The sequence below is a fragment of the Megascapheus bottae genome, chromosome 16 (genome assembly GCF_031878675.1).
Source record: "Megascapheus bottae isolate mThoBot1 chromosome 16, mThoBot2.hap1, whole genome shotgun sequence".
Taxonomy (NCBI): domain Eukaryota; kingdom Metazoa; phylum Chordata; class Mammalia; order Rodentia; family Geomyidae; genus Megascapheus; species Megascapheus bottae.
In genome coordinates, this window is record NC_143524.1 from 40,594,455 (window position 1) to 40,655,402 (window position 60,948).

The 60,948-nt window shown below is 39.0% G+C and overlaps 6 protein-coding genes across 6 annotated transcripts in view; 5 read left to right on the forward strand and 1 right to left on the reverse strand.

The window, feature by feature from the left end:
• Or10a5 (olfactory receptor family 10 subfamily A member 5) overlaps positions 1–432 on the reverse strand; it is a 963-nt gene extending 531 nt beyond the window's left edge. The window contains exon 1 of the mRNA XM_090349010.1: positions 1–432. This exon is cut by the window's left edge and continues 531 nt beyond it. Coding sequence (XP_090205136.1) covers positions 1–423 — 423 coding nt within the window. The 5' untranslated portion in view covers positions 424–432.
• Positions 433–14,727: 14,295 nt separating this feature from the next.
• Positions 14,728–15,731, forward strand: Or6a2 (olfactory receptor family 6 subfamily A member 2). The gene has a single exon (XM_090349011.1). The coding sequence runs from the start codon at positions 14,728–14,730 to the stop codon at positions 15,709–15,711; it is 984 nt and encodes a 327-aa protein (XP_090205137.1). The 3' UTR covers positions 15,712–15,731.
• Positions 15,732–23,717: 7,986 nt separating this feature from the next.
• On the forward strand, positions 23,718–24,644 carry LOC150053272 (olfactory receptor 6B9-like). Its single transcript, XM_090349012.1, has one exon. It carries the CDS (start codon positions 23,718–23,720, stop codon positions 24,642–24,644), a length of 927 nt encoding a protein of 308 aa, XP_090205138.1.
• A 12,450-nt stretch (positions 24,645–37,094) lies between these two features.
• LOC150053273 (olfactory receptor 6B9-like) lies at positions 37,095–38,021 on the forward strand. The gene has a single exon (XM_090349014.1). It carries the CDS (start codon positions 37,095–37,097, stop codon positions 38,019–38,021), a length of 927 nt encoding a protein of 308 aa, XP_090205140.1.
• Positions 38,022–46,304: 8,283 nt separating this feature from the next.
• On the forward strand, positions 46,305–47,261 carry LOC150053274 (olfactory receptor 6B9). Its single transcript, XM_090349273.1, has one exon. It carries the CDS (start codon positions 46,305–46,307, stop codon positions 47,259–47,261), a length of 957 nt encoding a protein of 318 aa, XP_090205399.1.
• Positions 47,262–59,739: 12,478 nt separating this feature from the next.
• Positions 59,740–60,663, forward strand: LOC150053275 (olfactory receptor 2D3-like). Its single transcript, XM_090349015.1, has one exon. It carries the CDS (start codon positions 59,740–59,742, stop codon positions 60,661–60,663), a length of 924 nt encoding a protein of 307 aa, XP_090205141.1.
• Positions 60,664–60,948: the final 285 nt, after the last annotated feature.

Genomic DNA, 60,948 nt, shown 5'->3' on the forward strand with positions numbered 1-60,948 from the left:
AGTCCTGTGGCTCATGATGAGCGGGTAGTGCAAGGGGCTGCAGATGGCCACATAGCGGTCGTAGGCCATGGTGGCCAGGAGGAAGCATTCGGCCACCCCAAAGAAGAAGAAGAAGAACATCTGGGCGGCACAGCCAAGGAAGGAGATGGTGGTGTCTGGGGTGAGCAGGGAGTCCAGCATCTTGGGCACGATGACCAGGTTGAAGCCAATCTCTAGGAAGGACAAGTTCCTCAGGAAGAAGTACATGGCACTGTGCAGAACGGGGTCAGCCAAGGTGACCGCGATGATGAGGCTGTTTCCCAGCAGGGTGACCAGGTAGATGGCCAGGAAGGCCAGGAAGAGCAGCAGCTGTATTTCCTTGGGTAGGGAGGAGAAGCTCACAAGGATAAACTCAGCCACTCGGGTCTGGTTTCCTGCAGCCATGGAGACAGACAGGAATCCCCCGGAAGTGTGGTCATGGAGAGATTCTTGGTTGAAATAATTGTATTTTAAGTATATTTTCCCCCTATTTCTCATTAATGTAAGGAAAGTGGTCAGAAAGTCACAAATCTCCACTGTAAGATGAAGGGATTTGTATTGTTTAAAATGGACAAGAAAAGCATACTCCCTTTAGTAAGCTCCGATTTATGATATTTATTCTCCAAAGTAACAACCATCCCATTAAAAAATGGGCCAAAGACTTAAAGAGAGTCTTCTCTGAAGAAGAAACAAAAATGGCCTATAGACACATGAAGAAATGCTCAACACCTCTGGTCATAAAAGAAATGCAAATCAAAACAACTCTTAAGATTCCACCTCACTCCAGCTAGAATGGCCAAGATCAGGAAAACGAATGACAACAGATGCTGGAGGGGATGTGGCCAGGAGGGATCACTACTACACTGTTGGTGGGAGTGCAAACTTGTTCAACCACTATGGAAAGCAGTGTGGCAGTGCCTCAAAAGGCTAAACATAGAGCTTCCCTATGACCCAGCAATTCCACTACTTGGCATTTACCCAACCATCCAGAAACAAGGACATACTAAACCCACTAGCACAACAATGTTCATTGCAGCATTATTCACCATAGCAAAGATATGGAACCAACCCAGATGTCCCTCAGTTGATGAGTGGATCAACAAGTTGTGGTATTTGTACACAATGGAATTCTATGCTGCTGTCAGAAAGAATGACATCGCCCCATTTGTTAGGAAATGGAAAGACTTAGAAAAAATCATATTAAGTGAAGTAAGCCAGACTCAAAGGAACTTAGGCTCAATGGTTTCCCTCATTCGTCATAATCAGTAGAAACCTTGGGCTCTACTAGCAGAGATCTGCAATAGAGCAAAATCTTGATACATAAGGACATATAATGTGAAGCTAATTGAAAGGACCTCCAGGATCGTGAAACAAAAGCCATATAATGAATGATTGTTGTCCTTAATGTACTATGTTGTCTCTCATCTCCTTTGCTGTCCCTTGGTTATCTCATATTGGTATAGTATCTCACTTTGTTATCTGATATATTGAACTTATTTGTATTTGGATATTTGAAATTTGATAGGGAAGGGGGGAAAACCAAGACGGGTGGGGGGTGTGGGGGGGGAGGGAAACGGGTACCAAGACATGTGAAAGGGTATCAATGTATGTGAATTAATGCACCTTCTATCTGGCAAATATCATGTAACCCTTTTACTAATTACAATAAAAAAAAAGAAAAGCATACTCCCTTTAGTAAGCTCCGATTTATGATATTTATTCTTATATTTATTTTTTCTTCTTATATTTTTAATTTACTTTTTATGATCTAGTGTCTATAAAATTTAATATTTTGTAGGCCTTCTGTTCGAAAACAAATTTGAGCATTTCCATTTATGCCCATTTTCTGCTTCCCACTGAAAACACATTAATAATGGTGGGATAAATGAACTCCTGAGACAAAGAAATGGAATTAAATGGAAAAAGAAAAAGAGAAATACCCCTCCCCCCCACACCTATTATTCCTGGTTCCCTTGTTTACATCTTCATAAATAAATGGTTACCTTTATGAACACGCTTAGGGACTGACCTTATAAAACAATGTGACACAGTATGCATATTTTATTTTGAAGAGATTCAGAGTAGGAATGAATGATAAAAGATGGAGCAGAAATGACATCTATAATGTGCGATCAGTTGAAGACATTCGCCATCTTGGCAAGAGCTATACATCACTTCATGTCACCTATCATAATTATTTTTCTTATTTACTTAGGCTATGGGGTACAGTATAGTACTGCGTATCTCTACCAGACAATTGACTGTCAGCACTCGACAATACATTGGTTCTCAATCAAATTCTGAAAAGTATTTACTAAAAACACATAAGGAGTGGATGCATTTAATGAGAGTTCAATTATTTCCATAATAGAAAAAATTTTAATGTGAGCCACATATTTTTCATCAAAATTTTGAGAAATGTTATAGTAAACTTTCAATAGTTAATCTGCACTGTAGGAAATCTTAAGTGCTATAGAATTTAATATTTATATTCACTGGGTATGGTGGTTCACACCTGTAATACTAGCTATTCAGGAGACTGAGATCTAAGGATTATAATTCCAAGCCAGCCTGGGCACTGAAGTCTTAAAGTCTGTGAGACTCTTTATCTCCAATTAACCACCAGAAAACCAGAAGTGGTACTGTGGCTCAAGGGGTAGGTTAGTAGCCTTGAGCTGAAGAGTTCAGGATCAATGCCTAGTCCTAAAGTTTAAGTCCCATGAATGACAAGAAAAAAAAAATACAGTGTTACTGGTGAAATAATCATTGATTGTTCACTGCTGTTTAGACCTCAGTGAAGGAGACATTTAGGCAATCTTAAATAATCAATTATAAAATAACAATGAAAAAATTTATAATACTTTGGAGAAGGTATGAGGAATAAGGACCCTTAATCTATCTATCAATAATTTCCAGAGGTAAAAATTAAGTTCACCAAAGGCACATGAATAGTGGTCTACATACAATTATAAAATATTATGAAAAATATAGCTTTAGAAACAAATTTTCACAGAAAGAAAGGCAATATTTTGACTAGCTCAGGTTTGGATTGTGGGTACAAGTTTTGATTACCAGAAGGTCTGTCTCATTCTTGTACATTGTAATGTAAAATAAATACTATTCACCTTATCTAAGTTATGGAAACAAGCCTAGATGCTCCTTAATGGACAAATGGATTAAATATAAGATAGATAGACAGACAGATGGATAATTAGATATAGGCATAAAAATGCTAAAATTAGTCTGAAAAAGCAATTCAGGAGACAACATAAAAATTCAGTTTTGCTCATCAAACTTAGATAAGAAATACTTATTTGGATTTACAACTTAGTGAATTTGTATAATTTTTCTGAAGAACAATTTATAAAATCTGTATATTTTCCCCTAAAGCATCTATGCAATGTTTTGAGAATCTCCTCAGGGTCTCTGAGGTAATAATTAGAGTTATAGACAATGGTTCCACAAAACACATTCAGTATTCTGTCATTACTTTGTACATTTTACAGAAACATTAATCCATGAATGATGACTAGGTTAAATTACAACCTAGGGATTTAAGGAAATATATAATCGCATGTTATTCTTGAAGAACATGTTGCCTTTATTCCCATATTACAATGTTAAACTTAAAAACACCTGAAAATACATATGAAATTATGTAAGTAGAAATATTCTTAGAGGACTGAGGGAATACATAACATTGTAACTACCAGCCCCTTTGCAGGGTGAGAAGGAAGATAAGACTATTTCATGTCTTGTGGTTTTCCAAACATTCTACAGAAAACTTCACTGTTAAATCACAGTAAAAAAAAAATAGTAAAGACAAATGAAAATTGGGGTCATACATTGTTTACTGACTATGCAATATAATTTGGCTAGATATTTTATTGTTTCTTTTCCATTTTCTTCTCCTATGACATCCAATGCTATTATTATCTTGCATCTATTACCAAAGGAGAAGGTACCAAAGTTTAGAAATACTAAGAATTAGGATGAGCTAGTGCTCCACATCATAATCAGAAAAAAATTAAAGTGAGTCTTTGCCTTGTTGAAGGGGCACTCCTTTGTACAAATCCTTAAAGATAATTTAAAAAAAGAAATACGAGGGCCGGGAGTTTTGCCTAGTGGTTAAAGTGCTTGCCTAGCATGCACGAAGACCCAGGTTCGATTCCTTGGTACCAAATGCATAGAAAAAAGCCAGAAGTGGTGCTGAGGCTCAAGTGGTAGAGCTCTAGCCTTGAGAAAGTCCAAGGACAGTGCTCAGGCCCTGAGCTCAAGCCCAGGACTGGCAAAAAAAAAGAAATATGAAAAAATAAGGGAAAAAGAAGTCTCTAAGCTTTTCTACAATGTATATAATATGATCTAGTAATTTTCATATTTTTCCTTGTCATCTAAGGAATGCATTCCCCAGGAATCTTGAGCTTCTTACCATTTATTGAGTAAATTATTTCTTTTACAAATTATCAAAGATTAGTGAACTCTGTGTAGTAATTAATGTATATGATACAGAGGGATACATAGCACCTAGGCAAATAAGCCTAGACATTAAAATATCCTTTGAACCATATAATTTTCAGGTGTCATGAACCATCATTCTTTTGATTTTTTTTTTTGCCAGTCCTGGGCTTGAGCTCAGGGCCTGAGCACTGTCCCTGGACTTTCTCAATGCTAGAGCTCTACCACTTGAGACTCAGCACCACTTCTGGCTTTTTTCTACATATGTGGTAGAGGAATCAAACCCAGGTCTTTGTGCATGGTAGGTAAGCACTCCACCACTAGCCCAAACTCTTAGCCCCTCTTTTGATTTTTTTTTAAACAGAAAACATTCACAAATATGGAAGCTTTTTTTTTCCTTTTAGCTTACAAGTCATACAAAAATAGGAGATAGCCAGATCTGGCTCATGAGATATGACTTGCTGATTTCTGCTTATAAACTTGAGTATATGTTGCCTCCTGCCTATGTAGCCCCTTTTCCCCCTGTCCCATTTCTCATCTTCAAAATAAAAATGTCCTTCCTCTGTGATGCTTCCAGATAAAGTTACTTTAGTCAGGTGTAAGTTGATTATTGACACCTGAAATTTTCAGTTCAATCTACTTACTTTCCTGCCATTCTATGTGCAGGAATGAGCCTAAAGCCTGTCCAGATTGTGTTATGTATATGCATGTTGAAGAATGAACCTAATTATGACTACATAAACTTCCAAAGCTGGACTACTGTAGTAACTACTGCTTGGTGAGGAGACTGGGAAGAAGGAAGGAGCAGAAGAGAATGTACTGTCAACTAGATTTCCCATAGATCTTCTGAGAACTCCTGGGAGGAAGATGTGTTATCTTATCTGTTCTCCTATCTCTAGTGCTGGAGACACTCTGCAGTCAGCTAGTAGGCTCCTGGCCAGTCTCTCCAGAAATTCTTTCCCCATGCTAATCCTTTGACTGCTCCAGGAGTAGGAAGCCACTCTTCTAAACTTCCTATATCTCTAGGATTGCCATAAAGAAGTACTGTAGCCCACTTGTCTTCTGTCCCATGAATACTTCACTTGGGCAAGTCTTTCCTGAATGAGCCAGAGGACAGTCAAGACCAGGAGCACCACAAATTCCTATGAAAGCTCTAGGGACTGAATCAGAGAGCTTTAGAGAACATAACAAATGCAAAGAAAACAGGCCCAGAGACGAGAGAGAAACCCAAGATGGTCTCAGTATGGACACAGGAATAAAATTTGGATTCGTTGTATCACTAAAACCTACCTGAACCTTGTCCAGTTGTGCAATTGGACCTATGCATGGCCCAGGGTTGATCTGGTCCTGGGAAGTGAGACTTACCTGTGAACAATGGGGATATTCCTTGATTAGCTCTGCCTGACATTCTTGTTCATGCCTGTCCTTTGTTTCAAAAGAGCCAGACAAGGAACAGGGGAAATCGTGCTTCTTGTCTTGGTTAATCCATTAGTGACTGCAGCTGGAATGGGTTGCCGATGCTTTGTGTCAGACATGAGAGAGCTCACTGGAGAGCTTGACCATCCTCCCAGCCTTGATGTTATGCCCTGCTGTGCCTCTTTTATCCTTAGGGCCAACATGAAGGGTTGAAATGTTTATTTCCCCCCATGTATTTTTGAGCTCACCTCTGCACCTCTTTCCTCTTCTCCTCACTGGAGACTTGACCTTTATTGAATTTACTGTCTTTGGGGCCCTAGGGAATTTCAGGTGGCAATAAACATTGATAAAGGAGAAATATTACTCTAGGGATCCAAGGAAGTGTAAACAAAAGCTTAATCATTTTGAATTCTAAGTGACCTAATTTTTATTCCATCTCTGCCAGCTGATGATGTAACTCAGTGGTAGAGGGTTTGTCTAGCATGCAAGAGGCCCTCTTCCAACCCTAGCATTGCAAATAAATAATAAAACAGCTCTGAAACTTACTGACTTGTAATATTTAGTCATTTGTTAGACTTTCTGAATCTCAGTTTCCATGTTGCCTCTGGTGATCTACTCTCGCTAGGTAGACCTCACTCATACCCTTTCCAGAAAATTTAAACGAGTAGCATTAGCTAGGGATCACACGTTCACCACATAGCCGGTGGGGTTCAGTTCATATTCAAACCATAACAGTGATGATTTGTGAGTTATTTAATTCTTCTTTCTTGGATGACAGTGGCATCAAGGGCAGACCCTTTGCTTTGTTCATCACTGTGAATCAAGATTTAATCATATGGGTAAAGGGCAATTGGAAAGTGCGCATGTGATCTGGGTACACAGTGAGGAAGCCAAGGTGATAGTAACTCAGAGGTCAAGAGGTAAAGTGATGCCGGGGTTGATGGCAGTGGCAAAAAAAGAAAAGAAAAAAAGAAAGAAAATAGCCAAGATAGAGTTGTAAGAATTTTTCCAAGGAAGAATAAGCAGGACAGCATTACCAAATGGTGTCATCTTATAAAATCATAGAGCACACTGAATATTTTCATTTTATGATCACTTGTTTACTTTTAATTCATTTCTGGACTAACACCTATTAACCAGAAGCACCTTCTTCGTCATTATATCCTCAGGACTCAGTGTATAAATGTCCCATGATGGAAAAAATGTAAAAATACATAACAACAAAAAAATGTTTAGATTTGGTGATTGCAAGAATGATTGTTCTCTGCTAAGTAAGCTGGTGGGTTGAGAATCGTCCACCATGAGGGACTACTAATGCAGCGATGGTCCCAGAGTTGTGTGTGACCCTCAACACAGCACGCTCCTGGCACAGACATTCCTACACAGGTTCTGAAAGGATTGGGCTTTTATGTAGATTCACAGCAGTATGGTTATATTCATAATTATATGCTGTTTATAATTTGGGGTATATCAGGCATCTGTCACTTTTTAGAAAGTTATTTTTTATCTTAGTGTGTAAACAAGTCTATATAAGCAACGTGTGCTTTTCAATAAAGCATAATTATATGTTTATGGTACAAATAAAGGGAAGGTGATATTTTGGGAATATTTCTGCTGAGATATTTTTTAGTGGAATTGAGAGGTTTTTGAGAAAAGCAAATGCAAGCAGTTTTAGTAGGATACGGTATGAATTTTATACCTATTTTCTGGGTTTATTGTCACATTTATTAGGGAGAATGTGATATTCATAAACATTTATTTCATATAAAATACTTTGGGAGTATTGAGTATTGCCACAAACTGAGCAGAAATGTCTTACAAGAAATGATAAGAGGAACTTTTGGGTGAGAAGTCACTGCTAGAGTTAATGATCTGGGGAGCATCAGGAAAACCAACATAAATGAGAGCTGTCCTTACATTATTTGGTAGATATGCATGTATAGCATAACATTATCTTAAGTACTTTAGCATGCAGTCCAAGACAGTATGAATAAATGAAAGTGATTGAACTCAGTCTTGTCCAGGGAATCACAGTGTTTCTAGAAGAGAATTATTAGAGACAGTTTCTGTTGCACACACCTGTGGTCCTAGCAATCCAGAAGCTGAGACAGGAAGATCATGAGTTTGACTACAAAGAAACTTCCAAGTCATCCTGAGATTGATGATGGGACCATATGCCAAAGAAGCAAAATTAAAGAAGGGGGTGGAGAACTAGAACTGAAGCTTGAAAGGTAAGTACAGGCTGATTTAGTGTGGAAAGAATAGGGTAAGAGGAGAAATTTTAAACAGACAAGTAAAAAAGGCCTAAGAATAATTCTACCTATTATTGAACATGTAGTGAAAACTGGATATTCACATGCAGAAAACCAAAACTGGATCCTCATTTAGCACTTGACACCAGTATCAATTCAAAATCTATCACAGACCTCAAAGTAAGACCAGAAACCACAAAACTATTACAGGAAGGGTTAGGGAAACACTCAGGCTCCTAGGCACAGGTCAAAACTTTGTAATTAAAGATCCGGTTTTCTATTTCTCTATGGTAGAAACATTCAAATACCCTTATTCTAGCTTTTAAAAATATACAGCACATCATTCTAGTACATCAGAACTTCCTACTTAATCATTAATTCCAATCTTTATCTTCTAACAACCAACTTTTGCTACCATTCATTTGCTATGGACTACCAATTTCTGATTTATACTTCCCATGTAGCCAGAGTGCCAGTATATTTCTATAAAATAACTAAAGCTTAAAACATGAACTAATAGAGAACACATTTTCTGTATATTATCAATGAACAATTACAGGCTGAAATTAGTGGCAATATAGCATTTACAATCATTCAACAAAAATATACTTTGGTGTTATAAACCTAACAACTCCCTAATAAGACTTATGTGCTGTAAACTGCACAGTACTGATCAAGGGAACCAAAGAAAATGAAAATAAGTGGAGAAACATAATATGCTCATGGACTGTTATGCTTCAGAATAGCAATGATGTCAGTTTTCATCTAGTTGCAACTTTAGTGCAAATCTTTTGAAAATTGGAGCAAGAGATTTTTTTTTGATCATGAAAGTAAGATTATTCAGTTTCTATATAGAAAGGCACAGGTTGCTTAAGCCCATAATCCTAGCTACTCAGGAGGATGAGGTCTGAGGATCGTGGTTCAAAGCCAGTACTAAAGTCTGTGAGATTCGTATCTCAAATTAACCACCAGAATACCAGAAGTGGCACTGTGGCTCAAGTGGAAGGGCCCAGAGACCAGAGTTCAAGCCCCATGAGCAAAAAAAAAAAAAAAAAAGCAAATGGACCACACATAATTAAACTTGAAAAGAATAAAGTAAGAAGACATACCACCCATTATTCCAACATGTATTATATAGATACAAAACTAAGTGTTATTTGTGGTAGCACTGGCACTTAATTTAATGAAACAGAATAGAAAATCAAAAGTAAACATATACTCAGTTATGAAAACATGTATAAAGGCTGGGAATGTGGCCTAGGGGTAGAGTGCTTGCCTAGTATGCAGGAAGTCATGAGTTCTATTCATAGGTACCACATACATAGAAAAAAGCTGGAAGTGGTTCTGTAGCTCACATGATAGTCTTGAGAAATCTCAAGGACAGTGCTCAGGCCCTTAGTTCAATCCCTAGGTCTAGCAAAAGAATATGCACACGTGATTCATTAGAGAAAAGAAAACTTTTCTAAATGATGCTTGTGTCTGGGTAGGTCTGGGTTTGGCACACCTGGAGAAACATGGACCTGAATTTCTGCCTTATATAAAAATTATGCTGATGCTGGGAGGGTGACCTAGTGGTAGACTGCCTGCCTAACATGCACGAAGGCCCTGTTTCGATTCCTTGGTACCATATACATGGAAAAAGCCAGAAGTGGTGCTGTGGTTCAAATGGTAGAGTGCTAGACTTGAGAAAGCCCAAGGACAGTGCTCAGGCCCTGAGCTCAATTTCTAGGACTGGCAAAAACAAATTATGCTGGGCACAGGGGGTTCATGCCTGTAGTCATAGCTGTTTAGGAGGATGAGATCGGAGGATCACTGGAGCTGGTTCTGGTAGGAAAGTCTGTAGGATACTTATCTCCAATTAACCACCAGAAAACTGGAAGTGCCACTGTGACTCAAAGCATTAGCGCTCTAGTCTTTGGCAAAAAGAGCTTAAGGTTGGTGCCCAGGTCCCGAGTTCAAACCCCACAAGTGAGTGAATAAATAAATAAATAAATAAATAAATATTAACATGTAACAGATTGTAGACATAATCATAAAATGCAAAAACAAAAAAAATTAGAGAAAAATAAAAGTTCTTTAGACATAGTCAAAGGATTCTTAGAATTCACACCAAATTCCATTTAAATAAATGAACAGATAGTCCAGACTATGCTAGAACTCAACAACAAAAAGATTGATTTTGAAAATACCTTGTTAAGATCAAAAGAGAAAGTGGAAAGTATATACCATATCTGTAAACCATACCGAATCAGGGTATATAATAAAGAACTCTTGTTTACCTAATTTTATGTGCATATGCAACGCTAAACAAAGGGGATTTCATTGACATTTCTATGCAAGTTTACAACATATTCCAACAGGCTTCATTGCTCTGTTTTTGTAAATTCCCACAGCCCATTTCAAGCTTGTTTATTCTCTTTTATAACCATTAGCCCACCTAGAAGAAAGTAAACACATAAAATAAGAAACAGCTCTGAAAATAACCTAACCTGGGAATCAGTGATTCCTGCTTATAATCTTTCTACTCTGAAGGCTGAGATCTGAGAATTGTGGTTCAAAGCTTGCCCAGGCAGAAAAATCTGTGATACTCTTGTCTCTAATATAAACTACAAAAAAAAAAAGCTGAATGTAAAGCTGTGGCTCAAGTGGTAGAGCACCAGCTTTGAGGAAAGAAAAAGCTCAAGTAAAGTGCCTGGGCCCTGAGTTTGAGCCCAGGACTAACATAAATAATAACAATAATAGTAATAATCATAATCCTAATAATAACCCAAGAAAAAAGAGATGAAATATACAATGATATTTTATTGAAGAGATATGGAGATGATACATAAGCTCATGAAGTTATTGACTTTATCATTTAGAGATAGGCAAAGGATTATTTACCATAGCAAAGATATGGAACCAACCCAGATGCCCCTCAGTAGATGATTGGATCAACGAGATGTGGTATTTATACACAATAAGAATGACATCACCCCTTTTGTAAGGAAATAGAAAGACTTGGAAAAATCATATTAAGTGAAGTAAGCCAGACCCAAAGGAACATAGGCTCAATGGTTTCCCTCATTTGTAATAATTAGTACAAAACTTGGACTCTTTAATATACTATGTTATCTCTCATCTCTTTTGCTCTCCCTTGGTTATCTCATACTGATACAGTATTTTGCCTTGTTATCTGATATATTGTATATATATACAATATTTGGTTATTTGAAATCGGATAGGGAAGGGGGGAAAACAAGATAAGGGGCGAGAGTGGAGGGAGGGAAATAGGGACCAAGACATGAGAAAGGGTGTCAATGTTTGTGAAGTAATGCTCCTTCTATCTGGTGAATATAGCTGTAACCCCTGTATTAATTATAATAAAAAGATATGCAAAGGATATCACCATATCAGTATATTAAAATTGAAAGTCAATGACAGCAGAAATATTAGAAAGGATACTAAAACTGGTATCACACATTCATCTGTGGTAGCTGTGCCAAATCATACAGCCACTTCAAATACAGTTTGGAGTTTCCTAAAAACTATTATCATGACTGCAAATGCACATTATATACTTATCCCAGAGACATGATCACTTATGTTTACTCCCCAAATTATAGACAAGTGTTCATTTCATATATTTTTTCTTTTCTTCTCTTTTTTTTTGCCAGTCTTGGGGCTTGAACTTGGGGCCTAGGCACTGTCCTTGAGCTTTCTCAAGGCTAGCCCTCTACCCCTTGAGCCATAGCAACACCTCCAGCTTTTTCCTGAGTATGTGGCACCCAGGAATGGAATCCAGGGCTTTGTGCATGCTAGGTAAGCACTCTACAACAAGGCCATGCTCCTAGCCCCTGCATCTATCTTTTCAGTATTTGTTATTCATTTCTTGCTGTGCTGTCCTGTCAAAAATTTCCCAACTAATATAAAATAGAAGGACTGAAGAATAACTTTTTCATCTTCTCTTTTCATGAGAATATATTTAGTATTCTCACTTTTGATAAATATATGCATTTGGTTTTAAATAGATACACATACCCTCTTGGCCTTACCTTAAATTCTAAAATCCAATAAGTTTGAAAACTGAATATTTTTCCTAAGTTTGAGGCTTACACACTTTAAATGATTAATCCTGCTGTAAAATGATAAGAGATTTAGTCTTTGTTCCATATTTTGTTTTTCCTGTGGATGTATTAATTCATGTATTAGCTTGTTTGCATACTGTTTCCAAATTTCCTAAATGTTAGGAAACTGCAGACTATTCTTACTGTGATCTGAAAAATCCAAATGCCTTATTTGATTTAGAAAAGAAGGTGGATTTATATTCTTTTTTATTTGACAATATATGCCTTCTATTTTCATGGAGGAACTCATCTACTGACTAGCAATAAGCACAAATGTCAGATCGGCATCTCTTTCAATAAATCTAAAGTTCTGCAGGAATTCTTCACTTAAACAAACAGTGGCTGCTGCTGATGCATTTTCAACTCACAATGTAGTGTATCAATAGTATGCTTGTCTGAATATAGGTATGTATTCTGTGACACTCTCCCCATAAGCCTCCATTTTGTGTTTCCTCCCAGTCCTTCTTTCTGTCCCCTATCTTATTCTTTTTTATTTTTTTCCCCTTGTATCTCTTTTGGTCTCTTGGGTTTCTGCCTTGGTGCCATCCCAAAGCATCAAAGGAGGCGGAGTAGGGGGAATGAGGATTGAGTAAGGGAAGTGTATGATAAAGGAATCTTTTCTCATTTGGCAGAGTCCCCTGACCATGGAAGGAAGAGGAGTATCTACCATTTCATTCTGACCTGATGCTTCTACTCTCTTTTACACACCCTAAATCCCCTCCTACCTGATTTAGACATCTCAGGAAAGCTCTGGTGAGTTAATGACATCTGACAAAAATAAGTAGATTTCACTGTCTACTGATTCTTCTTCAAGTAGATGTCTCCAATGTCTTTCCTATCTTTGTTCAGCAGTCTACATCCTTATTCCTCTCTATGCCTAATAAAACCCTCAACTCCCACTAACATAACTCATATTGTTGACACTCAGACCAACATTGCTTTCTTTATCATGTCAGTCTGGAAGGTTCTTGTTCATTCATATGTGTCTGCTCACTGTACAGCTTTCATGATCTTCCAGTTCTCATTCATTAGTCACATATATTCTCACCTAATCATCTTCTCTCATTGAACCATTCACCCTTATACCAAGTTCATTCTACCTAAATTCTGGATCAAATTATATTGTGGATGTGGATGCTGAGAAGGAATATGATGGGTAACGCAAGCCATGTTAGCATGCTGAAGTTTTGTTACTGTACTGTGGCATTGGGAAAACTATTAAGGCTCAAAAATAGACAAAAGAGCATAAAGATGAGTATGCAGTGCAAAGTTGGTTTTGTGAGTACATTCTACCTCCCCTTTCCCCAGATAAAACAAAATAGGTGTAAAAGTAAAAAGTAAGAAATCTTTTGGAAAGAGATAGTTCACACACTCTCCCTATTTGCCTTTCTATTGTTTATTTCCTGTTTAAATGTTAGGACCATGCAGGATGCACGGAACACAGTAAAGCCTTGACATTTTGGAAAGTAAATTTTCTCTTTGATATCAAATCACTAAATGTATACTTTTATATTGGCCTTGATGCTAAGGACCGGGCTTTACTCTCATAAGAGAATACAACTTTCAGAACAAATGGGATTTTTAGTCCTTCTGTCATCCAGGTTCCATTTCATAATTTGCAGAAGGACCTAAGGTTCTCCTTTTATGTACTGAGTCATGTGGGACTTCCAACCAACAGCTGCTGTTACTTTCGCTGTTTGGCTTTCATCTTCCTCATTTTCAGGGGCACACTGTACCCCTAGCTGAATTCCAAAGATGCCCTTGCCTGGATGTAAATACAGATTGCATCATGTAGTCCATCTTTCATATTGCCCTAATAGAATTTAGGTTCTGAGTCCTGCATCTTGTGTTTGGCTCTTACAATGTCTATAATCCAGGACAAGTCACTTAACCTACTCCTCAGTTTCCCGAGGCAAGAAGGGGAGTTATAGTAATATTAACCCACAGCTTTGTTCTGAGGATCCAGTGATACTTCCACTAATTTAAAATAGTGTCTAGAACAACGATGCATGATACATACTCTTATTACATGTTACTATCATAACTCCACTGAATAATTTATTTCTCCAGAATAGAGTTACCGTCTATCTAACAATGACTTTAGGAAAGCCCAGACTCAGTTTAATCCCAGTTTGGAGATTCATTTATTTGCATATGAAAAGTTATTGCTATAGTAATATAATAATCAAAATCTACCATCTTGGGATTTCTTTCTTGTGTTTGTGTAGGAACAAGAGACAGATATTGGGACCAGTAATTGTTACTTTTCCTGGTGAAAAATACATGAATAATAGACATTTGCTGAAGGTTGCAGAAAGACTTGGCCTGTCTTCAATTCAAAGCTGTGGTTGTGTTAGCTTATTTCTCAGCTCAGTGATTGGTCCTATGTACCGCATCCAATGTCCAAACGAACCCATCAAAGTAAAATCCTGAGACACTCTAATCTCATCTTCTGAAGAGAAGGAGACAGAGCCAATGCCATGGAGCGGAGGAACCACAGTGGGCGAGTGAGTGAGTTTGTGTTGCTGGGCTTCCCCGCACCAGCACCCTTGCGGGTGCTACTCTTTTCCCTTTCTCTGCTGGCCTATGTGTTGGTACTGACAGAAAATGCACTCATCATTGTGGCCATTAAGAACCATCCCACCCTCCACAAACCCATGTATTTCTTTCTGGCTAACATGTCCTTCCTGGAGATCTGGTATGTCACTGTCACCATTCCCAAGATGCTCGCTGGCTTCATCGGATCCACACAGAGTCATCGACAGCTCATCTCCTTTGAGGGCTGTATGACACAGCTCTACTTCTTCCTGGGACTGGGCTGCACGGAGTGTGTCCTTCTTGCTGTGATGGCCTATGACCGCTATGTGGCTATCTGCCACCCTCTCCGCTACCCTGTCATTGTCAGCAGCCGGCTGTGTGTGCAGATGGCAAGTGGTTCTTGGGCTGGTGGTTTTGGCATCTCTATGGTCAAAGTTTTTCTCATTTCTCGCCTCTCTTACTGTGGTCCCAACATCATCAACCACTTTTTCTGTGACGTCTCCCCCTTGCTCAACCTCTCCTGTACAGACATGTCCACGGCAGAGCTTACAGACTTTGTCCTGGCCATCTTTATCCTTCTGGGGCCACTCTCTGTCACTGGAGCCTCCTACATGGCCATTGCCGGGGCTGTGATGCGAATCCCTTCAGCTGCTGGTCGCCATAAAGCTTTTTCCACCTGTGCTTCTCACCTCACCGTGGTGATCATCTTCTATGCGGCCAGTATCTTCATCTATGCCAGGCCCAAGGCACTCTCTGCTTTTGACACCAATAAGCTGGTGTCCGTGCTCTATGCAGTCATTGTACCGTTACTCAATCCCATCATTTATTGCCTGCGCAACCAAGAAGTCAAGAGAGCCCTACGCCGAACTTTGCGTCTGAACCAGGGCCAGGATGGGAATCCCAAGAAATCTCACAGAGATGGGTAGGAGGGAGCCATGAAGTCTGGAAAACATGGGGGAATGTCTTTTATCAAGTCCAGTGCTGTCAAATTGGAAATACTTACTGTAATTAGTCCAGAAGGAGGAAAAGGGATAGATCATAAGTTAGAAGCCAGATTTTCTGCAGGAAGCAGCTATGAAATCCAAGTTAGACAGCTGATTCAGTGTCATCTGCATTATTGTTATTTACATAGATCTGGTTGTAATCAAAGAGCCACAACACTGCTTCATTATGGTGTGAGTAACAAAGCAAGATGGTAAGAAACTATGAGTTTTGAGTTGGCAACCTGTCACCTGCGGGACCACAGGGGCATCTGGCTTTGTTTCCTAATTTACCAAGCTCATCTCCACATTGAACTATTGCCTAAGGGCAATGTTTCTTTAGTCTCCGTCTTCCTAATTGGCTAGAAGCATCGTAGTGACAGGATCACATTTATTTATGTATTGTTTTATCACCACCATCCAGCCCACTACCTATCACATGGGGGCTATGAATAAAAATAATAAATGAATATGGTTTGAAGCCAGATGGATGAGACATGTGTGTGACACCTGGAGGTGGAATTGGCAGCCAATGAGGAGGCACACACTGATCAGTCTTTCTGGGAGGGAACTGAGCAATATGTATTATAGATCCTAAAAACATTGAACAGATTTGGATAAATACATATACCTAGAATAACAAAAGCAAGAAAATATGTTTAACTCTCATAAATATGGCATTGATAAAGTCAATTGTAGACATTCAATGGAATATATACTATATAGGCAATGAAATAACAGGACAGCAAAATTATCTCAAGATAACAAATGAAATTAACTAGGTTGTGTAACAGCACCACATGAATTAGTTTTATTTGTTTGTATAAACCTTATAAGAAAGAATATGATTAAAATACTGTCTGTAACAATCAGTGGGCCTTTTTTCTTATAAATTGAATTTTGCAGGAAAGCATGGTGACAAATATATTTATCTAAATACACTCCTTAGTTGTTAAAATGTACAAGTTTACTCATCTAGAAGGAGAGATAGTGAAAATTGGCTCTTAACTATTTCATTTAAGCCCCAGAACCTTGACAGCAATGACGCTTCCATCTCCAGATGTACCCAGCTGTTGCTGACGTTCATAGGTGTCAGTAGCTGAATAGCGTTTATGGAAGGCTGTTAGAAAGTGAATCATCATCATAACCTGTGCCCAGGCTAGCCTCAGACTTCTGGGCTCCAGTGATCCTCCTGCCTAAGTTTCGTGAGAAGCCTGGCTATATAGTACATTATTTGTTAGGCTACATTTGATAAAATTTCAATGCGATACACATGTTTATGTGAGCCCAAATAATTATATTACCTTCAAAATATCTCATTGCAGTGCATTTAAAGTGACTAGATATGAAGTTCACCTAAAGTCTACCTCACAATTATCCCTGTTTGTGAATGGGGCAGTAATCTGGGAAGGAAGTGGCCTTCTCTGGGCATAACAATGATAGCTATTATATGAACTTCTCTTAAAGCTTAGTTCCAATAAGTAGGATGTAAGAACAAGCATTTGATTTCTCCACTGAGCTTTCCTTTCCTTTCCTTTCTTTTCCTTTGCTTTCCAATATTATATAATGAAATGCAGTACCTTTTCAATTATCTTGACTCAGAATCTCTAATTCTGACTTCCACTTTTTAAACCAACTTCAGTATTTAGCACAATATTCTTCATATATCCTCTTTCAGTAAATAAAGAATGAGGGGCTAGTTGATTGGTCTGAACTATGATGGGGATGAGTTCTTTATTTACATGTACTGAGTTTTGACCTTTATGAGTCACACCGAATTTGAAATCAAAACTTCCTGGGCTTTTTCACAGGAAGTATTATTTACTTTATTAAGTTTGTGGTGTCCTCCACTAATGTACACACATTTGGGATTTGTGTGATTTCAGCAAGAATATGGGACTTTAAAGTTCCCTGTTCTATTGGATGCTGCTTGTTTCATTTCATATTCAGAATTTTTCAGTTTTACAAAGTATTGCATAGATGATGTGACTATTATAATTCTGAGACTCAATAGTCTCTTGCACATGTATAGGATGGAGGAGAACTGGATCTACCTGAGACAGTTATAGAGGAGATTTATTTAGAGTGAGCAGAGGCGGCTACAGCGAATCACTAAAGATGATTTCTGTACCCACAGTGTCCATGGTTTCCACCAATGTGGAAGGAACCACAAGGATTTTAATCTACCTTCCAAATGTTCTCACAACTGAATCTAGATTTTCCTTTTAGCCTTTCTTTTTCTTGTACTGGTGAATGCTCATTGTGATTAACAGTGTTTATTTATTTGAACAATTCCATTTCTTTTATTATTTGCTACATTTAACATTGAACAGAGTCAGGAAATATTCCCTAAACCTTCCTGTATAAAAAGCTTCTAAAATAAAAGGAGAAGAAAAAGATTTGGTCTGCAAGTATGAAAACAGAATTTCCATGAATCAAAAATTCCTGGAGGTGGCATTGTGGTTCAAGAGGTAGAGCTCTAGCCTTGAGCTGAAGAGTTCAGGGACAGAATCCAGGCCCAGAGTTCAAGCCCCATGATGACCACCACCCCCACCACCAACAACCCCCCAAAATAAAAATACCTCACAAGACTGAAAACAAAGGAAGAGAGGAAAAGCAGACAAATACAGGTAAAATACTCAATGTGCATATGTGAGGATGGAACAGGTAACTTGAGGAGATGGGAGATGAGACAGATTAGGGGGATGGTGAATGCTAGAAGAGATAATGTCAAGATGAATTATACTCATCAATTGACATACATGGAAACCTCTCTGTAAAAGTACTTTTTAATATATAAATGATGTTAAAATCAAAGGCAATATACACATATCTATACTATACTATTTGAATACAAAATGATACAGAGAGAGACAATGTGGTATTTTGTACTGAATCTTAGAATATATAAATACAGATTAAAATAATAAAATCTGAAAATATTTTGGAGAAAGTTGAAAGTGATTAAAAATGATTAAATGTAAATAGCTAGTGTAATGAATTTTCAATTCTTACTTTTGACAAGAAAAAATGAAATGAAAGATGATTATATTATGGGAAAGCAAAACTGAGTAAGGAGTACTATAGTACCTGTAAAATAGTATTACAAAATAAAATCTAATATTATCCCCAAATAAAAGAACCATTTTAAGCGATTGGTTGTAGGCCGAACAATTTAACTAAAGCTTGATTGATTTTAGCTACTTCCTTTTCTTTTTTTATTTAATGCATTTTATTATTGCTATATAAGTCAGATAAAGAATACACTTCAGGGGGCCGGGAGTTTGGCCTAGTGGTTAAAGTGCTTGCCTAGCATGCATGAAGACCCGGGTTCGATTCCTTGGTACCACATACATAGAAAAAAGCCGGAAGTGGTGCTGAGGCTCAAGTGGTAGAGCTCTAGCCTTGAGAAAGTCCAAGGACAGTGCTCAGGCCTTGAGCTCAAGCCCAGGACTGGCAAAAAAAAAAAAAAAGAATTCATTTTGAAAAAGTCACTCCTTTCTTTGTTCTCTCGCAGTCCTTCCTTTCCACTTATAGTGATGTATGAGTTAGCACATGTTCTGTGTTGATATTTATTTCAAAATTTCACCAGAAATTTTAATTCTCCTGAAGATCATTTTTTATCTTGTTAATTCATAAGAAAGACATAAAATAAAGACTAAGTGGCATGTAGTAAAGTTACTGATTTATTCATTTATCACTAACAAATTACAGCAGTTCTTCCAGAAATCATTGTTAGTGCAGACAGGCATGTGGAGACAATGTCATGTGGCCCAAAGAAAGTCTACAAAAGTAGGGCCCCTCATCCTCTCTTGGAATCATTTCTCAGGGCAAGATTGCCTTCCCTGACTTTCACATTTCATGATGACCAATGGTTCCAGTCTCCCCAGAATTCACGTCAGTCACCATATGTCTTTAGGAGAAGGAGAAGGAAGAAAGATGAAGGAGGAGGAGAAGAATAGGAGGAGGAGGAAAAGAAGGGAGAGGAGGAAGAAGAAAGAGCAAGGTTCACTCTCTTCCATCATATTCCAATAACTCAGGTCCTCCAGTACCAGCGAAGTTTCTCTAGGATTCCTTGCTTCAGCTACTTTCTGCTACCTTTGGCTGCTTACCTAGATATGAATGCCTGTGTGTGGTTGTCTTCTTCAAAAACTTTTAGCAGTCACTTCTAGATTTTATAGTTTATTGAAGCAGAATGTATAGCAGAGGTTCCAAGAGGTCAGTGGGCTATGGATAACTCAGCAGACAGGGGACATCTGTTTTTCTCTGCCTTGGCACACATCACTCATTTCCCAAGTGTTCATTTACAGATTGCTGGAGTCCAAGGCAGTGGATGTGACCTTTTGTCAATACAGAGATTTCTGCTTTGTTACCTTACCTTTGCTGTCATTACTCTACATGATAGATAGATAGATAGATAGATAGATAGACAGATAGATGATAGATAGATAGATAGATAGATAATAGATAGATAATAGATAGATAGATATAGATTTAGCCAGTCCTGGGGCTTAAGGTCATGGCCTGAGCATTGTCCTTGGACTTTCTTAAGGCTAGAGCTTCACCACTTGAGCCACAGCACCACTTCCAGCATCTTTCTATGTATGGGGTACCGGAAAATCGAACGTGGGTCTTTGTGCATTCCAGGCAAGCACTCTAACACTAGGCCAAACTCCTGGCCCCTCTATGTTGTTTTTGACAGTCCTGGGACATGAATTCTGGGTCTGGAAGCTGTCTCTGAGCTCAAGACAAGCTCAACCACTTGAGCCACTGTACCACTTCCAGCTTTTTCTGTAATTGGAGATAAGAGACTCACCTACTTTCCTGTCTGGGCTGGCTGTAAACCACGATCCTCAGATCTCAGCCTCCAGAATAGGATTACAGGTATGCGCCACCTATGCCTGTTTCATTACTCTACATTACCTACTGTGTGAGACACTCTGAACTTAAAGTCCCCTTAACTAACTCCTGCTCATCAAACCCAGGCTAGAGTTCATATTCCAACACAAAGAATATTCTACATTGTATAGCTACCACAATGCAATTTTAGTACTCTGTACATATCCATATTAACTTCAATTGTAATATCAATGACATCACATTAAGAAGGTAACTTTTTCTTCTGTGATGAATAAACTGAGAAAGGTGAAATGTCTAAAATATTTGTAGGTTCCCAGAGTTAGGAAGTTGATCTGTAGTAGGATAACTGCAACAAAAATTTCTCATTATGCCACATCAGTACTACCTTTCTTCCAAAAGGGGTGACAGACGCCTCTTAGATGATACCTCTCGGATAATATCTCTGATTGTTGTTTCTACGTTACTAACATAAAACATACACAAGTTTTTACATGTCACAGCACAGATAACATTGTATGTTTATTATATTTCTCATTTTGTTTTCAATTCCATTAATTCTCAAAGACATATAAATTGTGTATATTTGTTTTGAAGAATTTAGCTCAATAAAACTAGGAATGATTTCAAGATTCTGATCATGGGGCTAGAACTCAGGGCCTGGATATTGTCCTTGAGCTGTTTTGCTCCAGGCTAGTACTTTGCCATTTGAGCCACACCTTCACTTGAGGCTCTTGGCAATAAGTTAGAGATGAGAATCTCAGGGACTTTCCTGCTCAGACTGGCTTTGGGCTTTAATCCTTAGATTTCAGCCTCCTGCTAGCTAGGATTACAAACAGAAGCCACCAGTGCTCAGCTAGGAGTTTTGTTTGTTTGTATTTTTAATAATGAGCAAGCTAGGCATGGTGGTATATACGTTTCATCGCAGCTTCTCTAGAGTTGAATATCCTAGGGTTTTCTGTTGGAGGCTAACCCTGTGAGAGGAGAGTTAGTCCCATTTCCACTAATAAGCCAGATGTCATCCCACCTGTGGAGGAGATAGCATGAAGTAGAACCTGGTATGGTAGCATAGGACCCAATCCAAGCAAAAGCCAGGCCGAATCTGAAAAAAACAATTCTAAAGAAAAAAAAGTATTACAGGAATGGGTAGGGGAAACACTAGGTCTTCTAAGCATGGATAGAAACTTCCAGAATCACAACAAATCAAAGAAAGACTGGATAAATGGGATTGCATCAAATTGTAGAGCTTCTGCATTGTAAAGAATATAGTTAACGAGATAAATAGAAAGCCTACAGAATGGGAGATGATTTTTACCAGCTATACATCAGGCAAGAGCCTCATGTCTAAAATATACTTAGAGGTCAAAAACTTAAATTTCCCCAAAATAAACCCTTAAAAATTAATAAATAGGCAAAAGATTTAAGGGAGACTTCTTTTTTTTTTTTTTTGCCAGTTCTGGGCTTGGGACTCGGGGCCTGAGCACTGTCCTTGGGCTTTCTCAAGGCTAGAGCTCTACCACTTGAGCCACAGCACCATTTCTGTGGTATGTGGTACTGAGGAATCGAACCTGGGTCTTCATGCATGCTAGGCAGGCACTCTACCACCAGGCCAACTCCCAGCCGATAAAGTGCATTCTTAACTAGCATGAAGGCACACACACACACACACACACACACACACACACACACACACATATATATATATATATATTCCCCCTGACAGTCCTGGGGCTTAAACTCAGGAACTGGGCACTGTCCCTGAGCTCTTTGAACCACTTTGAGCCACAGTGCCACTTCCATTTTTCTGGTAGTTAATTGGAGATATGAGTCTCATGGACTCATATCCTCAGACCTCAGCCTCCTGAGTAGCTAGGATTACAGACATGAGCCACCTGGTTTGAAGCTGAAAATTTAAACCCCAGTGCTGCTAAATAAAATTCAGTAATTAAGAAATGAATAAATGAACACTAAAAATTACTGTTCTTAACTATATCTTGCTACCTATTAACTAACGTCCCTCCATTTCTCCTCATCTATACTCTCTCTGGCTTCTGGAAACTACTAATCTATTCTCAATTTCTATGACCATCTGTCACAGATGATCATATTATGTTTATTTGAGTAAAGTAGAAGAAATAATAAACCTTTCAATTAATGCATTATCCAGTGCATTTGTATATCCAAAAATGTATATAGTCCCTATGTCAACTAAAACTGTAAAGCAATAGAAGAGTAAAATATTGGTTTTTATTTTTTAAATGAACAAATGAATGTATTTGTTGGCTTATTTATCCATAATCACAGGTAGACAGAAAAAGAAACGTGTAAGTTCCTGTTTGAGGAATCTCTGGTTAGATTCAGTTAGCTGTCCAGGTCCCTGGACAAAGCCTTTGGCAGGGCACAAAGAGTTTCCCTGGGGCCAGGACAGGCTGCATGTAAGTGAGATCCCTGAGGAGAGACAGGGGCAAAAGATGCATAAATGCTAAAGATACTCTCCTGTCTGCTTCTATATTAATTTACAGTCTAAGCAAGGACTAGACTTTGATCTTCATATAATAACCTGCAGAGCAATCTGCTATCCCATTGTCAGCTAAAAATGACTGTGAATTTTGCCTTCCCAGAGAGGGCAGATGGACAGTGGTGGAGGCACTCAGTGGAAGTGACTGATCTCTGAAGAAAGCTCCAAGGAAAGTGAAGAGAATCTTGGTAAGATAGCAGCAGATATCTTTCCTGGGCATGAGGAGGCCTAGGAAGGAAATTAAGGAGACAATGAAAATTCAGAATAGAGTTATGATACCGCCAAGTTTGGGAAAATTCAGAATGACAGAGGTCAAAAGAGATAGAGACAAAAACAGAGACAGTGACAGAGGGTCTACCTTCATAGAATAGAAGAGGAAATAGAGATGAAATGAATACTAATATTCAAATCATTGTTACCAGGTGACTTACAGTTCTTATGAAAGTGAATTTTTAAAAAGTGGGTGAGTAACAGAACTTCTTTCATGGATCTTGTGCACAGGAAGGCTGGATTATTAACTCAGTTTGGTCTTGTGTGTGATGCCATAGGCCTGGTCGTTATTCACAGTGGACTGGTCATGCTGGATCTGAACATCACTCTGGTGAGCGAGTTCATCCTGGTGGGCTTCCCCACCGCCCCGTGGCTGCAGGTCCTGCTCTTCTTCCTCTTCCTTCTCATCTACCTCCTCGTCATCACAGAGAATCTTGTCATCATGTTCACTGTCTGGGTCACTGGCTCCCTCCACAAGCCTATGTACTATTTTCTGTGTAGCCTGTCCTTTCTGGAAGTCTGGTATGTCTCAGTGACAGTCCCCAAGATGCTGGATGGCTTCCTCCTACAGAGACGGCGCATCTCCTTCGATGGCTGCATGACCCAGCTCTACTTCTTTATCTCACTTGCCTGCACCGAATGCGTGCTCCTGGCAGCCATGGCCTATGACCGCTATGTGGCCATCTGCCATCCTCTGCGATACCCAGTCATCATGACGACGGGGTACTGTGTGCAGCTGGTGGCCCTCTCCTATGTGAGTGGCTTCATGATCACTGTGATCAAGGTCTACTTCATCTCACAGGTAACCTTTTGTGGTTCTAATGTCATGAACCACTTTTTCTGTGATATCTCACCAATCCTCAAGTTGGCCTGCAAAGACATGTCCACAGCTGAGCTAGTGGACTTCGCTTTGGCGATTGTCATCCTTATCTTCCCACTCACCACCACCATCCTCTCCTATATCTACATTGTGTCCACCATTCTGCGCATCCCCTCCACGCAGGGCAGGAGAAAGGCCTTCTCCACCTGTGCATCCCACCTCACGGTGGTCATCATCTATTACACAGCCATGATTTTCATGTATGCCAGGCCCAGAGCTATTGCATCATTTAATTCCAACAAGCTCATCTCAGCTGTGTATGCAGTCCTCACACCTATGCTAAATCCCTTTATCTACTGCCTAAGGAACCAGGAAGTCAAGAGTGCTATCAAGAAGACCTTGGGGGGCGGCTAGTGTCCCCTGCAGCACCGGAGGCATTTTGGCACGATGCCTCACATCCTGACATAGGTCATGATACTATTTATCACTAATACTGATCCACAGACCTGGATTCCTAAGAGCTAGGGAAATATAAACAAACATGTAAATGAGAAACAAGGTATTTGTTCTGTATTATTCTATGAACTGTTTTTAATGCGATGGCCAGGTCCCGAAGTAATTTAAAATGATATCATAATTTAATATATTGAATTTCAATTAAAGATTTACAATATAAAATTCATATTTAATATATGTACATTATCAAAATATAGCTCTAGTTCTTCAAAAACTCTATGAATTACTATCAACTTTGGATGATTTCCACATTCATTTGTTAGCCTCTCAGTTTCTTCACAGTATGATCTCCATGGTCCCTTCTGTTTTCAACTTCATGTTTTGCCTATAATGAACATGTACAAATGAATATGAGCTTTTTAACTATAATATTTCTTAAACTTGAATTTATGATTCAATACTATTTGCTAGACTTTTACATTGAACAAGGTCACAATCTGTCCTTCCAACTCATATGGATAAAGATCTTTCTAAAAATAGTAATCCACCTGGTGCTGGTGGTTTATGCCACTCAAGGGGCTGACAGCTGAGGATTGGGGTTTAAAGCCAGCCCAGGCAGGAAGTCTATGAGATGCCTATCTCCAATTAACCACCAGAGAACTGGAAGTGGGGATGTGATGCAAAATGTGCCAGCTTGGAGCAGAAGAACTCAGGGACAGCTCCCAGGACCTGAGGTCAAGCCCCATGATGGCCAAAAACAAAGCAAAGCAAAGCAAAAAAACCACCAATCTTTCTGTAGCCCCAAATTCCTTCATTCTTTTCATTAAGGATATTCTATTTTTCTATTACAGTGTTTCTATAAATCTAAACTTACCCCAAAATAGTATTTTTAAATGATAAATCCATGGTGCCATTTATTGTTAGAGTTTCTTTTTTGGTAAAATAATATAATAGAATTTTGCCTGATATCAAGGCTTCTCCATCTGGAGGTATATGGACCATTCTATTATGGTTTCTGCAAAAATGTCCCAGAAATGTTTTACTCTTCTGCAAAAAACTGGATGAAAACTCATGAAATTCATTGACAGATGCTTTCTTCTTTAAGTGTTTGATAAGAAGCAAAGCATAATTGACACATAAGAAGTGCTAGGTTTAATCTTCATCAAATTGCAGCTAGTTGAAGAAATTAATTCAAATCTTCCAGAATTAGCAACATTTGTGTAGGACTCTTCTTTTCTTCAGGACTTCTTCAGCTACTCATAGGCACTTTAACTTTCTACCTAGACAGAGTATGTCTGCGGGCTTTCATTCTTGTAAAACCTTTAGCAGTCATTTCTAGATTGGAGGCTTGCTTGAGCTAGAAATTATAGCAAAGATTCCAGACCTTAATAGGTTGTGGATAACTTGAGAGACAAAAAGGGCTTCTGCTTCCTGATGAATAGGGCTGTGAGTGTGACCGCTTGTCCCCACAGAAACTAGCTATTCTATTACCTTACATTTTGCTGTCATTGCTTTGATTCTTTCTTAAAAACTTCCTTCTAAATGTTGAAAGCCCTTTCAATATTTTTCTACTGACAAAATCCTTCTTTATAGTCCCTGTTTTAGCACAGAAAGCATTCTATATTGTGTACATGATACAAAGCAATTTCAGAACTGTGTTTGTTATTCAGAATTTTTCATGTCTATTCATATGTGTGTTTTTTTCCCCTGTGGTTCTTTTCTGTTCTCCCAGATTGAGGTATGACTCACAGAATAAAATTGTATTCACTCCATATTGACATCGTGATGATTTGTATATTACAATCAAGCTAGTTGACCTACCCATCTTCATGACATATATTTACTCTTCTACATGTCATGAGAATGGTTGGTTTAGCAGGGGTGAAGAAGAATGGGTAATAATGATCAACAATGTGAACTTTCAGCTCTAAGATACATAATATCCTAGGCTCCAATATATAGTGTGGAGACTACAGTTCATAATAGTTGTATAGCTGAAATTCTCTGTACGGGTCAATGAGAATGGCTGTCTTCTATTCCCCTTTCTTTTTTATCCCTTTATTTTCTTATTTATTTATTATTTATTTGGTGGGTCATGGGGCTTGAACTCAGCCTGGGCATTGTCCCTGAGATCTTTAGCTCAAGGCTACTACCCTACTCTTGAGCCAAGCCCCACTTTCCATTTTCTCGTGATTAATTGGAGATAAGAGTCTCAGGTCCTTTTGTGCCCTGACTGGCTTTGAACCTAGATCCTCAAATCTCAGTCTCCTCAGTAGCTAGGATTTCAGGCGTGAGCCACTGCGCCCAACTCCCCTTTCTTTTTTTTAACCCATGGGTATTTACTATATTTTTTGCTTTATGGATATCATGAGATTTCCAACAAAATATATAGCTATAAAAATGAATTTAGTGTGTAAGGATGGGAGGAGGAAAATGGGACAAAGTAAAGGAAGGGGGAAATTGAAACCAATGGAAAGGGTGACATTGTCCAAAGAAGAAATACACTCATTACGAGACTCAAAAAACGGTAATCCTTTTGTACAGCACCTTAATAATATAATAACTGTATTTTAAAAATATTTTTATTGTAATTAATTAAAGGGTTACATGATATTTGCCAGATAGAAGGTACATTAATTTCCATACATTGATACCCTTTCACATGTCTTGGTCCCCATTACCCTCCCTTCCCACCCCCCCATCTTGATTTTCCCCCTTTCCCTATCCAATTTCAAATAACCAAATACAAATATATCCAATATATCAGATAACAAAGTGAGATACTGTAACAATAAGATATAACCAAGGGACAGCAAAAGAGATGATAGATAACATAGGACATTAAGGACAGCAATCATTCATTGTATGGCTTTTGTTTCAGTATCCTGGAGGTCCTTTCAATTAGCTTCATACTATATGGCCTTATGTATCAAGGTTTTGCTCTATTGCAAATCTCTGCAAGGAGAGGCCAAGGTTTCTACTGATTATGACAAATGAGGGGAACCACTGAGCCTAATTTCCTTTGAGTCTGGCTTACTTCACTTAATATGAGTTTTTCTAAGACTTTCCATTTCCTAACAAATGGGGAGATGTCGTTCTTTCTGACAGCAGCATAGAATTCCACTGTGTACAAATATCACAACTTGTTGATCCACTCATCAACTGAGGGACATCTAGGTTGGTTCCATATCTTTGCTATGGTGAACAATGCTGCAATGAACATTGTTGTGCTAGTGGATTTAGTATGCCCTAGTTTCTGGATGGTTGGGTAAATGCCAAGTAGTGGAATTGCTGGGTCATAGGGGAGCTCTATGTTTAGCCTTTTGAGGAACTGCCATACTGCTTTCCATAGTGGCTGAACCAGTTTGCACTCCCACCAACAGTGCAGTAGTGATCCCTCCTGGCCACATCCCCTCCAGCATCTGTTATTATTCGTTTTCCTGATCCTGGCCATTCTAATTGGAGTGAGGTGAAATCTTAGCGTTGTTTTGATTTGCATTTCTTTTATGACCAGAGATGTTGAGCATTTCTTTATGTGTCTATAGGCCATTTTTGTTTCTTCTTCAGAGAAGACTCTCTTTAAGTCTTTGGCCCATTTTTTAATGGGATGGTTGTTACTTTGGAGATTAGTTTTGGATTGATTCAATTTTTTGAGTTGTTGATATATTTTAGATATGAGGCCTTTGTCCGTTGTATGGTTGGTGAAGATCTTCTCCCATTCTGTAGGCTTCCTAATTAGTTTACTAGCTATGTCCTTTGCCATACAAAAGCTCTGCAGTTTAATGCAGTCCCACTTATCCAGCCTTTCTCTGATTTGTTGTGATTTTTGGTCCTTATGAAGAAAGTTTCGACCTGTGCCAAGGAGGCCTAGTGTATCTCCTATTCCTTCTTGTAAAGTTTTCAGTGTGTCAGCTTTTACCTCCAGGTCTTTGATCCATTTGGACTTAATTCTAGTGCAAGGTGACAAAGAAGGATCCAACTTTAGTTTTCTGCAGGTGCTTAACCAGTTCTGCCAGCACCACTTGTTGAAGAGGCTGTCTTTCTTCCATTCTATTTTTTTGGCTCCCTTGTCAAAGATTAGGTGGCTATAAGTCTGTGGTTTAATATCTGGGTCCTCAGTTCTATTCCATTGGTCTTCAGGCCTGTTCTTGTGTCAGTACCAAGCTGTTTTGGTAATTATAGCTCTGTGATAGAGTCTAAAGTTTGGAATTGAAATTCCTCCTGCGCTATTCTTTCTGCTAAGAAGTGTTTTTGCTATACAGGGTCTTTTATTATTCCATATGAAATTTTGGATTGCCTCTTCTATTTCTTTAAAGAATGCCATTGGGATATTGATGGGTATTGCGTTGAATTTGTAGATAGCCCTTGGCAAGATTGTCATTTTCACGATGTTGATTCTTCCAATCCAGGAGCATGGGAGGTTTTTCCATTTCCTCAGTTCTGCTTTAATGTCCTTTTTCATGGTTTTCAAGTTTTCATCAAAAAGGTCCTTTACATTCTTAATTAAGCTAATTCCTAGGTACTTTATTTTCTTTGAGGCTATTGCGAAAGGAGTTGCTTTCCTGATTGTTGCCTCATTCTTCTCACTGTTGGGGTAGAGGAAGGCAGTTGATTTTTGAGGGTTGATTTTATACCCTGCTACCCTTCCAAAGTTTTGAATCAGCTCAAGGAGCTTGGGAGTAGAGTCTATAGGATTCTTTAAATACAGAATCATGTCATCTGCAAAGAGGGATAGTTTTACTTCCTCTTTCCCTATTTGGATCCCCTTTATGCTTGCTTCTTGCCTTATTGCACTGGCTAGGAATTCTAATACTATGTTAAAGAGGAGTGGAGAGAGTGGGCATCCTTGTCTTGTTCCTGATTTTAGAGGGAATGGCTTTAGCTTTTCGCCATTAAGTATAATACTAGCTGTGGGTTTGTCATACACAGCCTTTATTATATTGAGGAATGTTCCATGGAGTCCTAGTTTCTGCAGAGCTTTTAACATAAAGGGGTGTTGGACCTTGTCAAACGCCTTTTCTGTATCTATTGAGACAATCATGTGATTTTTGTCCTTGCTCCTGTTGATGTGTTGAATTATATTAATTTGTTTGCATATGTTGAACCAGCTTTGCCTCCCTGTGATGAATCCAGTTTGATCATAGTGTATAATTTTTTTTGATAAGTTGTTGTAGACGGTTGGCCAGTATTTTGTTGAGAAGTTTTGCATCGATGTCCATCAAAGAAATAGGTCTATAGTTCTCTTTTTTTTTTTTTGCCAGTCCTGGGCTTGAGCTCAGGGCCTGAGCCCTGTCCTTGGACTTTCTCAAGGCTAGCACTCTACCACTTGAGCCTCAGCACCATTTCCAGCTTTTGTCTATGTATGTGGTACCAAGGAATCGAACCTGGGTCTTCGTGCATGCTAGGCAAGCACTTTAACCACTAGGCCAAACTCCCGGCCCCCTATATAATTCTCTTTCTTTGACCAAACTCATTCTATGAAGCCAGTATAACCCTCATCACCAAACTCATTCAATAAATGTATTTTTAAAAATGAATTTAGTTATTTATTCTTGATTGCTTAAAAAGCTCTGCACATTTTATTGTATGTCCATTAAAACATTTTGGGTGCTATGGACATTATAATAGTTTTAACTTTAAGCTGCACACTGCAGTTATAAGTGATTTACATGTCACCATTATGGAACTAATGTATTGTCAGACTATGTATTTACCACTTACTTCTATATTCTCATTTTAGTAATTAATTAATTAATGTGATTAATTAATTCTCATTTTATTAATTCTTCATTTCTTCTTGACAAAGTCTATAACTATTTCATAAAACTGGCTTAGTGTTGATAAACCATCTAGGCTGTGTTCTTCTGGTTATCCCCCAATTTTGAAGGACAGCCTTGTTATATAAAGTATTGGTGGTTGAAAATTTCTTCCATCACTCTCAATATATTATTCCTCTCTCCTGGCTTGCAGAATTTCTGATAAGAAATCTACCAATGGCCAGGTGCAATGGCTCATGCCTGTAATCCTGGCTACTGAGGAGGCTGAGATCTGAGGGTCAAGATTCAAAGCCAGCCCCGGCACAAAAGGACTTGAGACTCTTATCTCCAGTTAACCTCTAGAAAATGGAAAATGGGGCTTGGCTCAAGTGTGGATTGGTAGCCTTAAGCTGAAGAGCCCAGGCCTGGAATTCAAATCTCATGACTGACAAAAAATGAAAAAAAAAAAAGAAATCTACTAGTGATATAATGAAGGTTCTATTCATGTGACAAGTGTCTTTTTCTCATGACTGCTTTCAGGTTTCTTTTATCCAGCCAGATGCAGGTAGCTCTCACCTATAATCGTAGTTACTTGGGGGGCCAGAAATAGGAGGACCATGCTCTGAGGCAGAAGAGTCCCTGATTCTTATAATTGCGGTTAACCAGTGAAAATCTGGAAGTGGAACTGTGGCTGAAATGACAGCGCACCAGCTCTGAACAAAAAGCTAAAGGACAGTGCTCAGGCCTTGAGTTCAAGCCCTAGGACTAGTGCATGCATGCATGCACATACAAATTTGTTTCATTTTTTGAGTTTTTGACAACTTGACCAGGATTTATCCATTCAAGCTGCCATAACATAATGTCACAGACTTGGTGATGGAGCAAATGAATTGTTTTCATAGTTATGAAGAAGTCCAGGATCAAGATGCTACAGATTTGCTTCTATGATTTGCTTCCTTCCTAAGAGATAGAGACTACTTGCAGTGTTCTTGAATGGTATAAAGACTGAGGTAGTTGCTGTGGCCTCTTTGGTAAGGACATAGATCCTTTTAACCAAACTATCTACCCACCTAAAGAGCTAAGGCCTCATCTCCTAACACCTTTACATTAAGTCTTCAGTATATAAATTTAAAAGAGAATGTAATTGTTGATGTTATGACAGATTATTGTATGCTGACTTAAGACATTTTTGATTTGGACCTGATTTAGATTGAATCTGAATGTTCATATATCTCCCAGATGTGGAAAGATTTCATCATTATTTCTTTAAATAGCCTTTCTGTCCATTCCCCTCTCTCTTTTCCTTTTAAGATACTCTTAGAAACTTTCTCTTTGATGGTACTCCATAAAGCCTACAGGTTTTATATATTCTTTTTTTTTACTTTTTTCTTATTGTCCTTCAACTGAATACTTTGAACTCACCTGTCTTCAAATTTGATGATTTATATCTACATTATCAGTTGTACTGTTAGATTTCTCTATTTCAATTTTCATTTCAATTATTCTATTCTCCCTTAAAATTTCTGTATGGTTCTTTTTATGTTTTAGCTGTTTCTTTTTTTAATTATATTTTATTGTGGGGTAATGTAGAGAGGGGTTACAGTTATTCCCCAGATTGTAGGTGCATTACTTCTCACACATTAATACCCCTTCTCATGTTTGTGTCCCCATTTCCCTCCTCTACCCCGTCTGTTTTAGTTGTTTCTTGAATTTATTTTTTCATTATTTTTCTGCTTTTGTTAAACGTTTTACTTGTGTTTTCATTAGCTTGCTGAATATCTGTAGTACAGTTATTGTAAATCCCGTGTTCGACAATTCATAGGCTCTCCATGAGCTTTTTGTTTGCTCTACCACTTGAGCCACAGCTCTACTTCTGGCTTTTTGGTGGTTAATTTGGTTCTAACCATGACCTTGACATCTCAGTTTCCTAAGCAGCTAGGGTTACAGATGTGAACCACTGGTATCTGGGTGTTATATTCTTAAATAGTATATTATCTCCCTTATTTCTGATGGTCTTTGTAGCCTTGCATAGATGTCTCCACATTGAAAGAAGTAGCTGCTCTTTTTGACTGGCTATTGTCAAAATATTCCAGTCTACTTGGAGGAAGAACAGTGAAGTCTGTTGTGGATCTGAGACTAGTAGTATAAGGCATTGAGTGTTGGTATGTGTGGTGCAAAAAGCATGTTCTGGGTCCAAAAGCATGTTCTGTCTTCTTGACATAGGAGGCTGGAGTCTAAACATCTGCCAAGGTCCCTTTTGGTAGAACTACAGGAGGTCCACTGTTGCTCTGATGGATATTAGAGGCCTTAGCATCATCACTTAATCCAACTACAGTGTCTGGTACTAAGATAGAGGCCAAGGCACTCATGGATGCTGAATGTTCATGCATGCAGCTACCTGAATAAATATGCAGTGTGCATGTGCATGTACATAGATGTGGGACCAGCATCAGATGCCTGAAAGGAACTGGAGAATGACTCAGGATCAGAGCTGTAAAGCAAAATTGTTTATCATGGTATGATAGTCAAACTTTTACCCTTCCATTAATCTAGATTGACAGCTGTCAGATAAAGCAGAAAATATTTCTCCCTCCTCAGAGTTCTCATGGTATTCTTCACATCTCTTTTATGACACATCTTAAATGGATCCTAGTTATTTCATTTGTTGCATCTTCCATTTTAGAGGTCAGAGCTCATGACTTACATTTTTTTTAACAATGTATGTACAACAATCCTATTATAGTGAGATTTACAAAGATTGAACAAATGCAGCATTGGTATTCAGTGGACACTGGGTGGAAAATGAACTATTCAACTTGTGGGCAGGGACAGGAGAGAAAAACCGGGAGGGAGTGAGGGAAGGAGTGACATTGTCCAAAAAGAAATGTACTTATGGGGCCTGGAGTTTGGCCTAGTGGTAAAGTGCTTGCCTAGTAAGCATGAAGACCCAAGTTCAATTCCTCAGTACCACATGCATAGAAAAAGGTGGAAGTGGTACTAAGGCTCAAGTGGTAGAGCTCTAGCCTTGAGAAAAGCCAAAGACAGGGCTCAGGCCCTGAGTTCAAGCCCAGGACTGGCAAAAAAAATAAGAAATGTACTTATTACCTAACTTATGTAACTGTAACTCCTCTGTATATCACCTTTATAACAACATTAAAAAATTTAAAAAGTGAGACTCATAAAACCAGAAAATACATTTAAATATAAAGAATTCAAAAATTACTAAATATCAGGGTTACTTTTAAACTAGTTAGGTCTTTTTTTTTACATTTTTGTTTCTGAGTAAAACAGGTATTATATTACCTTTCATATACTGGAAAGTAAAAGAACCATATCATATCTAAGTATAAATAGTGTGGTTCAGTATTAAATAGAAATTAATAAGCATATGTACATTCAGCTTCGCAGGTCCCCAAAAGGTAGGCTTGGAACCCCCCAAGTTTCCCCTGAGCCAGGACAAAATGAATATAAGTTGGCCTTTGGGAATAAGACAGAAAAAATGTGAGCAGTTGCTGAATATATTCCTTTGTTTCTGTTTTCTTGTCACAGAGCTATGGTAGCTACCATGAAGAAAAAATAAAGATCATACATAATTCTCAAAAGAGTAGAAGAATCGGCAGAGATTGTTTGCTTTTCCATATCAGTATAAATGCTTGAAGAATTTTTTTCATTCTCAGAATAAAGCATGAGGAACCATGTGAGTAGTTAGTAATATGAAAAGAGACTGATTCTCAAAGGAAAATGAAGACATACTTAGGAAAACTGACCACAGGTACTATTCTTGAACAAGAGAAAGGCTATCTGAGTAATAAAAAGGCAGTGTATTTGTACTGAAGGTTGGTAAAATTGGCATACCTACGTGTTCTAATATATTTTAGTTACAAAAAATACATTTCTTATTTCAGGGGATGTCAGTAAATGTGGTGTTGGTTTAGATCAAGGACATTTAGATCTAGAAAAGGTAGTTCTAGAGTATGCTAAAAGAAGTTTTGTTTAAATCTGGGATACTAAGGAGATACCCGTGCTTAGTGCCTCTCCTTTTACCTCAAGGACAATAAAATGAGGATTTTGCATTTCTATGTACTTTTGGGAAAAAATGGAAAAAATATGAAAGAAACATGAGTATATATGAGTAATAAAACTTTTTTAAAAATTAAGTTAGGAAGAAGGCATGAGATGTATAAGTCAGAAAGTTTTCACACATTCTATAGTCTTTTTGGTTTTATTCCCCAGAAGGCAATAGGAAAATGAATAAGGAGGGGAAAAGTGCATGTTTATGAGTACATGAGTAAGACATCTGGACACATACAGTTAAGTGAACGTGCATTGGAGTAGTCTGTGACATAATAGCCTATACAAGTCCTGTGTTAAATGCCTTTGGTACAGTGACCGATTCAATTCTAACAATACATTCTAATAATCTAGGTATTAGTTTACTTTTCTTTCCTTGTTTTTCTGGTCCTGGGCCTTGAACTCTGGGCCTGGGCACTTCCCTGAGCTTCTTTTGCTTAAGGCAACACTCTACCACTTGACTCACAGCACCATTTCATTTCTTTTCTGAGTAGATTATTGGAGTCTCATAGACTTTCCTTCCCAGGCTGGCTTTGAACCATGATCTTCAGATCTCAACCTCCTGAGTAGCTAGGATTATAGGCTTGAGCCACTCACATCCTGCTATAGGTGTTTCTTAATGGAAACATATTTGTCCATAGGAAAAGGTATGGAAATATTTACATGTTAATTGATCTCTTCAGTATGGCATAGCTATTAGGTAATAAAAACAAGACTGAAAACTTTCTCTGACCCTAGAGCCAGAACTCTTCTATTCAATGCAGGAGTGAGTGTGTGGTAAAGTGTGCTGCTGCTGAAAGGATTATGGATTGCTACACATGACCTTAAGAATGGAAACTTATAGGTTAGTGCTGCTTCCTCCTGGGGCTAGATCTTGGAAATACACGGATATTGTCAGAAACCAGACAAGATTCTTTTCTTCTATGGCAAAGCATTTTGCTGAAAGCATTGACAAATTCACCTTAGAAGTTTTAACTGGGAACTTTCCTCAGAGAGGAAAGTGTCAATTGGAATCTATACTTCTACCTAACCACCAGTGCTGAGCGAAGTCTATGCTCTGGAAAGAAGATAAGTGGTGCTAATAATATGTCCTTCAGCACTTCAGCCTTTAATCTACTGACATGAACTAGGACCACAGAACTCTAGTTTAAGGGCCAAGCAGAAGAAACTCCAACCCATCTATCATTTTCTGTGTGCCACACAAACAATAAGATGGATAAGAATTAGGCAGGAACAGGAACACAGGTCTATGGTAGCATCAAGTCACAAGCTCTAAGGATAAGTAAGTCATTAGCTAGATACTCATTTACACATAAATTGCTGCCTTCCACGGGACAAGATACATCTGTGCTTTTGTTGCACACCTAAGGCCTTATGCCTTTCTCTCCTCCTGAACCAGGGTTTGATACAATAGTGACCCTAACAAGTTCAGGTCTACTGTTCAGACTTTGTGAAAGAATGTGTATTTTTTTTGCTAGTCCTGGGGCTTGGACTGGGGGCCTGAGCTCTATCCTACGGCTTTCTCAAGGTTAGCACTCTACCACTTGAGCCACAGCATCACTTCTGGCTTTTTCTGTGTATGTGGTACCAAGGAATTGAACCCAGGACTTCATGTATGCTGGGAAAGCATTCTACCACTAGGCCATGCTCCAGGCCCAGGATTATTCTTTATAACTGTTTGGTTTTATGCTCGCAAAGTGTGCTTTTTATGAAAGTATCTTAAGAGTGCAAGTCCTGAATATGTCAAGGATATGCATCCTGGCACTAGAGAAATGATAGACAGACAGACAGACAGATGTGCCCCCTGCCAGTGGAGAACAAAAGATATTTTTTTCTACCTCTGATTATTTCCTGTAAATCTCATATCTGCCATCCATACATTAATTCACTTGTTCATTCATATAGAATTATTATCTATGTGTTTTCTAATCACAGGTCTAGGCATTCAAATCATAGTCATTATGAACAAGGGCTTTGAATTTTGGAGGACTAATGTGTAGAAGGGAGAAATATTCTTGCATTAAGACTGTGCTTTGGATAGCAAATATTCCAGATCTGCTTCACCAAGATTTTGCAGATAACTCCTAAGAGACTATTTCTAATACTGAAACTTAAAAGTTTCCTCAGAATTTAATTGACAGAAATGGTGGTGGGTCAAAAAGTTCAGCTAAAGAATCACTCAAATACTGTACGTGTGAAGGATTTTCTAATGCTACCTTCCATGTTTCATTTCAGGTAGGAGTAAATGATTACTCAGTAATTTCCAACTTAGAGAATAGAATCAACATGGAGGAAACATCTAGATCTAGCTTCATTAACAAAGGAGCGAGAAACAATGGAAATCTTGACAGTCCAATCACTGTGACTAGGTGAAAGTGATTTTAGATTCAATGAGACTTCCATTTACAAAAGTACTTGGATGAAAAATATTTGCATTGCATTGCTCTAATGGGCAGATTTAGTTTTAGGAAACAAATAATGAATTACTAATATATTTAGGGGTTTTGTCTGATGCCATATATATTAGACATATGATTACGTCTAATAATCATATTGGACATTGATTTCACTAGTGGTGGTCATGCTGGATCTGAACATCACTCTGGTGAGCGAGTTCATCCTGGTGGGCTTCCCCACCGCCCCGTGGCTGCAGGTCCTGCTCTTCTTCCTCTTCCTTCTCATCTACCTCCTCGTCATCACAGAGAATCTTGTCATCATGTTCACTGTCTGGGTCACTGGCTCCCTCCACAAGCCTATGTACTATTTTCTGTGTAGCCTGTCCTTTCTGGAAGTCTGGTATGTCTCAGTGACAGTCCCCAAGATGCTGGATGGCTTCCTCCTACAGAGACGGCGCATCTCCTTCAATGGCTGCATGACCCAGCTCTACTTCTTTGTCTCACTTGCCTGCACCGAATGCGTGCTCCTGGCAGCCATGGCCTATGACCGCTATGTGGCCATCTGCCATCCTCTGCGATACCCAGTCATCATGACGACGGGGTACTGTGTGCAGCTGGTGGCCCTTTCCTACGTGAGTGGCTTCATGGTGTCTGTGATCAAGGTCTACTTCATCTCACAGGTAACTTTCTGTGGTTCCAATGTCATGAACCACTTTTTCTGTGATATCTCACCAATCCTCAAGTTGGCCTGCAAAGACATGTCCACAGCTGAGCTAGTGGACTTCGCTTTGGCGATTGTCATCCTTATCTTCCCACTCACTACCACCATCCTCTCCTATATCTACATTGTGTCCACCATTCTGCGCATCCCCTCCACGCAGGGCAGGAGAAAAGCCTTCTCCACCTGTGCATCCCACCTCACGGTGGTCATCATCTATTACACAGCCATGATTTTCATGTATGCCAGGCCCAGAGCTATTGCATCATTTAATTCCAACAAGCTCATCTCAGCTGTGTATGCAGTCCTCACACCTATGCTAAATCCCTTTATCTACTGCCTAAGGAACCAGGAAGTCAAGAGTGCTATCAAGAAGACCTTGGGGGGCGGCTAGAGCCTCCCATTGCTCTCATCCTCGGCACCAAGCTCCATTTTGTGGCATTTATTACGGTGTTATTTATTCTCCCCACTCCTTCACACACTTGAATTTCTAAAGAACCACGGTACAGGAAAACTAAAAACCAGAAAATAAAAGATAATGGAAAAATAATACTTACTTGTCAGTTTAAGTGAAGACCATTATTAACAACTGTAAATATTTCTGGGTACCTTGAAACAAACATAGAATGTATACACTACTGCTCTTAGTACTTGTAATAAAAATTCTTCTTATAAACTTTCACGAGTCTATTATGGTTAACTTGTTACTATCACAAATCAGCAAACCAAGATATATTAATGGTAAACATGTATAATAGTACATGTATTCATGTCATATATGAATATGTATGCATGTATATATAGGTATATATGAATATGTATGTGATGAATCTTTTAACCTAAGGCCACAGTGCTCATACCTTCCAAATTTTTATTTAGATTTTAAATATTCTTTTTTCCAATGTCTTTAATTTTTAGATAAATGAAGGATGCCACCATCTTCTATTTCCTTCGTATTTGCTTCAATACCTTCTTGCCTGCTGAGACTAGAGAGGGGAAATCTCAGTGCTGGGGCTAAAATGGATGGAGTTGGGGGAGCTCATGCTAAGTGAAATAAACTCGGTATGGGAAGACAAACACTGTATGGAATCACTTACATGTAGGATCTTTGTGAGACTTTGCCTCACACACAAGTCACATGCAGAGGAAGTCAGGATGCAAGGTGGGGTTTTGTCATCAAATGTTCTGAAGCAAGCAGCGACAGCAGCAACTTTTCTAGTGTGGTTAAGACAAGGAAGTTGTGGAGCTAAAGACTCAGTCTAAGGAATTATCTAGTTTCCTTCAAACATTTGATGCAAATGTTTGATCAGGAAATGCTTCAAAGAAGAAGCATTTCCTGTTCCGGAAGTTCGGAGGGGATGCCACTGTTTATTAACAGAATGCTAATATTAGAGCCACTGTAGGATAACTGTTATTTGCACTGAGCCTTGATTTTCTTGTTATAAAACAGGAAAAGCAATGATACAGAGCTGTTAGAAAGGTTAAGCTATATTACACCTCTGTGGAGTGTTTACTGTGGGCCAAACATGGACTCTTTCCTATATTCTCAGATGGCTTTGTAGCCTTAGCCATGGTGTTCTTACATTTTAAAGATAGAGCTGACCTTAGTTATCTTGCTGACTAAAGGATGTATGGTAAATAAGTTACATGTTACAATAATTCAGAAGTTTCTGGTTATAAAATGAAGTGAATTATTTTATGTCTGTAAGAAATATCCCAGAGTTGCAAGTTTTCAACTATTAACAAGTAATTTTTTTGAATTTGTAAACCTTGTAAATGCTGAAAATCACATTTCTGCTTAGGTATTCATGGAACAATATTATAACAACTGTTATAATTATATCCATATATAAAAGTTAAAATTTTAAATTATTTCATCTATACTTTCAAATAAATCTTAACTGAATGAATAACTTGATATAACTATCTCTATAAAATAATTTTATAAAGTAAGGTAACTTTTGCTCATGAATTTCAGTACTCAATATATATTTATGTGGATGCTGTTCACGGGGCCCAACTTTTCCTTATTAATCTTTGTTCATCTTATTTTTAAATATAGTAGCTAGCAGAAAAATGAAAAAGAAATCTCCAAATACTTTCCTTTAACTTCAACTATGATTACTATACATGATAGTTTTTCCCCCCTTTTCATTCTTGTTTTTATTGGCAGTACTAAGGTATGAACTCAGGGCCCTAGACTTCCTAGGTGGTAGTCTACCTTTTTAACCATGCCTACAAAATCTCTTCTACTTAAGCTTTTTTGTAGACAATGTCTTGTGTTTTTTCTAGGGCTAGCCTAAGACCACAATCCTTCGATGTCATCTTATACAGCTGAGATCATGGGTGTTAAATACCATAGCTGGCTTATTGATTGAAATGAGGGTTCGTTCACTTTATGCCTAGGCTGGCCTTGAACCATGGTGCACTTCCCAGTCAGGTAACTGGGGTTTTACTTACTGGTTTCATAGAGTTGTAAGAGGACAAGCTACATTTTTCACACTTTAGATCTGTGACTTCAAACCTCTTTTGGTCACTACAGAGTAAACCTTATTCTTATTCTTAGACCTAGAAAAGCCCAAACAATCTCCTTGTCCTTTTCCTTAGACACATAGCCTAATCATGGCTGTTAAAGCTTTGTTAATCTGGTAATAATGGGAGACAAAGGAAGACTGAGGCAGAGGGAATAGGAGCTTGCATTCTAGTTTAGAGTAGAAATATCAATTTCCTATTCCACTTGGAAGCTGTCCTTGGCTGTGGATTCTACTTTGTTTTGTTACTGATCTTTAAGGATAGCTATTCCTCCTTTAAGCCCCTACTCAAGTTACTCCCAATTCCCATTCATAAAATATGGGAGTGAAGGAAGTGGCACTGTAGCAAAGCGGTAGAGCACTAGACTTGAGCTGAAGAGCTCAGGGACAATGCATAGGCTCACAGTTCAAGTCCCACAACTGACAGGAAAAAAAGAAATGGGAGTGGAAAGAGCAGTTTGAAACAACTCAAAGGAGAATCAAGATAAATCTAAAAGGGTGAAAGGGCCAAAATTAGGCTACAAAGAAGACAAAACTTTTGTCTTTCTCAACAAATGCTTCTTTGTGTAATTATGAATTTGATGTGCAGGTGGAGACAATGACTACTGTGAAATCACTGCTTTGCTACTCTTACTAACATCCCTTGTAGCAGTATCTTAATGAGCAAGTCTTAGCTAATGGTTATTTCATTAGAGAAAGGAAGGAAATCAAGGTTGGGATCTACCCAACTGTAGATTCTGTCTGCATGAGATTGTGGGAGGAGTCAGCAAACAAAGCTGGCAGAGGATGTTGCAGTAAAAGAGCTCAAGAGCAAGAGTGAGAGCCAAGGTGGACCTGAGAAAGGACAGGGACAAGTAGTGAACAGACAAAAGACAGAAGAAAATCATAGCAAGTTATGAAATTTAACAAGGGCATCGAATAGGCTGTGAAGTATCCAGTGAATCTTAAATTTGAAAATCTCACATATATAAATTGATGTGGTGTTGCTTTATGCCTTGATTCCATAATATGTTTTTATTTCTTTGAAATTTATCTGGATCCTAGACTTTTGCTTGGTTCCAGAATCAAAGCTGGGGAACCTCTAAACTTTACAGAGAAGCAGTTTTCCAGGATTCAAGTTAGACTGCTCAAAAATGTCTGCTTTATTTCCTGCCTTTGGCTTTTTGTCCATTTTCTGCACTTCCTTTCAGGCAATGGGATGGCTCATGGCAAGTGCAGGCCACACAGACCTGACCACTGAACAACTGAACTGAAATCTCCAAGCCAGACTCAACCAAGATGCCCTGCTTTACCAAGTCCCTGACACTTTGGTGAGGCACCTGATCTTAATTAAATATCACAAATCATTTGCTTATCGAGTGTTAAATTTGAATCAGGACCTCTAATAAATAGTAGAGACAAAAAGACAAGCAAAGTAAAAAAAATAGGGTCAAACTATCATTATCCAGGTGTTCATAATCTAAGGATAGTGTTAGATGAGCAACATTAGGCATACATATTGTGAAATGATGCTGTAAGGTTCCAGATGTTATAAAACCACAGGGGGTTTAGCTGAGGGTTATGAGTAGACTTATGGATGTGGTTTTGACAGAAGACACAATCTGAATAGGCACATACGGTGGCATGAGAGTCGGAAATTACTTAGCATAAAAGAATATGTGCAGCTACATATTCTTCAAAACAATGCTATATTTCTATTTCAGCAAAGTCATTCAGTCTAGAGATAAGAGTGTTAAGTGAGTGTTGTTTTTACTGAAACACCGGAAATTTTTTCCAGCATTTCTCTGTGTCCCCGCCCAAGATTCACTTGCACTTGGATGTTCATTTTCTTTTTTTAAGCCTAACTTCCACCCTAGAACTTCCTTCTTTTGTTTTCATGATTCCCCTAGTTAATTTAGCCTCCTCTCTCTTCCTGAGAAAACTTACTTCCCACTTAGAGTATTTTCTGAGTAAAGAACATAAAGTCTATTATTTTGACAGAACAGATGAGCCCCCTTCTTCAGCCAACTCAACATTCTACTCGAATAAATACTCTCTGAGGTAAGTGACAGGCGCAGCAGAGCTGCTACATGCCTAGATCAGTGGTCAGTGTATGAACAGAGTGTTGAAGAACATCCTGAATATTAGGAAGTCTTGATTGTTACATAAATCACATGTTATGATAAACAATGACACTAGGTTTTGAAAATTTTACATGCAACATAACAGTTCCGTTTGAATATACAGACTGGATTCATCGCTCTGAAATTTGGACAGAAAAGACTTGAGGGGAGGGAGGAGTGAGAGGGAGAGAGCGAGCACGAGCAGCATAGAAAACAGCAAATTAAATATGCACAGTATCTGAGGTGTGAATGTGTTGCCAGATGGACAGAGGTGGAAAGCAATAATGAAAGTTAATTACTGCATAGTAGAAAAAAGTATATATGCGTTCCACCTAATAAGAGTCTTAAATTATAATTCCATTTCTGCTACTTTTTACTTGTATGAATTTAGTCAATCTATTTACAACCATGCAGGACCAGCAAAATCTGTCTTCCTAGGATGTGAGAAAAAAGAGCCTTAAACTAGGTTAATATATATATATATACATATACATATATATAAACTGTTGTAAGATATTCAGCAAGTGGTAGATGTTATTATTATTGATTATATAAGCTTGGAGATAGTCAAGGCAGAGGTGAGTAATGAAAGTGTCAAAGACCAAATCGGGAAAATGGGTGTGTTTGGCCAAGGGGGACTGCAGGACAGTTATCCCATGTGGTCTTCACTAGTGTGCCCAGAGCAGTAGAGCCATACCATTCTATTGCCTAATCCAAGTTGGAAGATAAAAGTTAAATCTTACAAACGATGGGAGCTCAGGCTATTATTAGTGAACATGTAAATGAGACTCATCCCCTTTTCCACAGTATGACCAGAGGTAATCTTTCTGCAACAACTGACGTGTGTATTGGAAATATGGAGAATAGGTGATAGGATACAAGTCTGAGGAGAGCTAATCATATGAAACCCGCCCTTTAGTCTCTTTCCTTCTCCCTTTGTCATGCCACTACTCCTTTCCAATCAAATTCTAAATCATCCCATCCTTTATTGTTTAGCTCTTTATACTTTTGTTTTCTGGTTTTTTTATTTCCCTCTAAAACTCTCCAATGCTTCCTTCAAACTAAGTTGTTTCTTCTCAGTGAATGCTTTCTGAGCTCTGTAGAAAGCAATGGTTTCTATTCTCACCATACTCAATATTCTAATATAATTCTTTTTACAGTATGTTACTAATCATGGTTTCATTGTCTATTTGGCAAAATAACTCCAATGTCTATTTGTCTTGGCATTCTCCGTGTTTGGAACTACCTTCTCCATGGCAGACTTAACTGATGTAGAGGGGGTGGTTTGAGGAGTCATCCAGTAGAGTGGGAAGTTACATTTCTATTGTTTTTTGTTACTGTTGTTTAGCTCCAGCTGGCCCCAAAATTACAAACATCCTGTCTCCATCACCTCAGTGCCTAGATTACATGCTTCCAATTTAAAATGAACCTTTTGTATAGTTTATTTTCAACCCAGTGTCTAGTGAGTATCACAGCTGCATTTATTACACTTGGTCCCACTATTTACGTGCTTCCTCTTCCCCTCCCCAAAACAGATAAAGGAACAAGCAAGACAAAACAAAAAACAAAACAAAAACAAAGACCCTCCTCTTTCCATTTTCTAGAGTTCATTTGCATAATTATTATTTTATATAATCAGATTCACAGAGCTACTGAGCCTTCCTGATCCTCTCCTAAGAATATCCTCCTTTGTTCTCATTCTGTGTGAATGCCTAGAAACCTGTATAATTTATCATGTCCCAAGACGGGGAGAGAGCTAGGGAAGGGGGTGACAGTGTTCAAAAAGCAATGCACGCTTCGATTGACTTACGTAACTGTGACCCTGTGTCTATCACTTTTACAATAAGAATAATTTTTAAATGGACATTTTTAAGACGGGAAGGACTTGAATTTATTTGAGATGTAGCAGCAGTAGGAAGTATTACCAATACCTTTCAAAGATGTATTTTTAAAGCATTAGTGAGATTTGAACTCAGGTCCACAGGTTTCTTAAGTAGATGCTTTACCATTTTGAACCATGCCTCAGCTTTGCATTGTTTTCTAGGCCTTTTTTTCAGGTAGGTGTTCACATTTTCGTGCCCAGGCCCAGCCTCACCTTTTCCTATGACTCCCACATGGTTGGGGTTATAGGCACACATGCCCTACATCTGCCCTGTTCATTGAGATGTGAATCTCACTAACATTATGCTTGTCCTCAACTCACCATCTTTCCAATCTCTACTGTTTTAGAAAATGAGATTATAGAGCAATGTACCCAGTGGTCCCAATTTATATTCTGAGTGCATTTATTGTTTAGGGTCTGTCTTCTCCTGCTAGGATATAACTGCAAAGACTTTACTTTTATGTGTTTTGTTACTTGGGCAAGTTCAAATAGCCAGAATAATGCTTATTACATTGTAGATCCCAATAAGTAGTTATGAAAGAATGAAGTTCACAAGAAAAGATGAAATAGCTATTAATTATTATTTAGTTTCTTGAAAACTGAGATCTAGAGACCAGAAAGACAGAAAATGCAGAGATATCAGAGGGTGGACACTCATGATCAGTAGTAGAAAGTTTAGTAGATTCTTCTCTGAGAGCATGCCTTTTTCCTTGAAGCTCCTAGAAAACTGTTAGGGTACAAATAACTATTTAGGTACAAATAACTCAGGTACTTTCAGTTGTGTGTTCCAATGTATGTGTCTGTGCTTTCCTTATATGTGTGTGTATGTATGAATCTTTCCCCCTTAGCTGTGCTCTTGCTTTCCATGGTTTTACTTACTGATAGTTAACTACAGCCCAAAATTATCAAATTGAAAAATTCCAGAATTAAACTGTGCATACGGTTTTAATTACATCCCATTCTGAGTAACAGAAAAAAATCAATTTTCCTACTTGCCCATGAAGCATCTGTGTTCAAAATATACATATGCTATATACTGTTGTTCTCTTAGTTGTTTAATTGTGATTTGGTTATTAGTTAAGCTATCTGTCACAGAACTTATATTCCAAAACTCCTATTTTACATAATAATTATCTCATTAGTGTAATACTTGCAATTAGAATATACCAAAAAAGCTGTGAACGGCTTACTATAAGTGTAAAAGTAGGTCATCGACTTAATAAGGAAAGAAAATATATGCCAAGGTTGCTAAGAGCTATAGTATGATGAGCAATTTTGAGTGATAACTTTCATTTTAGAGTATTACTAATATTAATTTGTTTTATTATTAAAATCATTCTATGCCTAAATTATAAATTAAACTTTACCATGGGTATATTATGTATGGGTAAAACATAGCATACACAGGGTTTGGTATTACTCACAAGCTCAGACTTCCACTAGGGCAACCACTATAAGTACTATGCACACAAACATGCAGAGGGGGTGGCAGGGAAGGAAGAAGAGGCAGAGGGAAGGAAGAAGGCAAAGAGGGATAAGGCTGTTATTTGTATTAACAGGATCCATATAGTCTTTAATTATTCTAAAAGTGTAGACCTTTCTTCATTAACTCTTTAAGCTATGACTTTACACATAACCTGAGAATCATTACCAGAGTCTTCAAAAGACACCCAATATAGCTGAAGATTAGGTTAATGGTTCTCCTCCGCAGGTTTTTCTTTTCTTTTTTCCTAATGGATAAACACTTGTTTTCTCCAGGTTTCAAACTTCCCTGGTCTCTAACTTTACTACTGAATCATCACTGGAACTTATTTCAACCATCCTGGTCTCCTGCCTTAGGCACTGACTTTGAAATTCAGAAATAGACTAGCAAAAAGAGTATTTTCTTCTCTACCATTTGAAGACCTCTTCTTGATCCAGATCTGAAGACCTAAACCATAAATCTGATTTTATGATTCTGTTTTGACATTCCTAGCTTGACTTTTTTTTTGTTCTCAGGACTTGTGCTGTCCAGTGGTTTTCTGGAGAGGGTTTGTAGCCTCCTGTGATTACAATCATATTTAGGCACTGAAGTTTCATAACAAATTCTTTCCTGCTAATGTATACCTTCCTCTTTAATTTGTTGTTATTATCATTACAACTTATCTTTGGGTGGTCCTGACATGTGGAAAGAAAACATCACCAACATTAGCGAGTTCATCCTGGTGGGCTTCCCTACTGCCCCCTGGCTACAGATTCTGCTCTTCTTCATCTTCCTCATCACTTACCTGTTGGTTCTGTTAGAGAATTTGGTCATTATCCTCACTGTATGGGTCACTGGGTCCCTGCACAAGCCCATGTACTATTTTCTGGGCACAATGTCCTTTCTGGAGGCCTGGTATATATCTGTCACAGTCCCTAAGATGCTAACTGGATTCCTACTTCAACCCAATACCATTTCCTTCCTGGGATGCATGACTCAACTTTATTTCTTCATCTCACTTGCCTGCACTGAATGTGTGCTTTTGGCTGCCATGGCTTACGACCGTTATGTGGCCATATGTTGGCCTCTTCGCTATCCTGTCTTGATGACCACAGGTTTTTGTGTACAGCTGACTATTAGTTCCTGGGTGAGTGGCTTCACCATCTCCATGGCAAAGGTTTATTTTATCTCCCGGGTTTCTTTCTGTGGCAATAATATCTTAAATCATTTTTTCTGTGATGTGTCACCTATTCTCACACTGGCCTGCATGAACTTATCTATGGCGGAGATAGTAGACTTTGTGCTAGCGATTGTCATCCTCGTGTTTCCTCTCTCAGCCACCATCCTTTCCTATGCGTTCATTGTCTCTACCATCCTGCACATACCCTCAGCGACTGGACAACGAAAGGCCTTCTCCACCTGTGCATCTCATCTTACGGTGGTCATCATCTTCTACACCGCTGTGATCTTCATGTATGTCCGACCTCGGGCCATTGCTTCATTTAATTCTAACAAACTGATCTCAGCAATATATGCAGTCTTCACTCCCATGCTCAACCCTATCATCTACTGTCTGAGGAACAAGGAAGTCAAGGATGGTATCAGGAAAACCATAGCCAGTGGCCAAGCCCTTTTCTTGAGAGATTCCCCTTGCTGAAGAAGCACTGACAACCCTTCTTTAGTTTTTGAGTTTTTACTAATTCATCTACTGACATTTATATCAATGAAAATAGTACAAAGTAGTTTTATCACTTAAGAAGACTATTTTAGGAAATAATCGGTATTAGCTAACTCTTCTTAGAGTTCTGTTGGTAAGGTTATTCCATTTTGACTCCCCCCCCTCCAGACCCTCCTTCTCTTAAATGGTATGCCCAAAGAAAGGCTTTGACGTGCAAAATCTCATAGACACAGCTGGGCTCTGGTGGCTCATGTTTGTGACTCTAGCTACACTGGAAGCTGAGATGTGAAGACTGCAATTCAAAACCAGTCAGGACAAGTAAAGTCCATGAGACTCTTAATTCCAATTAACCATCACGAAGCTGGAAGTGCAGCTGTGGCTTAAGTTGGTAGAGTGAAAAGTCTAAGGGACAGTGCCCAGACACTGAGTTCAAGTTCCAGTAATGGCACACTGGCACACACACACGCACGCTCGCTCGCACATGCACATACACACACACACACACACACACACCCCACATACACATACAAATTACAGGACTACTAATTGCTTTAAAGGCTTTAGAAATTGGCTTCTTTTATAGTCAATTGGTCTTAATCATTTCTCATTTTGGTTAATTTTGAAATTAAAAAAATGTAAACCAACTTTCCTTAGGCTGTAATAGGAACACTACAAAGTCAAATTTATTACTCATTATGACATAAGGAAATTGAAATTTTTCTGCTTTAATTCCATTCCTTGGTTGAAACTTCTGCACATACATTTGTAGCTGTTCCTTAAAGATCATTGTTTTTCAGATAAAGGAAGCATTCCTATTGGCAACAGGCCACGTGTTTTTAAGATGCTCATGATCTTTACTGCTCATTCTATTTTTCATCTTTGATGTAAAGAATGTTCCCAGGTTTCTCAGACAATCTACTTTCTTATGTGTTTTGCTTTTGCTTTTTTTTAAATACCAGAAAGAGCTTACCGTTTTGTCAAATGGTTAGTTGTTCAAAGGAGTTAAAACCATTGGACTCCTCCCCTACTTTAGTTAACATGTTTGGGTATATATGCATATGACCTTATAGAAGCTGAAACATATGTTGCCAGGGTGGGAAGAAGTAAGGGAGAGAGGAAGGGTAGATGTATCCAGTTATAACAGTCAGTGTATATATGTAAACACAGAATTAGGTAAATTGAGGGAGTAGATGGAATTGGAGAGATGGAGGAGAATGCTGAAAGGGGTGACACTGCTTAACATGCATTGTACTCACAAACTGACATGTCGGATGGAAGTTTCTTTGTGCAACTACTTAAGGATAATAATTTAAAACAAAAGAAAGATTTTTACCAAACAGCATATGCTTTCATTTCATCATTATAAATAGTAAAAAAAAGAGAGAGAGAGAGAGAGAAATTTTCTCTGGTTCAATGGGAATTTTAAATGAGCGGATTAATACAAAACATTGGTCTTCTAAGAGTTTATGATGAACATTCCATGTACTTTACCTATTTAAAAGCCACATTCATATTACTTTGTTTACCTTCGGGCTAGTACTTATTCTTTTTGAGCTGGTATGTCCATCCTTTCCTACTCTTGGACCGCAAACCAGAGAACTACACCATTTCCACCCACAATCATCGATTCTGAGATGTTTGGCTTCTCTCTGGGAGTTACTAGCTCATCCGGTGCTCAAACCTTTAGAATGAGACTGAATTAGATCAGTGGACTTGTTTCATTTTCCACTCTCAGATGGCATGCTATGGGACTTCTTGGCCTCCTCAATTACATGAGAAATTTTAGAAAATTAGAATTTTTAAAAATCATATTAAGTTTTCTATAATAATTCCCCTCTTGCATATCGCTATATATTTTATTGGTTCAAATTTCCTGGATAGCCTCAAATAATACATAACCACTAGTGAGGCTTAGGAAATATGTGGAGGCAGCTTTGATTGCTACAATTATTTGGGAATAGCCCCATGATTGACATTTAATGAGATACATACAGGGATACTAAATGCTCTTCAGTATGTGGAAAGGTTTGTACATTCTTTACTCAGATGACTTGTGAGTGCCTCAGTAAAGTAGATGAAAGACATGCTCATAATTAAAGAGATCTAGAACTAAATTCTGTCAAATAGAGTTTATGACAAGCGGTAATCCTAGCAACTCTGGAGACTGAGATGTGAGGATCACGGTTTGAAGACAGCCCCAGCAGAAAAGTTCCATGTTGGGGGTCCTGAATACATCTGTTTGCTGTTTATAGGCCAGAATCCCAATAGCCCAAATAGGGCCCCACACCCATCAGAACCCCAACATAGACCATGGGGAAAAGACTTGGCTCACTCTCCGATCTGCAGTCTTAAAAACTACCTAGCCAGGTTTGCCTTATTTATCCACCCACAGAATTGTGACAAATCAAAATGGCATTCTTAATGACCTGAATAAATGTTAGAATGGTATGTTACAAAGCAATAAATAAACAAAAAGAAATCTCAGGGCGGGGAGTGTGGCCTAGAGGTACAGTGCTTGTCTACTATGCATGAAGCCCTGGCTTGGATTCCTCGGTATCACAGACACAGAAAAAGCCAGAAGTGGTTCTGGGAGAAAGTGGTAGAGCTCTAGTCTTGAGAATGCTCAAGTACTGTACCCAGGCTCTGAGTTCAAGCCCCAGGATTAACAAAAATATCTAAATTAGGGCCGGGAGTTTGGCCTAGTGGTAGAGTGCTTGCCTAGCATGCATGAAGACCCGGGTTCGATTCCTCGGTACCACATACATAGCAAAAAGCCAGAAGTGGTGCTGGGGCTCAAGTGATGGAGCCCTAGCCTTGGGGAAAATCCAGGGACAGTGCTCAGGCCCTGAGCCCAGGCCCACGACTGCCCCCCCCCAAAAAAAAATCTAAATTGGGGGCCGGGAGTTTGGCCTAGTGGTTAAAGTGCTTGCCTAGCATGCACGAAGACCCGGGTTCGATTCCTCGGTACCACATACATAGAAAAAAGCCGGAAGTGGTGCTGAAGCTCAAGTGGTAGAGCTCTAGCCTTGAGAAAGTCCAAGGACAGTGCTCAGGCCCTGAGCTCAAGCCCAGGACTGGCAAAAAAAAAAAAAATCTAAATTAGAAAGCAATCTCAGGCTGTACATGATAAGCTGTTTAATGACAATTAATGTACAATCTGAAACTAGGCTTTTGTTGTTTTTCCTGGTAATAGAAGTTACAGTTAGGATCCTAAATTTATGACTAAACTGTAGCCTACAATTTGTTCTTATCTGCAGGAGCCAGCCAGCAGTGAACCAGGAATCCTGACCTTGGGGCTGCAGAATCGGAAAAGAAGAAGACAAGAAAAAGATGGGGTCGGGAGGACTGCAGCCTAAGTCAGCGGCCCAAGACTCCAACCTAAGGCGAGCTTAAGACTGTAGCCTAAGGCCTTGAGCCCCGTTTATTTTTAGTTCCAACCTTAAATACTTTTCTTAAAACCAGGAAACTGCCAGGGGTAACATTCGTACAAAACAGCAATCAAGTCTCAAATAGGTTAAATGAGAAGCGATTGACACAGCCCAAAGTCATCATGATAACAGCTTACTTCCTTGTGTACTCAATTGTGTAGGTCCAAGGACACTGACCCCATACTCGATCCCCAAAACTTATCAAGGGGAATCAAGAGGGTGGAGCAGTACAGGTATTCACCTGAGCTCCCTCTGCTTCAACGGAGGAACTAGGTCTCTGGCACGGAACTTCACAGCAGACAAACTACAAACAATCAGGGTTTGGCACTAACCAAGAAGATTCAAATCTAAGCGTCTTCAGGAGGGGAAATACAAAACAGAGAAACAAGAGGGCGCCAGCTCAGCCAGCAGCCACAGGCTCCAGCTGGAGAGCTATCCGGATTTTTTCCTCTCCTTCCTTTCCTTCTTGTTCCCCTGGCTCTCCTATGGTGGCTCGCCCTCACCAGCAGGCAGCAACACATACCTGTCCCAGGAGCTGAGTCTTGGAACCGTGTAAGGAAGTCACAGCGCCGCGCACCAGGAAAACCATTTTCAGAGACAAAGCGACTCCACGAGGTGACCTTGGGCCTCTGGCCCCGAAATGGACGCAGGGGCCTCTAATGCTGGGAACGGCCTCCACTGGTCTCCACCACTGGAAGCAGACAGAGTGGGGCCTCTAACCCCAAGGAAGGGTCTCAGAGGTTCTAGTGCTTGCAAGCTCACGGTGGGTTCTCTAAAGGCCCACCAGGTGCCTCCCCACGCAGGCGCAGTGTGCACAGGACGCAGGACGCCGCCCCCCTCGCCCACCTGCGGATCCTGGAGAGGACAAGGCTGGCCGACCATAGTGCCAGGGGCCTGGGCCCAGTGGGGCGGAAAAGCCCACCAGTGCAGTCCTGTGCGAGGTGTCTCCTCCACCCCCAGTGTCTTTCTGGGTTGTGTCCAGAAAGTCCCTAAAACCCATCCTACCTGCCTACATGAGACACTCCCACTATCGACAATAGCCAAGTCATGGAAACAGTCCAGACACCCTGCAATAGATGAGTGGATCCCACACTGGTACTTACACACAATGGGAGTTTACAGAGCCATTATAAAGAATACTATGATGCCATGTGCAGAGAAATGGATGAACTAAACAAATCACGTTAAGTGAAGCGGACCAAGCTCAGAGACTCAATGGCGCGTTTTCTCTCATATGCAGAAGCAAGATCTAAAACACACAGGGATATTATAAGTGATACAGGACTCTAGGCATTGACACACAGTGAGACCAAAGGAGGATACCTTTAGGAGTGTCTGTGCCTCCAATCATATAAAATTGAAAGGAAATAATGTTTCATAATCGTGTGTTTATGGAAGTTTTGCTGAAGCTTCTCTTCTCATCACATATTATGATGTGAGCCTAGTAAGTGGAATTCTAGGCAGGAGAATTCCTTCTTGAAGCTGGCTATCACTTTGCTACTCTATGTGCCAGACAAGAGCAAAAATAAGCCTCCTTCCTTTGGTTAGATAGTGTTTGCTGGGACCCACAGAATCATGGGTAAGGGCAAGGAAAGAATTCACCTAATCAAAACTTTTCAATCTCCTATCAATTTACTTAAGCCTGTTCTTACTTCTGCAGTTATTGAACACTAGGTAGTATTCTAAGTCCAGATATATCTGCTATACGGTAGAATCATTCAAATAGGAGCTTGAGACATTAGGTAGTAGAAATTTAAGTGACTTACCGAAGTTCACATTAAAGCAGCCTTACTTTGTGTTTTTGGTCATGGCTTATGCTCTACTACTTGAGTCATACTTCCAGTCCAATATTTTACTGGTTAATTGGAGATGACATCTCCCAGAATTTTCTGCCCTTTCTAGCTTCAAACCATGAAATCTTCCAGGTCTGAGTTTTCTGAGTAGCTAGGATTACAAGACTGAGCCATCAGAAGCTGGTTCCCTAGGTTCTTTTTTACTCTATTTTGTGCTTCTGAGAGAGAATTGGTTGTGTGAGATATCAAGCTTTCACACCTGTGTTATTTTCTTACTATTACTTAATTACACAAATTTATCAGCTTAAGTAATTCAAATTATTATCTTACTGTTCTGAAAACAGAAGTCTGAATGAAATGAGTCTCACTGAACTAAACTCAAGGCATTGGTCTGGAGGATCTATGAGAGGACTTATTTTCTTTCCTTTTCTATCTCTTAGAAGTCACCAACATTGCTTGGGTAGTGGTTTATCAGTCCTTATAGCCACTAACAATTAGTGAGGTCTCTGACTACCCTGCTTTCAAGGACAGCTATGATTTTGTTGGGCTTGCTGTTGATTATCAAGCTTAGTTTCACTTGGAATCATCAGTTCTGCTTACAACATAAGGTTGCATTCACAGGTTCTAGAAATTACGATATGAATCTCTTCAGAAGCCATTAATCCATTTATGACAACCTCCATGGTATGGTAAAATTGATTTTTCTGTTTTTGTGAAGAATGACATTAGGATTTTGATGGGAATTACATTAAATTGGTATATGTTTTGGGTTGTGGCTATTTTCAAAATATTGGTTCAATCCATGAACATGGGGAGGGGGAGGAAGGTCTTCTGGAGTCTTATTTTATTTTTTTTGTTTTTATAGTTTTCCTGGTAGAAGTCTTTCTTCTCCTTACTTAAGGTTTTTTTTTTTTTTTTTGCCAGAGCTCAGGGCCTGAGCACTGTCCTTGGACTTTCTCAAGGCTAGAGCTCTACCACTTGAGCCTCAGCACCACTTCCGGCTTTTTTTCTATATGTGGTACCGAGGAGTCGAACCCGGATCTTCATGCATGCTAGGCAAGCACTTTAACCACTAGGCCAAACTCCCGGCAAAAGTTACTATTTTTTTTTTTTTTGCCAGTACTGGGCTTGAGCTCAGGGCCTGAGCACTGTCCTTGGACTTTCTCAAGGCTAGAGCTCTACCACTTGAGCCTCAGCACCACTTCCAGCTATTTTCTATGTATGTGGTACCAAGGAATCGAACCCGAGTCTTCGTGCATGCTAGGCAAGCACTCTACCACTAGGCCAAACTCCCGGCCCCCTCCTTACTTAAGTTTATTCCTATGTATTTAACTTTTTTCTGGCTATTGTAAATGGGATTGTTTTCCTGATTTTCTTTTCTCACCTCTTTATTATTGGTATAGGAAAAAAACCTACTGTTGGGGGGGAGTTGATTTTGTATCCTGATTTAAGTTCAGAAAGAGTTATGAATAAACCATCACTGCCTTTTTTTAATATCAAAATATATTTTATTCTGGACCTCTTTCAGATCTGATTCAAATGATAGTTGTCAAAACAATACAATGCAAATGGAAACTGCAACAATAACAACAACAAAATGTGCCTAGAAAGGATAAAAGAGTCATTGGGGACAAATCAATGTGATGTGGAACCAAATACATTGTAAGTGTAATTAACATGGTCCAGGACAGCATAGAACATCTTCATCAGTCTTCCTTACACAATAATCATGAAAACTGGACAGTAAGTTCTTTAACATGTACAAAAAACTGTCGTGGGCTGGTTTACACTTTTACAACAGTTTTAAAGTTAACCGGATAACTAAAGAAACGATGTAGACATTTTAATCCAGTGCTACAGGAAGGCTCACAGAATTAAACCCAAAGGATCTGAAAAAAAATCAAAATGAAAACATGAAGAAAATTACTTCTGTATTCAAAGATTACAGAGCTACAAAATGCAGTCTGTGTGTTTTTGTCTGTAATGAGATTGATGAGTACATCAGACTAGATACAACATGCAGAACATTTTCTTGAACTTATCCAGAAATTCCAAAGAAAACATCATGAAGCAGCTCACTAGAAAAGAAAAATATGCCCTATTTGAGTTATTCACCCTGCTTCAACACTGTCAACGTAAAGGCAGAAATAAGGGATGCTACCAATGCCTCAGAGCCACTGATAGAAGACACCAAATTTCTAAATCAGTGTATTAAAAAGCGAATACTTCCTCTTTTTCTCTCTTCTACACTTAACTAGAATCATGTTAAAAATTGATATTAAATGTGACCCTCAGAGGTACTACTGGAAGGAGTAATTCATAAGCTCCCTACCGTCCGGCCACCCCTGCTGATTCAGAGAAGGGAAGAGAAGGGAACCAAAAACAAACAACAGCAACAAAAACAATAACCAGGGTCTCTGTAGGTTTGCTACTATTCCCCAAAATGTTGGCATTTGCTGCCATGCCACAATGTTGGTCCAGTGAAACAAGATTTCTGCAAAACTGTCAATAGTAATTCACCATATGCAAGTACTGTCCTTAGTATGTGAGCATGAACACAGGTTCCGTAGAAACATACAATGGGCTTAAGAAAATGAAAATGGGTCTTAAAAGAGTAAATAACACTGCATGAGATTGGTTTTTCTAAGCATCTAGTAAAACTTGTCATTTTTGCTCTCTCAAAGTATGGTCATGTATGATTCCTTTAAATAGCAAAAATGCACAGTCCTCTTCAGGCCTCTACTCATAAACAGATAGCTCCTTAAAAATAGTACTCTCATTAAATCTAATTTGACAGAAAGAAGCTTAAGGAAAAAAGGAGTGCTTTATAAGTTAAGCCATCATTGCTATTTTGAAATATCAAAATCATTTTATTTCTCCAGATACCAGTGGCTCATACCTATAATCCTAGCTAATCTAGAGGCTGAACTGTGACGATCATGGTTCAACATCAACTCAGGCAGGAATGTCTGTGAGACTCTTTTCCTCAATCAACCACCAAAAAGCTGGAATTGGTGCAGTGGCTTCAGTGGCAGAGGACTAGTTCTGAACAAAAAAGCTCAGGGACTCCACCAAGGCATTATGTTCAAAAGGAAAAAAAGTTACTTTATCATGTTCTTACTACACAAAATACTGATAAATAAAATAGGAATGTTAATTAGGTATGTTTAATTATTTTGCAATGGAAATTCAGAGAATTTAGACTAGGAAAAAGTATCATTTTTATAAGAGGGAATATGGGTGAAAGTTATCAATTATACTCAATTTAATTCTCCAGAAATGTTCTTATACATGACATATAACTCAAATACTCTTTCCTCAGACCTATTTTTAAATATCAGCTAAAGTATTTAACAATGATTATAACATGCTCAAATAAAAAAATTACACTTCACCAGAAAGCTACTGAAAAAGAAAGCATCCTTACGTTTTTATTACAACTTAAGATTAATTATGCTAAGATGCCTATCTGCAGGTACTTTACACAAGCAGGAAGAAGATCAAGTATGATGAGTGGCTTTATGGGTCCTTATAAAGCTCAAAACACAAAACTTTCTATTGTTTAGGGAAGGACTGGAAATTAGAGGAAATCAGCAAGCTATGAATGTCCCAAGGCATCTCATTGTGTGAATAAGTAATAAAGGGAAACTCCAGAGGGGAACCCCAGGGAATATCTTGTTTGCATCACCTCTCAGGACACTTGTCTTTAAAACATTCCTCATTGCAAAATATTCAGATCTGTGTCAGTACTGGAAAAGAAAGTGTTCATGTTCACTTCAGCCAAAAATACGTCAAGTATTTGTAATGAAATTTACCACAAAGTCCAATTATGGTCTAGCTGTCAGGAGAGAAGACTGAGAATTACCAGATCCCCAACTCTATCCATAGTGTAGATCACTGGATCTCTACTGCGCTGTGTGTGAGAGCCACTCATCTGTAGATCCTGGCTGGGATTCTCCCAGGGCTCCAGGTAAGGAGAGAGATGCTGAAGGGACCAGCATTTTCCTGAAACAAGGAAACAAGACCTTCACACCCCAGAAACCTTGAATCTATCTAGAGAGAAGGCCAAATCCTTATTTTTACAGCCCTCATTCTCATTGGGAGAAGATACTATTTTCTCTAGAATCCTCAGTCCTAGAAGTTTTGAACTCTTCCTGGGGCATCAGATTAGGGGATAAGTGTCCCAAGAAACAACAAGTATCATTTTACTCAGTCTTGTAACCCAGCTGTCAGAATCTCCTTCCCCTCTGACGGTTCAGTATTCAACACTTTCAAAAATTGGCTAATACTAGTGTTCTTCTTTTCCATTTCTCATGACCTCTTCTGGGTGATACCTCCTGGACCCCTATGGCCCCGTCTAACATGTGAGGAAGAGCTTCCTGCAATTGGCCATCTATTGTCTGGAACACGGTTCATCTTCATTCTAACTACGTGGGCACCAGCAGCATAGCTGCACAGTGGCGCTGGTGCACTCTCTCTGGGGTTAGGAGGTGAAAGAGAAAAGGCCTGCGAATGGAAGAACTGTTGATGAGGTCCTCTTGCCCACACAAATAACTCAGGTGATATTGCTTTGCGCTTCTGGTTGTCACACCTCATTCCATTCCAGGGAGATCACCTAGCCTTAGCTAGTCACAAATACTTAACAAGCACCTTTGAAAAGCTTATTGCTCTACATCTAAGCCAGCACTTACCACATTGTACATAGAATACGCCCATTTCATTTCAGAAAAGCTTGACATAAAAACTAGTGCAAAAGGTAACTGTCAGAAACTCTGGAGAAAATGATCAGCAGGAGGATTTTATTCTTACTAAGGTTCTAGGTTTTGATAATGACCTTTATGAGGAACACAATTTACATTGTAGCTAAGCCCATTCACACCTTCGAACACACATACAAGTGAAACAAAGTATGCTTAAAACTATGCTTATATTTCTGCATAGTATTTTCTTTTCTTCTTCAACTTTACGAAATATTAGCAATAATCCCTCTATAAATTACCCCAACAAAAAATAAAGCATAAAAATATATTAGTGATAAATGACTAAATCTGTTCAATTACCCATGACATATTATAAAACACATTTTTTAAAAGCACATAAGGATGAGACTGTTTTGGCTATCCTTAAATCTTTTGTGTCATCTCAAACACAAGTGAAAGGGAAGGCTTTCCCTTTGATTTTGCCAGTATTGTGGTCTCTGACTCTTTTCCTGGCCACTCAGAGCCAATGTACATTCTAGCAAAGTAGGATAGATTCAATTCATATCAACTGTAAATGGGACTTCTCTCTCTCTCTTTCTCTCCCCTCCCTGTTTATCTTTTTTTCTTTTTTCTTTTTTTTGGTATTGATCCTAGGGTTTGAACTCAGGGTGCCTTGGTGCTCTTTCTGAGCATTTCTTGCTCAAAGCTAGCACTCTACCATTTGAGACACATTTCTACTTACGGCTCTTTGGAAGTTAATTGGTGACATGAATCTCACTGACTTTCCTGCTGGGGATGGCTTTGAAGCATGATCCTCTGATCTCAGCCTCCTGAGTAGCTAGGATTACAGGCATGGGCCCCTGGTGTCTGGCTCTAGATGGAATTTCTTGAAGAGAAATACTCACCTGGTGGTTTGAAATCATCCTTGGCAGCTTATGGGACAAGATGGCTCTGTTCCTATTTCTCCTAAATTGACAGCTAGGTGCAGGATCTTGTGTGTAAAACAAGCTTTTATGTGTTGGCAGCCTTGCAGTTTTCCCCTCTCAAAGTGGTCCTTCCAGGAGGGCTGGCTTTCACCTCTGATACCACCTTTAATCTAAAGAGCAATTCTAATACTAGTGCTTCAGTGCTTCTCAGGGATAACACACCAGCTGGGAGGCCAGCCAACTGCTACTTTCACTAATTCTTTGTCATCTTCCTATCCGCTAGATTAGATTCAGTCATCATATTCTTTATTTGTTGCAGATGTATACCAAACCACAGATTTTTTTGGTTGGTCATGAGGCTTGAACTCTGGGCCCGGGCGTTATCCCTGAGCTCTTCAGCTTAAGGCACTCTAGCATTAGAGACACAGTGCCACCTCCCCCAACCAACGATTTTGATTAGTGTGTCCTTCCTGGCTTTAAAGCATCAGACCAGTGCCTGATTTCCTAGGAAAGTATTTGCACTTTTGTTTAGATATTCCAAGTCAAACTGCAGCATGAATGAGATCAAATGCCAGGTAAAACACTGCTAGTATCCAATGATTGTCACTGCATTTGATCTTTATGAAGGTTTCTATAATATGTGGTGCTATCTAAGGCTAACCGCATCTGTATTCTTTGTAGACATGATGAGATTCCTCTCTGTCTTACCCATCAGTGATGATATCATAATTAAGGATTGTTTCCTGTGGTCCAATGAATAATTTCAGGAAGGGAAAAGACCATGGATTATAACACAACTAAAAGTAGTCTTTTTTGCTTGGAAAGAACAGATGATTCACTGGAAAGAAAAGGGTTCAGGCTGGGCCCAGGTGGTTCATGTCTATAATCCTAGCTACTGAGGACACTGGGGATTGAGGATCCCAGTTCTCAGTCAGCCTAGACAGGAAAGCCCACAAGAAACTTTCCTTCAGTTAACCATGGTTAAAGCTGGAAGTGGTGCTGCACTTCAGGTGGTAGAGTACTAGCCTTGAGCCAAAGAAGCTGAGGGACAGCGCCCTGGCCATGTTCAAGGGGCAGGATAGGCAAAAAAAAAATTTTTTTTAAGAAGAAAATGGGTACAGTGATTATTTACATGTACTATCTGGTGGAACTAAAGCTAAAATCATCTCCATGGTTAGTAAACCAGAAAACTAAATGTAAAGACAGTAGGGCTTTTCTATGAAGTGAAAATTATTTATGTTTTCCCATATTCTCATATCTGTGTCATCTTCCTTTGTTTCAGGTATTCATCAGAAAATGTAATTTTACAGGTTAATTTCCCAACAGGTAATTCCATGAGAAGATGATTCCTCGCATTATCCAACAGTGGTTGAACAAAAGCTGTACAGAGCACTCTGCCAGCGGGGATAGTAAGTAGGTGTGGTCCAGGTTTCAGTGCACCAACTCAGTGAAGCAATACAGGGATGGGGGAAAAACTAAGAACATCAGTGTCATAAATATTTGAAATAGTTGTTCTTCCAGGAGAGGCCTTCATTTTCTGGGTTTGCTGCTTGGTAGGGTCAACACTTAGTGCTTTCTGTATGTTCATTAGTAGAAAGCAAGAAGCATATATGGGCAAAGAAAACCAAACCTATCTGACTGAATTTATCTTGCTGGGCCTCTCTTCAGACCCTCAGACTCAGATCCTACTGTTTGCGATATTTTTCATCATCTACCTGCTGACTCTGTTTGGAAATCTGCTTATCATATTCCTAATTCATGTGGACTCTCGACTTCACAGGCCAATGTACTTCTTCCTTAAAAACCTCTCATTTACTGACCTCTGCTTCTCTACAACTGTTGTTCCCAACATGTTAATTCATTTCCTGGTGATGAGAAAGAGCATTTCATTTGCTGGGTGCTCAGTTCAAATGTTTTTTTTCCTTATAATGGGATGTACAGAGAGTTCACTTCTAGCCGTGATGTCCTATGACCGCTACGTGGCTGTCTGCAAACCACTGCACTATTCCGCCATCATGACACAGAGAGTTTGTGTTCTGCTAGCTATAGGGTCCTGGGCTAGTGGAGTATCTGTATCTCTAGTAGATACCACATTCACTTTGAGTCTCCCATACCGAGGACCTAATGTAATTAATCACTATTTTTGTGAGCCTCCAGCACTCTTGAAGCTGGCTTCAGAAGAAACTTACAAAGCTGAGATGGCCATCTTCGCCATGGGGGTGGTGATCCTCCTGGGTCCCATGTCCCTCATCCTGGTCTCCTACTGGAACATCGTCTCCACTGTGATCCACATGCAGTCCGGGGAGGGGAGGCTCAAGGTCTTCTCCACCTGTGGCTCCCATTTCATTGTTGTTATCTTCTTCTATGGCTCAACAATATTTACCTACATGCAGCCAAATGCAAAGAAAACGAATGAAGGTGACCAAGTGATCTCTGTGTTCTACTCCATAATAACCTCCATGATGAACCCGTTCATTTACAGCCTACGGAACAAGGATGTGAAGAAGGCACTGAGGAAAGTTCTTGGAAGATAGAGCCCTTCACTAGCCGATTGTAGATAATCAGGGGTGTGGACACATCCCAAAGTTCAATATCTTTGACAGTTTTTATTTGGAACCATGTGCAACCTGAGAGTAAAAGTCATCAAATTACACCCTTAGTCTCCAGTGAAGTTTGTCTACTGCAGTCTTGTTCAAGCTTATTGCCTCCATTTGTCCCATGGTGGATAATTAAGCACCATGCCAAAACGTGATATGAAATATTGAACAAGATTTCCATTTGTCTTCTTGGTGATCTGACCCTTTGTTACCCAGGGGATA

Excerpts from the sequence above, each read along its gene's own strand:
- Or6a2 (XM_090349011.1), top strand. The coding sequence starts at position 14,728 with ATGGAGCGGAGGAACCACAGTGGGCGAGTGAGTGAGTTTGTGTTGCTG.
- LOC150053272 (XM_090349012.1), top strand. The coding sequence starts at position 23,718 with ATGCTGGATCTGAACATCACTCTGGTGAGCGAGTTCATCCTGGTGGGC.
- LOC150053273 (XM_090349014.1), top strand. The coding sequence starts at position 37,095 with ATGCTGGATCTGAACATCACTCTGGTGAGCGAGTTCATCCTGGTGGGC.
- LOC150053274 (XM_090349273.1), top strand. The coding sequence starts at position 46,305 with ATGTGGAAAGAAAACATCACCAACATTAGCGAGTTCATCCTGGTGGGC.
- LOC150053275 (XM_090349015.1), top strand. The coding sequence starts at position 59,740 with ATGGGCAAAGAAAACCAAACCTATCTGACTGAATTTATCTTGCTGGGC.